Source organism: Polypterus senegalus, chromosome 5 (assembly GCF_016835505.1).
Source record: "Polypterus senegalus isolate Bchr_013 chromosome 5, ASM1683550v1, whole genome shotgun sequence".
NCBI lineage: Eukaryota > Metazoa > Chordata > Cladistia > Polypteriformes > Polypteridae > Polypterus > Polypterus senegalus.
The window spans coordinates 182037859-182100986 of record NC_053158.1 but is presented as its reverse complement, the minus strand read 5'-3'; the positions used below and the strand labels follow the sequence as shown (position 1 = coordinate 182100986).

At 39.9% G+C, this 63128-nt stretch overlaps 1 protein-coding gene across 1 annotated transcript; it reads left to right on the top strand.

Annotated features, from left to right (window-relative positions):
• The first annotated feature begins 16487 nt into the window (after positions 1 to 16487).
• On the top strand, positions 16488 to 56854 carry hhatlb (hedgehog acyltransferase like, b). The gene is made up of 12 exons (XM_039753699.1): positions 16488 to 16793; positions 20384 to 20535; positions 30852 to 30919; positions 38640 to 38753; positions 41596 to 41790; positions 43691 to 43900; positions 44655 to 44826; positions 45643 to 45787; positions 47703 to 47738; positions 50796 to 50997; positions 53005 to 53146; positions 56422 to 56854. The coding sequence occupies exons 2-12, from the start codon at positions 20430 to 20432 to the stop codon at positions 56541 to 56543; spliced, it is 1512 nt and encodes a 503-aa protein (XP_039609633.1). The 5' UTR covers positions 16488 to 16793; positions 20384 to 20429; the 3' UTR covers positions 56544 to 56854.
• Positions 56855 to 63128: the final 6274 nt, after the last annotated feature.

Below are 63128 nucleotides of genomic sequence, written 5' to 3'. Positions count from 1 at the left end.
CCCAGCTCCAACGCACAAGCCTTCAGCAGTCGTCGCGATACTCCATCTGGACCCGCTGCTTTGCTGGCACAAAGTCTTTTGTCTCTCTGCTCACATGGGCTGCTGTAATTGTGGGTGGGGATGTCTCATCTATGCTGGTATCAGCAGAAGGATGGTTGGTTGGATTACAGTAAAAAGATTTATGTATCCAAGTAAGGTAATGTAGTACATCTTCTGCGGATAACTTTAGACACCAAAGGAGATCTTGATATGCCATTCGTATTTAAACATTAACAGTTTCCCGTTAGAATAGCTTTTGTAAAGACAATTAACAAATCTCAGAGCCAAACATTCGAAAAAGTCGATTTAATTAATAGAGAGAAATGAACAAAACTCAGTCACGAGCAGATATACCTTGCGTCGATGCATATGAAACAATTCCCATGAAAATAAAAATCTGTTTAAATTGTACATCCGCATTCCCATACACGAATGGCAGAACCGCAAGGAGGCTAGAGCGTAGTGCAGGCCGGGGGACTGGTGAGCGAAGCGAGCAGGGGGCCCTTGTAAACATATAATAAAATATATATATTTCTGGGTAAGGTATTCCTTTAACTTATTTTATTACTTATGCTTGTAAGAAATGCATTTTGTCCATCATGCATTTTAAAGAAAGACAGTTAAGAAGAGCACCTGCTCCAGGAGTGCTGCACTGGAGTCCCAGTGTTGCTCAGAATTACTGTAGAGTAGCCGCAGTTTACATAACCAGTAAAGGTTTTTTCAAGGTTGCCAGTTGGTCAGGACTGATATTAGAAAAGAATAACTTTACAGCATACAGGTTTAGTCGTTAACCGGAAGAGTGGAGAAATCTGCATTATAATAGATGTTGGTTTGTGCAAACATCACATGCCTTAGAAAGGGCACATTTCTTTATGGAAATTAGTTATTTGAAATTAAAATTGGGTTACTTTATGCTAATTAGACAATTTACACCATAAAAAAATCCTCCAAACCCCAGTGGGACACTTCAATAAAATATTCAAAAGCTGGCAACTTGCCCAAGCCCCCCTTGTCTCAAAGAAGTTCAAAAATAACCTTAGCATTACAGCTGTTAGTTTAAACGACTGATAAATCTGTTTAAGGGGAATGGCGCCACTGTAAAATGGGCACTGACATATTGTTGTTAGGGATGATTACATCTTTTGGTCTTGCATTTTCATGCTCTATTCTGAAAGGTTATGCAACATAACATCCGCAAACCTCAAAGGTCTTCAGGGAGAAGAGTCTATCCTGGCAGCAGTGAGCACAGAGCAGGATCCAACACTGGACTGGGCACCAGTCCATCACAGGGCACACTCACACAATCGATTTAGCATCGCCAATTAACTCAATATGCACATCTTTGAGGTGTGAGTGAAAAAGCAGAGTGCCCAAAGGGTATTTATTCCACACAAGAGGAAAACGTGCAAAGTCCACATGGCACACTGACGCAGTCCAGGAATGGGATGCTAACAATATGCTCACCAGTGCCCCACTGTGCTTCCTCATTCTGAAAAGTGCTCTCTTAAATTTTTTTTTTTTTTGCTTCACTGAATGATACCTACACTTCTCTTATGATATGATATATCTCACAAAGTGGCCAGGGTGGTGTGAGGCCTCCAACAACCAGTCTGATTAGAGAAGAGGAAACAGAAGGCAAAATAGCTTCCACTAGAATGGTTGGCTTCAGCATCCACCAGGCCAAAATGTCCTTCAAAATCAAAGTTCAAAATATATACAGTACTACAAAGTGTCCTGAAGAAATAACTTAAAGAGTCCCACAAGGGAGAGGATCACCACCAACCCATAGCTTGTACAGAGAAAGGCAACAAACAAATTTTATAAAAGAATGATTTCTTGAAGAATATTAAAAATACACCAACATAGTTCACAGGAGCAAAAAAGAAGCATAAAGTGCTTGCCTAACAAACAATCCAAAACAAATGAGCCCCAACACAAAGTCCACAAAAAAAATCCAAATAACAGAAGCAAAAAAGAGAAGGGATGTGACTTTTAAGACCAAGGCTTTGAAGCTTATGTTGCTTTAATGAAGCATACAGTATATAAAAATGCTTCATTACTGTGTGATGGATGACATCTGAAGCTTTGAACGTTACTACGAAAGGGATCTGAGTTGACCCTGGCGTTATTTTATACAGAGAAGATATTGAAATAAATATGAAGTTCAGAAGTGCGGAACTTGTTATCCAACAATAAAGTAAATACCATTCTAAACTATTCTTTTGTACTGACACGTATATTGTGTCATTAATACTCTAGCCCACTGTAGACACATTCTTTAAACCCCCTTACAGTATATGTGCCCAGTACCACAGGCATATTACCTGAACAACCATCATGATTCTGTCTGCCTCTTACTTATGCCCCAAACGCAGATGGAAAAATATTAACCTTTCACATTGCCTCACAGCAGAAAAATACTACTAACGTGAAAAACTTCTCATATAATAATCAATCACTGGTGACTTATAATGTATTGCCTGGTGCTTACCTGATCTGCCTGCCGCCAGATGCTTGTTGCTTAGATTGAAACGGCACTGACACATTGCATCAGCCTAGGGAGGAGTCGCCAGCACTATTACTTGGCATTCCATCATACAAATGAGCAGGTTTGGTGCCAGTTGTAGGGGAGCTTATAAAAAGGACAAGTTTGCCAAAGTTGCAAATGAATACCCGCTAGTGCAGCAACAGCAAGGATAGCAGGCTGCCTAAAAGAGCAAATCCATTGGCACTCAGCGCAGGTGAGTACAAAATGAATAATGGCAATAAATTGCATCTCTAGGACAACAAATATAAAACTTGTTTTATTGTAGAAAATTGTCACCCATACGAAGGTACGTTTGCTGCAGCATTTTAATGACAACATGATTATCATAAAGTCAAAGCAAATACACAGAGCTTAGGCTGTTAATCCACCTGTCCGACTGAAACAATGCAATCAACAAGGGCTTGTACAGTATGCACACTCCCTGTGCTGACTGTGTGGACCTCATGGCTGCTATGATTTCTGTAAACCACCAGATGTCACTGTTTTTGAAGCGTCAAAGCTTTGGATCGATTTCTGGCACAATCAGGAAGAAGCTTTAGAAGCTTCACTGAGTTTTGTCTACTCATCACTAAAAAATAGCTAAAAGGTCAGGGTCAAAAATCTAAGAAAATACAAAACTCACAAGTTCCACCAAAATCCACCAGAGTGCATTCAGAATGAACCTCAGTGGACACTGGCTGTCCCTTAGTAGTGATGGAGGGGTAACCCTCCCCTCCTCTTCGGGATCCAACCACAAAATACAAAGAATATAAGAGAACTGCAAAACACACATTGATATGACATAATCGCGAAACAGAATATGTTTAACAAATAATAAAGGAACAGAACAATATTATAAAGTATAATGGAAAACAATAATGAAAAGTGAACAAAGAAGACAAAAAAAACAATTTAAACTTAAGTCAGAGAAGGAATCCTGGTTTGACCCCAACATCTTAACCTCTCTTACATCAGCCATTTTCATAGTTCTGGAAAGCTCTTTTTAGGCTGATTTTAAAGTTAGTTGGGGTGGAGCACAGTTGCCTATAGGTCCCTAATGTTAATGTCCCCTTTGGGTGCCTAATGTTAAAAACGAAAATCCGATTTGCATCACGATAATAGAAAAAGGTACTAGCCGTCTGTGCCGTCTGTTCAGTACACAAAAGTACCAAGCTCATTTTTCTAAGAACGGCGAACTTAACGTAATATATTTGCAAAGTGAAGAACTTGAACGTGAGCTAGTTCAGTTTTATGTGACATTCTGCATCCGGTTTAGGTCCAGATTAAACGTTTTGTAATGTAGGGGTGGAGCCGAATCCAAATACAGTATTCGGAAAAGCACAAAGAGTGGATTTTTACAAATATTTATTTTGTACAAATTTTTTGCCATTTATTTTTATCCGGAAAAAATAAAGTAAAATCAAATAGACAGTGTTTGTGTCTGCCTGCTTAAGCAGCACCCCCGCTTTCGCTTTTAAGAAAACGTTGTACTTTGCGAGGCCACTTTATATCTTTCACTGTTGGATGTGCAATATGTGACGAGAATTTTGACCGGCAGCGTAATAAGTTAGTTCACCTACACGGTCGTTCCACAGTCACCATTTGAGTTACACGGTTGGAAGTAGAGCAGTAATTTATGTGTATACTTGCATCGATTTAATTTCTTTTTTGTCCGGGAGGAAATTAGTATATATGGTTATACGTATTTGTTGTTGGGTATCTATACTAATAAAAGGCAAAGCCCTCACTGACTCACTCACTCACTGACTCATCACTAATTCTCCAACTTCCCGTGTAGGTAGAAGGCTGAAATTTGGCAGGCTCATTCCTTACAGCTTACTTACAAAAGTTGGGCAGGTTTCATTTCGAAATTCTATGCGTAATGGTCATAACTGGAACCTATTTTTTCGTTCATATACTATAATAGACTTCTGCTCGATAGCCATGGGAGGCGGAGTTACGCCTCCCACATAATTTAGTGCCTGCCCATATATGGCCGTCCGCCAGCGGCAATCCAATAGAAACACTGCCGCTAAATATTCACGGGTGAAGGACTGTGCTTATGCAAACAAAGATGAGATGGTCAGGGTGGTGTTTGGCACAAACTCAGCGAAACTGCGAGAGAACCTTTTAAGTGTCGGGTCTTAGCTAACATTAAATACAGCTGTGGACATCGCACGAGATGGCACCAGCACAGCTGGGAACCTTCGATGCATGTACACCGAGCGGCTCACGTGAACTGACGCAGTGCACAGACAAAAAGCAACAATTCCAAAGAGTGCTGAACAAAAACCGAATTACACAATTGAGAAGGCAGCAAAAAAATATGAAGCGTGTGACACATACAAACATATTCATAAGTGCAGCTACTGCGGAAACAAAGCACACAGTGGAAAAAGTCAAAAAAGAAAAAATACCCGTGCATGCAGTGTGTCAGGTCTCAGATAAAGAGGAAGACAAGCTGTTAATTGATGCAATAGGAAACGAAGCGATGAATGAAACCTCTTATCTTTACAACGATTGACAAACACGGAATGTAACTTGAACACAACACATCATACAAATACGACCCTGATTGAAAGAAATAATGATAATCAAATCCTTGATGACAGCAACACTCATAACACTCCCAAAACAATTACTGTATATTGACAGTCATGTTACGTTATTTTCAAAATGTTTCCTTTTCTTTTTAATAACTTCTTTAACGCACTACTTCTCCGCTGCGAAGCGAGGGTATATATATATATATATACCCCAATCTACATACTCTCAAATAGATAAACCACACGCCATGGGGCTGACGTCCGAGGTTTGATTCCCGAGAGGGGGTGCACAGAGTATGTATGCCTGGTGACCCCAAAATTAGGGCGAAACACGTGTCGCGTACTCTTTGCATTATTTTACAGTAAAACTATTTCAATATATATATATATACATACATATATATACACACACATATAGTGAAGAAAAATTTATGCAATGATGCCTACATTTAACTTACATTCCTACCAAAGATATTTCTGTCGACTAAATAAAAATTCCTTCTATTTAAAATTTAAATAGAACTTGAACAGATACGATAGTTCATACTATCCTTGCAGACTTGCACGTAAGAGTGGGAGTCATCCGTTTTAACAAGCAGCGTATTGCACTGATACGAAATAGCCTCCCCATTTAATTATTCAGGAATGGATAAATAAATTAAGATTCTGTACAAATAATGTTTTTCATTTTTCTTCCTTGATGCATTCTGGCACCCCCAGCAACAGTTGCTCGCACCCCAAAGAGTGTATATAGATACAGTATATATAATATATTGTGGTTGATTGCAGGCATTTTCCTCCAGCTCTCACCCCCAGGCCGCCAGGAGGAGCTCTCCCGACAGCATGATCATGCCCCGAGTTCCAACAGGGCATCATGGACTATGTAGTGTTTGTACACAGCCCTGCTGGATACCTTGGGGGCCACCAGGCGTCGCTGTAGGGGGGCTCATAGGCTCTTATGTGCCCTATGGTCCGGGAATGCGTCACGGTCATGTGACAGGAAGAAACGACATACTCCAGGTTGAAGAAAAGGACTATTTACCCTGACCTGGAAGGTATAAGGACTTGTGGACTGCAGAAACACCTCCGGGTCAGGGAGTATAAAAGGACCATGGGAACTCCCAGAGAATGAGCTGAGCTGGGTGGTAGGAGGGCAACACGTCTGGGAGCTGGAGGATTGGATTATTGATTGTTAATTGTGTATTATTGGTTATTTATGAGTAGTGTGGAGTGGAGGGTGCTTAGTACACATAATTATTATAATAAAAAGAATTATTGTGGCACTTTTACCAGGTGTTTGGCGTGGTACCTGAGGGTTCAAGGGAGCACTACTGCCCCCTACTGCGAAACTGGCATAGTCGGCAGGATTCTATGGCGGTCTGTTGGCAGAGGACCTGAATATAAAACAAATTTTGTGTACGCAGACGACCCCAAGAAGGTCCCGCTCGAACGTCCAAAGGTAGAAGCGCTACTCTCTACAAAGAGCGCTACAACTGAAAGCTTCCTTCAACATCAGTACGCCATGGGGAAAAAATCTGGGAGGAAGAATGAGGATCACCCAAAGAAACAGGCCCTAGATGATGCCGCGAGTACGTGGACCTACCTGACGGGAAGTGAGGAAGACCGGGTAATGATTGCAGCTGAAAGGGCCCGTGCGTTATGGCAGCAGGAAGGCCAGCAGATATCGGACACACCGGACTGCCTAAATAAATGAGGAAAACATCCTGTAAATATAGAGGTATGTGTCGGACAAACGCCTGATACGCCGGGAAGTTATTATTCATATTTTTCAGAAGCTGGTCTTTTCATTTCTGACGACGAGTCGGAGAAGTACTTCCCACCTAGGCAAGATGGCTGCGATGACAAAGAGGCTAGCCCATCTAGGAGTCGAAAACGGGGGATCCTATTCGACGGAGAAAGTCATGTGACTTTTCCCGGAGCAGGCTGGGAACTTCTAAAGGACTACAGTTGATCATATGACCATGAGGGTCGCCTTCCATTCGCCGAAAATGGGCAAGTGATTTCGCCAAGTGGACTATGGGAAGGATAACGTCGACAACAGTCCGGAAGTAAGGTCAGCATTTCCTCAATGGAATCAAGCTCCCTGAAGGGGAAGGGGAAGGCAGGCGATGCAACGCCAGCAATAATTAAAGGTAATGAGGGACGGGACATGACTGAACGATCCGCTGATAAAATAGTAAAGGCGGATCGCAGTCGGCCAGTGGCGCCACCCCGGTCCTATAAACAAAGAAACTCCAAATCCCAAGAGCCTTTGCAAGACCCAGCAGAACACGTGCTCAAGGGGACGTGCTTATTGGCTCCCGACCGGCAGGTAAGGAGAAGGCGGAAGTAAAATTACCTCTGGTCGAATTAAATAATATAATAGAACTGTGGGATCTCGAGAAACTGCTCGAGCCCGTATATGCTTTCTTACAGACATTGGCGGATGTCAAGTAACAGATGGATGAGTTGGGAGCGACGGCCGAAGTGCCGCTGAAAAGGATAAAAGATTATCTACAGCGTTTTGGTCGGGAGGCTCCCGTCATGATTGATGCGGTGGTAAAGGTAAGTGGGACCTGTACCGTACAGTATAAAGGAACGCAGTGCGAACTGGCCCCACGTCTAATAAGTACCGAGTGCCAAGTCACTGCAAACCCAACAAGGGATTGTTGCGTGATGACCGAAGGAAGGGAGGAAGCGCCGATCGGAACAGAGCAGCTGAAATGTGCTGTCTCTCGCGACGATGCGGTGCTAAAGAAGCGACCTCCGGCAATAAATAAATTAAAGGGCGAGAAAGCAGTGAAAGGGGTCTCTCTTTACCATTGAGAGACTCAAACTGCAGATAAGCCCAAGAATAAAAAGGAGATCCCTAAAATAAAACGGGGGTCTCCTGACAAGATGGGAAAACGGGTCGAGAGCCATAAAACCCTCCTTAGCGGGGGAAAGGGTGGAGCTGACCGAATTCCCGAGATGTTTCAGGTCTCGGGAAGAGAGACAACCAGGAGGACGTCGGCGGTGCTACAACTGTTGGCAACCGGAATCACGTGTGGCGAGATTGTTCCTGGAGGACAGGGGAGCGGTGGGATAGAAGATACACCGTTCCCCCAAGGTTCGCTGGGAGGTTTAGACAACGCAGCCAAGGTCCAGATGACGCGTCCTCCTGGAGGAGGACGTCCCTCACAGGTATCGACGCTCTGCCCCAGTTGTCGTTGCTAAGGTGGGGGGAACTGTAGTGGATTGCCGGCATTTACTCCGGCTCTCACCCCCAGGCCGCCAGGAGGAGCTCTCCCGACAGCATGATCATGCCCCGAGTTCCAGCAGGGCATCATGGACTATGTAGTGTTTGTACACAGCCCTGCTGGATACCTTGGGGGCCACCAGGCGTCACTGTAGGGGGGCTCATAGGCTCTTATGTGCCCTATGGCCCGGGAGTGCGCCACGGTCACGTGAGAGGAAGAAATGACGTACTCCCAGGTTGAAGAAAAGGACTATTCACCCTGACCCGGAAGGAATAAGGACTTGTGGACTGTTGGGCAGAAACACCTCCGGGTCAGGGAGTATAAAAGGACCATGGGAACTCCCAGAGAACGAGCTGAGCTGGGTGGTAGGAGGGCAACGCGTCTGGGAGCTGGAGGATTGGATTATTGATTGTTAATTGTGTATTATTGGTTATTTATGAGTAGTGTGGAGTGGAGGGTGCTTAGTGCATGTAATTATTATAATAAAAAGAATTATTGTGGCACTTTTACCAGGTGTTTGGCGTGGTACCTGAGGGTTCAAGAGAGCACTACTGCCCCCTACTGTGACAATATATATATATATATATATATATATATGACAGCAACACTCATCACTCACAACAGTGACAAAAAAATTACATTGACAATCATGTTACGTTATTTTCAAAATGTTTCCTTTTCTTTTTCATTACTTCTTTAACACACTACTTCTCCACTGCGAAGCGTGGGTATTTTGCTAGTAACTTAATAAAGTGTATATTTAAATAAAAAAGTCTTCAGAATTATTGTATTTTATTCAGAAACACTGTAATATATGGCATGCAAAATTGAAAAAAGTATACTCATGGGTCATTTATTCTCACTCCTTAAAAAATACAAAATGAACTGAACATGAACAACATTAGTTCAGAATTGAAATGGCGAACTATGAACGTGAATTTATTGATTTTAGTCTGTGTGAACTGAACTTTAAGCTAGTTCTTGTGAGGTGTGAACTTACACAACACTTCTTGTAATAAATAATAAACTGTACATTGTAAACAGAGTCCACATATGGACTGAAGCTTTGTCCAGAGCAGATGATTCAAATGAACCCAGCATTGGGCAGAGCAGGTTTAAGAATGTGATTTGATGTGCTATACTTTAAATAGTCTGTCATCTTGTCAAGCACTTGTTCCTTCCTGCCTTATTCTGGTGTGGACAGGCTGCAGTGATCGTGAACCTAAACTTGATTGATAATGGATGAACAGCGTCTATTATAAGCTGTAAGATAACACATAATGTTCCAAAACCCACCTAATTGAGGTTTGAATCATAGGTGGGCTTGATTTTAGTACAAAGCCTATCCTTGCAGCATTGAGTGCAAGGCGGTAAACAGTCTTGGAAAGGAGGTGTGATAGTTTAATTTCAAAAAAAGAGTCCTTCACAAAACACAAAGGTTTGGGGACCGTCCCTGTATAATATCCAATGGACAAAGAAAGTGTGGTCTGGAGGGCTTCTGCCTCCTCCAGACCGCGAGGGGACGTCCGTCCTGGTTATGTTGGGGGCCGCGAGTAGAGGGCTTGGAAGCCCAGCCCTGCAGGGACCCGTGGCCACCGCCAGGCGGCGCCCCAGTGCCTATTTATCCCGGGAGCCTGGCACTTCCGCCACACCAGGAAGTGCCGGGGGGAAGACGACCGGGGACACCCGGACGGCTTCCGGGTGCGCAGCCGGCACTTCTGCCACGCTGGGGTGTGGCCAAGTCTAATTGCCGGGAAGCAGCTGGAGCCCATCCAGGTTCCCATAAGAGGGGCCGCCTCCCTCCAGTCATTGGTGGATGTCGGGAGGTAGTGAGAGAGAGCTGGGGAGAGGACTGGAGGTGGCCAGGAAGAGAAGGCACAGAGACTGTGAGCCCTGGACTTTGGGGGAATCGGTGCAAGAGGCACTGAGGTTGATGCACTACAAACTTGTAAATATTGTAAATAAACGGTGTGTTGGGTGAACTTAAGATGTCCGTCTGTGTGTGTCCGGGCCAGCTTTCACAAAAGACAAAATAGATGGTGATCAAAACGGTAAGTATTGGCAGTCATTGTACAGTAAGATGCTGTTTTTATACAGTAACAAACAAAATGGAAGCAGGAAGTGAATTGGCAGGAGATGACGTTGAATCTGAGGGACGGAAGCGACATCATCAAGGATGGACCGGATGTGATGTAGTGTAGTGGGGTGAGTGATGTCATCAGGAGGAGCTATATGTGACATCATCAGGCGGCCATTTTTAGAGTTCGTCCACACTGATTTATTTTTCTTCTTACTTTCTGCCGGGAGTAAAGAGAGAGAGAGGCATCGCTACCACATATCAACCCCTTATCTCGCGATGTTTCACTCACCTTCGGGCTTATCGACTGTCTCCTAAGCGCATGTGTGTGACGGGGGGCAGTCCATTGGAGGGCTCACTCATACACAGTGATATTTTTTGGCATTCAAATTGTGGGTGGGCAACTCCAGAATATTCCTGCATGTTTGCAGATTTTTCTAACATAAACATTAACTTGCCTAATTAATAATTGCTGCCCCTCATTTCCTAATGACTAGCAAAACATTTAAGTTCATGCACCTGTCAAGCCACAAAACATCATTCAGAAAAAGGGATGCCAGTGCCCGGTCTGTCTCAATTGGTAACAAATCATTGTGATCCGCTTAGGCATCGTCATCATCAACATCTGACAAGATACATAAATGCAGATTTAAAAGACAAGTGAAGTGAGAGACACCCATTGTTCAGGAAAATGAACTGGCTGTGAACGGCTTAAACTGGAAATGCAGCACCTCAACTTTAGAATCAAATGGATTTGAGGTGAAAAAAGACAAGCCATGATAACATGCTAAGAACACACAGACAACACCGACGACATGACAACTGCACAATGCACATCTGGTAGTGGAGTGCAGGTCAATGTGAGGCCAGCAAACAACTGGAATAACGATTTTCCACACAGAGAACCTAACTGTTTTTCTGCATCAGGATTCTGTGTTTTTTTCTTAAACAGGAGCCTCAAACTGCTGGATTTTTTTCCACAAAGGGGAAAGAGCACACGTAGGCGTCTTTTTCAGACTTAGTGTGGCCCTCCTCAGCAGTGGGTGAAAATCAAGATGCAGCACAATGTCTTGTGAATGATGTATTCCTGATATTGATCTCCTTTCTTTTTTCTTCTTTGTTTCAGTATACTGTGATTATATTCAAAGGGGACACATGCTGCTGGACTTTTCGTGCCTCTTTGATGATGTGTGCTCCATTGTCTCAACTGGTAAAAGCTTGAACTGGAAGTTCACATATGCAATAAAAAAAACAACACCAGATAGTCCTAATCTTGGCAGAGGAGGTGACCTTCAAGCCCTATCACTAACGCTGAAGGTTCAGGTCATACGTGTGAAGAGAGAACACAGCAGGGACAAACGGTCCAGGCTCTTAACTGGAGACAGGCTTGTAGCGTCCAGAACAAAGACAATTCCACAAGACACAAAAAACATTTTTCCAGATCAGTAATTACATTCAGACTATAGCAATAAATAAAAAAAAACACTTTAGAAGACAAGGCTGATTATTTCTATTCATATTTTAATAATAAATTAAGTAATGTAAGATGCTGAGTACTTATTTTACACAACATCTGGTAGGGTAGGCCTTTAAAGCAGAAACACACTTGGCATTCACAATGGCCAACGTAAAATTGTTAATCAACCTAATATTTGGTATTTTGGTATTTGGTACACTGTATTAATCCCTGAATATCTTTACATTCTTAAAAAATAAATGTGTGGAAGTGGTTCTTTAGAGCATTGCCATAGGGGAATGATTTTTGGTTCACAAAAGTAACATCCACATGACGGCTCCAGAAAGACCATTTATTTATTTAGATCTGTAACAGGTTCCGGGCGGCACGGTGGCATAATAGTGGGTAGCGCTGCTGCCTCGCAGTTAGGAGACCCGGGTTCGCTTCCCAGGTCCTCCCTGTGTGGAGTTCGCATGTTCTCCCCGTGTCTGCGTGCATTTCCTCCGGGCGCTCCGGTTTCATCCCACAGTCCACAGACGTGCAGGTTAGGTGCATTGGCGATTCTAAAATGTCCCTAGTGTGTGTTTGGTGTGTGTGTGTGTGTGTGCGGGCCCTACGGTGGGCTGGCGCCCTGCCCAGGGTTTGTTTCCTGCCTTGCGCCTTGTGTTGGCTGGGATTGGCTCCAGCAGACCCCCGTGACCCTGTAGTTCGGATATAGCAGGATGGATGATGGATGGATGTAACAGGTTCAAGTTCAAGTTCAAGCACTTTATTGTCGTTGTGTTAACACAATGAAATTACTTTTTGTGACAGCCCTAAGGTGCGTTTAAAGAAAGTCAAATAATTCCAAATATATCGTATACAGTGTTAAGTGATCAAGCAACCAGAGCAAATAATTCTTGCTCGAAGTACAGCAGCATAAATTGTTATTGCACCTGTTAATGAATAGTACATTACATATTATATATTTGGGTTGGCGCCCTGCCCAGGATTGGTTCCTGCCTTGCGCCCTGTGATGGCTGGGATTGGCTCCAGCAGACCCCCGTGACCCTGTGTTCAGATTCAACGGGTTGGAAAATCGATGGATGGATATTATATATTGTATTACATTAGTATATTGCACATTACCAATATAGCTTATTGCAGATGTTCAATTAAAAATGATGTCAGACTGAGGAGATTCAGAGTTCAGAAAGTTTATGGCAGATGGGAAAAAGCTATTTTTTAGTCTGTTTGTGTGTACACAGATTGACCTAAAGCGTCTTCCTGACGTGAGGAGCTCAAACAAAGAATTTCCAGGATGAGTTTTGTCCTTGAGAATGTTTTTGGCCCTTCTCACAAGGCGAGTCTTATACAAGAGTTCGAATGATGGCAGTTCAGTTCCAATAATGGCCTCGGCTGTTTTTACAACCCGCTGCAGGGCTTCTGTAGCAGCCTTGGTGCAGCTGTTGTACCAGGCCATCATGCAGTTAGTTAAGATGCTCTCTATGTTGCATCTATATAAATTAACCAGCAGGTCCTGGGGGAGGTCAGCTCTCCTTAGCTTCCTGAGAAAATAGAGGCGTTGTTGTCAGCCCAGGACAGATCCTCTGAGGAGGTGACTCCTAGAAATTTAAAGCTGGAAACTCTCTCCACAGCATCTGCATTGATTGTTATCAGACTGTGATTGGTCTTTTAGTGGTCCTGAAGTCCAGAATAACTTCTTTGGTCTTTTTGATATTTAAAACCAGGTTGTTGTGAAACACCAAAAATTTCATGACTTTAAAAGATGTTTTCCTGTACGTAGTAACACAGACTAAGTCCACAGTCTTATTTACTGCGGGCCCTACAGTTGTAGTGTATGAATGGTTTCAGTCTTATCCGACTGCCAGGCTGTACTTTGTGTCTGTCGGCAGTGACAGATCTCCACCTGCTGCACAAGGTAATCCTCAGGGCTCAGTACTTGGCCCATTGCTTTTTAGCTTTTATGTTCTCCATTTGGAAAAATTAAGCAGTGTGGTCTGGGGTTTCATTTCTGTGGAGAGGACACTCACATACTAAGCCTACCTCTGATGTGTCACCAAACGTGCTGCTTGAATGCATTAGTCACATTGATTCTTGGTTGTGCCATCACTACAGTATTTAAAACTTAATGGAGAAAAGACAGAGGTGTTTCTCAAAGCTACAAAGACTCTTCTTAAATCCATTAGCAACCTTACATTTTAGTTTAATCCTGATACTCTGTATGTGCATTTAATTATCAATATCATTCCTGATGGCTCCATACTAACCCCTACTTTCTCTTCTGTTCTTTTTCTGGTTTTCTGTGGTTGCGATCTGCGCCACCACCAACCGATCAAAGCACTGTGATCTCCCTACATTGATGGATTAAAGGCCAGAAGTCCACATGACTGTCATCATCAAGTTCTTCCATGTCAACCCTGAATACCATGAGGACTGATTGAGGTCATTTATGTAGGGTAGAATGCCTAGAGGGGCTGGGTGGTCTCTGCAGATTTTATTTTTTTTTTCCAGCTGTCTGGAGTTTTTGTTGTTTTTTCTGTCCTCCCTGGGCATCGGACCATACTTTTTTTCTATGTTAATTAGCGTTCCTTAATTCTATTTTCTTATTTATTTTGTCTTTTTTCACTTTCTTCATCATGTAAAGTACGTTGAGCTACATCATTGAATGAAAATGTGCTATAGAAATAAATGTTGTTGTTGTTACCACTGATTTCAATGGTTGAACCACCTGTCTTTCCCCAAAAGTTGGGAACTTGGAGGTCATTTTAGATTCTAGTCTGTTATTAGATCCTCAAATTAGGAATGTTACCAGATCTGCTTTCTTTCAGCTAAAGAACATCTAGCGAATCAGACCTTCTGTCACCGATCTGGCTGCATTTGTCACTTCTCGGCTGGATTATTGTAATACAAGTACTGTACTCAGGCAAATTGCTAAATAGATTACAACATGTTCAAAATTCTGCATCCTGAGACTTAAAAACATACTAAACCTTGGAATCGTATAACCACTTCACTAAGAAGGCCAGGCTGCAGATCCCAGGTCCTCTCTGTGTGGAGTTTGCACGTTCTCTCCTATTCACATGGGTTTCCTGCCACAGTCCAAAGACATGCAGGTTAGTTGGACTTGCAATGCTAAATTGGGCCCGATATGTGTGTGTCTGTGTATTCACCATACGATGGACTGGCATCCTGTCCAGGGATTGTTCCTGCTGTGTGCCTTATGCTAGATAAGATAGGCTCCTGCCCCTCCACAACCCTGTTGGTAATAAAGAGGATTTAGAAAATGGATGGATGATTTGCTGCACTGGATGGCACTTAAATATCTCTGTTAAGGTTCTTACATTTACGTATTTGGCTAACACCTTTATCAAAGGTTACTTACAACATTTCAGATACAATTGGTTATATCCTTTATTTTTCCAAATGGAGCACAGGCAGGTGAAGCAGCTTGCTCAAGGTCACATAGTGTCAGTAGTTGGATTCGATTCCACAACCTCAGTGTTTGAAGTCTAAGGCCTTAACCTCTCACTATTCAACACTTCCTGACTACATACTCCATGATGCTGTTCATGGCAATGGTCCTATCTGTGTTTCAAATGTGTTAAACTGCATGCTACACACCCTGCTTAACTTTAAAGTTATCCAATGTTGAATTTCTTGTTGTTCTGCACACTAAATGCAAGTCACTGACTGGGTGATCAAGCTTTTAGTGCTGCAGTTCCCAGATTATGGCACTCCCTGCCTCTTTATCTGAGACAACCTCTTTCAACCGCTGCCTTTTAAAACCAATCTAAAGACATATCTTTTTAAACAGTGTATTTTGTCATTTTGCCTGTCTTATTAATGTTTTTAATTTTGACTATTTATTTGGTTTATTTTTTTCTGTTTTTGTTTTAACTTTTTTATGTGCAGTGTCTTTGAGTGTCATAAAAGTCGAGTATAAATACATACAATATATTAAGTTCAGGTTTTCTTATTCTGTTCTTCCTATAGGTAGCCCACTGTACATTAAAGATTTTTGTTTTTGTCCTTTTCAAAGACCAAAGGACCAATTTCATATCCGATGAACTCCTTGCAGAATGAAATGGCTCTTTGTCAAGCAATGGATCTACAACCAAATCAGTCAAGTCCCATTAAAGAACCGTTATTTTAAGGGTGGAAGGAGAGAGCCACAGGTGAACACTGGGGGAACATGCAAAGCTAAAAAAACAGGCAAAAATAGTATTAAAAACAAAAGAAAACTAATTGTTTTTTTACAACGTCATTGTGTCTGCGATTTTTAATTTTTTGTACATTATGGATCACAATAGAAAAACATACTTGCTTCTATTAGACAACCCTCATGGTTGTGCCCACAATGCCCCTGTGAGCTGTTGCAGGGTCCGTTATAGACATACCTTTTTCTATTTAACTGCATTTCCCAGAAGTAGTAAGGTTGTAGATCTCTCCCGATTCTTACCGCTCACCCCTACAAGACAACACAGCAGCACTCGGCTTCTTTAAAAAATTCGTCTTCCCCAACAAGTGAGACATCGCGGCGCATCCCAGAACGCGCGGACCCCGCTGAACGCGCGCGCACGCACACACACACATACACACACGGATTGAATGTCGCCACAGCCCTCCCGGTGTGTCTGTCACCAGAGATCTACTGTGATGGACAGCACAAGGACCAGCCTTCTGCAGCCCTGGTTCAAAATATAAATACATCTGCGAAACTGCCGCCCATCACCCGAGCCGAGCGGGGATCCGCACCGCTGCTTCAATGCGGCAGATGAAGCTCGCAGATTGCCTTTCGTCTTGATTTTTATTTCCATTCTGAAGAGAGAGAAGGAGAAAGACAGGGGGACCTTCTTGTTCACTGCTTCACCGGCACTTTCTTGAAGGAGCAACAACTCTACTCAAGGTCAGTGCTTGGCACCTAAGAAAGGTTGTTGGCGGTGGGGGGGTTTGCTGTCATTTGCATGACAGAAGACTCCCTGATTAGTATGTGGCACACTTGATCAGCACAACAGCGCATTCGGTAATTGGACCATTACTGTCCGTTGAGGTAAAACCCAGTTTAGGCGTGAATAAGTTTCACGAAATGTAAGTTTAAACCTTGTGATCAACAAGCTCACAGAAGTGGGCTGCAGCAGCTGCAGAATAGAGGTGGGCAAGTGCGAAACCTAAAATAGGCACCGCGCCGCATTCTGCCGCTGACTTAGCGCTTCGTCAGTGAGCTCCACTTTAGGCAACTGGATCGATAAGTGCGCCTCCCCCCTCACCCAGAGGAGCTGCTAATGGCATATAATGGCCGCCCCCAAATATAAATCCCCACACATGATAAATCATTTAAACCGTTAGATACTTTATATATCTCATTTAAGTTATTAACTTCAAATTATCACGTTTGCTGGTATTGTGTAGTTGTTTATGGTTATACTGGAATTAGTCCCTTAAAAGTCACATTAACATAATTAAGTAACGTTATAACAAAGCCATCAGATTCCTCTTCATCTTTTCCCACTTCTATGTAGGGTTGATGTGCCTGTTCAGCCCTCTCCATATTGCTTGGTCCTACACCTCATCGCCAGATCCTTCAGATCTTTTACTTTATCCATCCACTTCTTCTTTAGTCTCCCTCACTTTCTCTTCTCCTGCACTGCCATTTCCATCTCTCATTTTCCCCGATACTCATCGTCTCTCCTCCTCACATGTCCATTCCACTATAAACTACTTACCTGTGGTTTCTAAGATATCTTTCCCACTTTTGTTGCACCTCCGTTTAACTCATTTCTCATTCTGTCTTTTTTGTGCACTCCACACATCCATCTCAACATTCTCATTTCTGCCACATCCAACTTCTTCTCCTGCACTCCCTTTACTGCCCACGTCTGAGCTCCATACATCACTGCTGGTCTTACCACTGTCTTAAAAACTTTACCTTCAACCTTTGCCTTAATTCTTTGATTGCACAATACTTCTGATCATCATTAAACCTCATATACTGTCTCTTCTTCCTATTTATCTTTAATCCTTTATCTTCCAAAGAACTTCTCCTTTCCTCCAGCATCCTCAACATTCCCCCTTTTCCTGTGCTGCACAACACAATTTAATTTGTAAAAAGCATGCACCAGGTGGATTGGTCTTTTATCCTGTAACTCAACACATCCATAACCAGATCAAAAAGGTAAGGAATTAAAGAAGATCCCTGGGGAAGAACTACTGTAACTCGGATCTTGTCTGTTACCCCACACTGCTTTTTACCCGAGTCGTCACTCCCTCATGCAAGTACAAATATTACAGCTTAACTCAGTGGAATGGGTGGAGAAGAGTGTCAGGCGTAACTTATGACAGACGGCTATCAGCAAGAGTGAAAGGGAAGGTCTACAGGACGGTAGTGAGACCAGCTGTGTTATATGGGTTGGAGACGGTGGCACTGACCAGAAAGAAGGAGACAGAGCTGGAGGTAGCAGAGTTAAAGATGCTAAGATTTACATTCGGCATGATGAGGATGGACAGGATATGAAATGAGGACATTAGAGGGTCAGCTCAGGTGGGACGATTGAGAGACAAAGTCAGAAAGGCGAGATTGTGTTGGTTTGGACATGTGCAGAGGAGAGATGCTGGGTATATTTGGGAGAAGGATGCCAAGGATGGAACTGCCAAGCAAGAGGAAGGCCTAAGAGAAGGTTTATGGATGTGGTGAGAGAGGACATGCAGGTGATGGGTGCAACAGAACAAGATGGAGAGGACAGGAAGATATGGAAGAAGATGATCCACTGTGGCAATGCCTAACAGGAGCAGTCAAAAGAAGAAGAAGAACTTAGGTGTTTAACGTGTACCGCAAAGGGCAGGGAAAGTGCGATTTAAATTTTTATTTGTACATACAAATAAAATGCAGAGATAAGCAGCTTGCTAGAAAGGAGATTTACATCTTGATTGACTTTTACTTTACAGAATAAGTTTTGCCGCACAAAATTATGTTCCAAAGTCCAGGAGTTTTTACATTTTCTTAAATATCTTGCTTGCACTGGTTCTTTGCAATGGAAGTAATGGGGCACAAAGTACCACTAGAAAATAAAAGCCTAAAATGTATTAAAAGCATCCTTTTTGAGTTTTGATAAAAGAAAATATGCCTTCTGAGTTTGCGACACATGTTAATCACAACAAAAGGGATCTGGAAATTATCATTTTATCTCATATTCCTAGTTCTACGTTTCTTGAGGTAAGGATATATTTTGTACAAGTTCTCACATACTGTAAATATCGAAGTAAATCAAAACAAAACCAACCACATGGCACAAAAAGTTTACTGTGATTTTATCATTTGAGAGGAAGACTACAATTGCTGAGGTAGCGCGCGTTTCTTTTTAAAATGGCTTCATCTTAGAATATTAGTGTTTTTTTGTTCAGCAATGAACACAAGTAGAAGCTATTTTACAATGTGTGTGTGATCTGAAGACACAGATCAATACTCGACAACTGTCATGGCTTTTGTTTACCAGCTGTAACCACTCCTGATATTTCAATGTAAAACGCCAGTGCGGTCAAGATATTTTTAAAAATTTATAGAACATGCTGGACTTTGGAACACAGTTTCACATGACAAGTGCATATATACCATGTTTGCGAAGAAATAACTTTGACTTGAACAATATCAAACTTGTCCTTTAATTAAAAAGATGGTTCTATATACTGTAAACCTGCCATTGAACTATTCAAGTCTTGTACTGCCACAAAAGTTACATCAAGTGCTTCAACCAAAATATAGCAGCAAAAGAACAAGCAGCAAAACAGCCAAACAACTGGCAGCAGAGTCCAGACATTTACCTTTTGTTGAAAGAAAAGAACAAAATGATAAGTTCTGAGTAATTAAGGAAGTACAGTTTCTCCAGTTCAGTCACTGAAAACTGAAGTTTACATGCCAGGAGCAATAATAGAGACACCCAATCTGGACTGGATGTCAGTCTATCACAGAACTCAGGAGCACTCAACAGTAGCACTGACTCGACCAGTCTGAAAGAACAGTTTTGAAGTTTGGGAAATATTTCACATGAACAGAGAAAGAGCATTCAGACTCAACAAAGATGGCACCCGCCTAGCCGTTACAGCATGGCAGTAAGAGCGGAATGACACACTGAGCTGGGGTCTAGATGTGAAAGTTTGAGTTAACACACTGAAAGCCAACCTGTTAAACTCCAATGCAGCCTCAGTAGGGCCTCTCATCTGTCAGCTGCAAAGGCTATTGAAGAAATCAAGGGCAGATGAAACTTTTTATCTATACATTAAATAACGTGATATAATAGGTTATGTTTGTGTTGCATTATATACTGTAAACCTGCCATTGAACTCTCTGGCACTCGGAGCACTCTGGTATTATCAGAGTATTTGGAAATAGTTAACTTTCCTTGGATGATTTTAATGACCTAGTGTGATCCTTTAAAACAATTCTAATCCAATGTCATTATTTTTACTGCTTTTACATTCACTTTAATGGTGCTTTCTCCACAGGATCTCAAGATAATTTCAATCACTTGGTACCGAACATCCAACCAAGATGGGTATTAAAGCAGCTCTCCCTAAATATGAGTTGTATTTTTACACCGTTGTGTTGTCACTTGCACTTCTTTGGGCTGCAGATTGGATCTTTGATGTGTCCAGCGGTAAGTAGCTATGAAAGGTGAATTGTGGAGGTCTCTGCTGATAAAGCCATCTGTCTATCTATCTTTTATACATTGCAGTTAGAAAGTACCAGAACCCTTTTTTTGTTTTGTTATGTTGCAACCTTGTACTAAGATCATTTATATTCATTTTTTTCTTTACACTCAATACCCCAGAATGACAAAGAAAAAACAGGATTTTAGGAATATTTGGAAATTTATCAAAAAAAATATTACATTGACACAACTTTTTATTACTGATTACACCCACAAGTCTTTTTGGATATGACATGACAAGCTTCACACACCAGGATTTAGGGATATTCTGCCATTCTTCATTGCATCTTCCCAGGTTCTGTCAAGTTAATATATTAGCAAATTTCTGAAAAAATGTTTTCACATTGTCTTCAAGGGGTATGGTTTATATATTGACAAATAAAAATCTATCTATCTATCTATCTATCTATCTATCTTTCTATTATATAGTGCCTTTCACATCTATCTCTCTATCTATTATATAGTGCCTTCATATCTATCTATCTATCTGTTATATAGTGCCTTTCATATCTATCTATCTATCATATAGTCCATTTCACATCTATCTCTATATCTATTATATAGTGTCTTTCACATCTATCTCTATATCTATTATATAGTGCTTTTCACATCTATCTATCTGTTATATAGTGCCTTTCATATCTATCTATCTATCATATAGTCCATTTCACATCTATCTCTATATTATATAGTGCCTTTCATATCTATCTATCTATCTATCTATCTATCTATCCTTTCTGAATTCACTGTGGGAGATTTAGAAAATAGCAAACCACAAGAGGTAAGAAGAAAGCAGGACCAAGAAATGAGAGACAAAATATTTGTGAACAAGACAGGCAGGGCTCAAAATCTAGAAGCACTTAAAATACAGAATTATCAAACCTAAAAACAAAGACTAAAAATTCAAAGTCAAAAACAACACACAAAAATCCTAACTCCAAAAGTATATTTTGATGCTAGCTAATCATGAAAGTTTGATTAAAACTCCAAAAGCTTGACCAATGTTGACCACCTTAAATATTGTTGTATCGCTCATCATGACTTCCGAGTGTCACACGATAGTAAGAGTTGCAAGAGGTGAATGTTGCTAGAAACAAAATGACTGTGGCTAGCTGAAAATACAAATAATGCATGCTGGCAACCAAGATAAACAAAATGATAAAAAAAAAAAATCATGCCATCACAATGAAAACAAAAGTACAAAATATATACAGCAAAGCATTCTGCATTTTTCAACTTTTGTGATTTGATTTTCTAAAAATTTGCGTCACTCCTTTTCAGCTTTTGAGATCCAATCTTCTCACTTTGTGACTTTTTTCTGATTTGCCTTTCATTTTGCTTTTTATGTTTAACTTTCTGCTTAAAATCAAATTTTGTTTGTTTGCCGTCTTTTAACATACACTCACCTAAAGGATTATTAGGAACACCTGTTCAAGTTCTCATTAATGCAATTATCTAATCAACCAATCACATGGCAGTTGCTTCAATGCATTGAGGGGTGTGGTCCTGGTCAAGACAATCTCCTGAACTCCAAACTGAATGTCAGAATGGGAAAGAAAGGGGATTTAAGCAATTTTGAGCGTGGCATGGTTGTTGGTGCCAGACGGGCCGGTCTGAGTATTTCACAATCTGCTCAGTTACTGGGATTTTCACGCACAACCATTTCTAGGGTTTACAAAGAATGGTGTGAAAAGGGAAAAACATCCAGTATGCGGCAGTCCTGTGGGAAAATGCCTTGTTGATGCTAGAGGTCAGAGGAGAATGGGCCGACTGATTCAAGCTGATAGAAGAGCAACTTTGACTGAAATAACTACTCGTTACAACCGAGGTATGCAGCAAAGCATTTGTGAAGCCACAACATGCACAACCTTGAGGCGGATGGGCTACAACAGCAGAAGACCCCACGGGTACCACTCATCTCCACTACAAATAGGAAAAAGAGGCTACAATTTGCACGAGCTCACCAAAATTGGACAGTTGAAGACTGGAAAAATGTTGCCTGGTCTGATGAGTCTCGATTTCTGTTGAGACATTCAAATGGTAGAGTCAGAATTTGGCGTAAACAGAATGAGAACATGGATCCATCATGCCTTGTTACCACTGTGCAAGCTGGTGGTGGTGATGTAATGGTGTGGGGGATGTTTTCTTGGCACACTTTAGGCCCCTTAGTGCCAATTGGGCATCGTTTAAATGCCACGGGCTACCTGAGCATTGTTTCTGACCATGTCCATCCCTTCATGACCACCATGTACCCATCCTCTGATGGCTACTTCCAGCAGGATAATGCACCATGTCACAAAGCTCGAATCATTTCAAATTGGTTTCTTGAACATGACAATGAGTTCACTGTACTAAAATGGCCCCCACAGTCACCAGATCTCAACCCAATAGAGCATCTTTGGGATGTGGTGGAACGGGAGCTTCGTGCCCTGGATGTGCATCCCACAAATCTCCATCAACTACAAGATGCTATCCTATCAATATGGGTCAACATTTCTAAAGAATGCTTTCAGCACCTTGTTGAATCAATGCCACGTAGAATTAAGGCAGTTCTGAAGGCGAAAAGGGGTCAAACACCGTATTAGTATGGTGGTCCTAATAATCCTTTAGGTGAGTGTATATTTGGATTTAATTCGCTGATTTTGCATCTCTGTTTTAATTTACCATTCTGGTTTTCAAGATTTTGTAACCTTGCAAATGTCTTCTTCTGTTTTCCTCTTGTTCGGTTTTCCACATTTAATTCTCTGAGTTTGAGACTTTTTTCTTTTGCCCTCCTGATGTCTTCCCAGATAGAAAAATGCTAAACAGTCATCCTTCATTATCCAGTTCAAATCGGTTCCTGAAAATGGGACAGAAAATTAAAAATCAGATATTTAAACAGTGTTTCCCATTATTTTAAATTGGAAAAATAATAATGCTTTCCCAGACCTTAGGAAAACCCTCAGTCACTTTCCCCAAATGCCACTAACGCCCTCTTAAGCGCCTGTATAAACATCACCCCTTGATTTCTCCATGATATAAAACTGTTGCTTTATTAACTACTTAATTAAGAAACTATTAATGAGTTTCTTCATGGGCGTTTCTGCACATTAGCCTACTTTGGGATGTCAAATGTCAGTGTCAAATGTATTTATATAGCACATTTAAAACAACATGGGAATGCTGTGGCCAAGTCCTTTACAGTAATAGAATAAAACAAAAACATACAATTAACATGAATAACATAAATAGAAATAAAATATAAATAGAAGAAATAATAAACAGAAGTAATGTTACATAATCACAATGTAACTCAAATGTCAGTTTGATTGAGTTCCTCGGGGTCATCCACATCGAGATCTGTCATATCTGCTGAACAAACAGGGCAGAGAAGACGGGTAATGTGTGAACCGACCTCTGAATAGCTGGATGCCAAATGGATTTGGTGAAGGAGAGGGAATGGCAAAGAGAAGGAAAAAAAAGTATTTGTGGGGATCAGTCTTTCGATTAAATAATGGAAGGGAAGAGGAGATCTGCTCTCAAGAGCTTGGGAGGAATACGAGCAGAAGAGATGGTTGAGTGAGTGCCGAATTATAGTTTTTTTTTTAAATAGAATTTTATTCCTGCAACTTTTTTGTCATACTTTGTCTGAGAGTCGTACACTTCCCGGGGTTCTTTTTACTGTTGAATGAGCCACATTTTGACTTTATGTGAAAAACTACATGATTTCACAATTGTTTGGCACAGAAGAAAATGAACAACTTACTGTTTTGTCCTACATCTTAGTGGCTTGAGTCGATACTTCACTCACTGGCACTCAGTTATAAGCTACAAGTTGCCCAGGGTGTAATTGTGTAGGGCTATGGTGGCACAAGGTATCACGTGGGATAGAAGAGAGAAACAAAATGCAGAGGGACCCGGGCATCGCTTCCTTCAGCACTTCTTAGGTGTTTATCCAGGGTTACTTTATATTTATTAGATGGAAAAGCCATGAGGTTTGTGGGGGTCGTTGTCAGAACACTGAATGTCTGGGCTCTCGAAGATCAGGGCTGGAAGTCTAAGTCCTTTACAACTTTAGATGGTCCAACACCCCTCCATACTGAATCTCACGCTACTGGAGGGAACGCTCATCCCCCAGGGCGGCAAAATATGTTATGAAATTTATTTAAGTAAAGGAGGAAGGCAGCTCAGAAAGCATTGGCACCAACAGCAGTACACTTGTTAACAGATGCACACTCACGTGGTGTGACCTGATAGCAACAAAAAAACATGGTTTACATACCGGATTTGTGGTATTAACAACCAAGAGCAGTTATAGCAAAAATCAAATAAAGAAAAGTCAGGTACTGTATACAGGGGAATAATTGTATACAGCTTTCCACCACACTTTAACAATTCCTGGTAGCCAGAGACATGCCAAAAAGATGAATGGCACAAGCAGAATTCACAATTAACGTGGAGTACCCCACTGTGCCAAAGACCTACTAAAATGATGCATGTACATTTGGTGCCTATGGAAACTCTACATGCCTTTAATGTGAGCCTTATCAATTAAACCAAAACAAATTCTGTTCCAATTTGTACCAATGAATGGTATTTTTCTTCAGTAAAATCTATACATTTTTGTGAGATGGGCTGCCATTCTTTACAGGGATTGTTCCTGCCTTGCACCCAATTCCTTTTGTGATAGGCTCCAGCTTCTCCATCACCCTGCTCTGGATCAGCAAATGTAGAAAATGGATGGGTGGATTTACCACTTATGATATCAGTTATGGGCGGCACGGTGGCACAGTGGGTAGCACTGCTGCCTCGCAGTAAGGAGACCTGGGTTCACTTCCCGGGTCCTCCCTGCGTGGAGTTTGCATGTTCTCCCCGTGTCTGCGTGGGCTTCCTCCCACAGTCCAAAGACATGCAGGTTAGGTGGATTGGCGATTCTAAATTCTCCCTAGTGTGTGCTTGGTGTGTGTGTGCGCCCTGCCCGGGGTTTGTTTCCTGCCTTGCGCCCTGTGTTGGCTGGGATTGGCTCCAGCAGATTCCTGTGACCCCGTAGTTAGGATATAGCGGGCTGGATGGATGGAAATCAGTTATAATGATAACAAATGTCAAAAGTTCAAAAGAAAGCAGGTGGAGCAAAAATGTTTAATAGCAGAGACCAGAATCTTTGACAACAAAAACAGAAAGTGCACTTGAAATACTCTATGCAGGTCACCCAGCCATCTGTCACACACAGAAAATGACACAAGAAAAATGATAATTAAGTGTCAACAAAGTCAAGAAAATCAAGACCATTGAATGTGATGGCGTTGCAGGTCTTTAGAACTCGTACTTTGTGTGTCAGGTTAGTCAAATCCATTCCTCCCAGACAAGTAGAAATTTGTTTGCTTTATTATTACACTTTATTTATTTTCTTATTCATTCCAAGCTTTCTTTCCCTTATATTACCTGCTATGACACACAGCTTTTCTTATGCAATTCTTTCATGCCATGGAAGCACTGGGATATATTTTTCTTTATGAGTCTTCATGGTGCTCTGCTGCTTCAATAGCGAATACAGAAGAATCTGAACGGAAGTAAAGATGGTTTAATTTTCAGTTGTAATGGTAAAAAGGTTTGATTTTTGTTTGATTGTGAAACATGAAATTTAAGGAGTAATATTAATGTCATTAAATTGTTCAAGTCACACCAGTTAGTCTCTTAGATTACGGTTATTATGGCATATTTGGTTGATGCTTTACAAGGTCAATATATATGGCAGTTGTCTGCTCATATTGTGAACAGCTGGACCACAAACAGGTCAGTTGGTCACACAGTAAGGCCATGGTGGGAACTGAATCAAGAGCTCTGGGGTTTAAAGTGTAGTGCCTTAATATTATAACATAGCATCTGCCTACAGTTAACAGTATTAACAAATCAGGACACTCTAAGTAATAATAGACACATGATTTAGGAGAACAGTCATTCAACTGAAAGTGCAGGGAGAAATGGAATGCCAGAGTCATACTGAGGCCCAGTACATCTCCAAACTATTGTCATCATAAATATTGGGGAATACAGCAGCACAAACAGAGCATAGAATTAATTGTCTTGGAGGTATAAGCAAATTCACCTGTTGATTCTTTTGAAAAAATCAGGAGTTCCCAAGTTTAATCCTGACAGGGCACAGTGACTAGCTTGATTTTTTAAATTATTAACTGAAGTTTACAGATAGCTTATCTAACTGACAAGTCTACCTGGGAATTTATGTTGATGAAAAAAAATGTACATGTTAAGGAATGCAGTTGTCTGACGTATGTGGAACCTGAGGATCCCCCATTAGTGCTTCTTAAACACAGGGTCCCAGGTAGTTGTAGGTGGGTTGCAAGTCACTGTTGGATTTAATAGGAATAGGTCACATATGTTTTTTGAAGTGATTTTTCTTATTCATTTGTTCGTTTTCTTATTCGTTATTCATTCAATTAATTTTGCTCTGACACCTCCTCAATGATAAGTCACAATCGGCTGCAATTCTCCAAGGGAGACTCCCCCCAAAAAAATCGTCAAGGAATACTAAGAAGGGCAAGAATGGGTTTAGCAAAAAAGAGGCTTAAGAAACCCAGTCCTCCAGTGCCATTATCACTTAGTTATTGAATCCTCTGCATTAAGGATTAGCCAAAGCCCAATTATATTATTGGATGATATTACCTCTCAGTTACTAAGACTGATCAAGTTCATAAGTGGAAAGAAGTCAACTGTTTACAAGCAGGGCCTTCAAAATATAGCTGATCCATTCTGTTCACCCGCGCACAGGACTGATTGTATATGCTGTAGTGTTGTATTACCAACTGGCGTAGAGGTGGTTTAACTCTTTCAGGGCTGATGTCGACTTTTGTCAAAAGGAGGAGTTGGCGATAGTAATGGACTGTCAACTGTGAGAAAGCCAACCGTTATGTTTTAGTTGGACACTTGTTGCTAGAAAGAAAGTTAGCTTTGTTGGTATTAACCTGAGATTTCCTGCAGTCCCATGAGTAGCAAGGCACAAATAACTGCAAAATTGGCCCTGACACCTGGCGAGAGATCCAAGTGGATTAGTAAAGTAGAACACTCCAGGGAACGACGTTTTGCCTGTCAGACTCTGATTTTGATACAAGCGATCGAAGACGATTGTGAGGTTCTGGCTTCAGCTGATTGGTCCCCAGCTATTCATGGTGCTGATCAGGCTCAAGTAGCTGACACAACTATGGCACTGTTCGCCTGGGAGGACTGCCACTTAACAGTGACAAGAGGTAGAACCCAGATTGTAATGTACTGCAACAGTGACAGCTGCTGCTGCCCCAGCCACGCAAAAACAGCCTGGCAGCAAGCCTGCCACACATTCTTGGCAAACTGGCAGCCACAGCATGCAACAACAAACGTTTTATGTTGATGTCTGTGTGACGCCACTGCTTTTAAGAAAAGTATGTTTTTTTGAAAAAATATTCAGCCCTCAAAGAGATAAGGCCCTCTCACATTACATGATTTTCCCAGTGATTTTCAGTAACAGACTTAATTTATGACATCTTAGTGAGTTGGAGGCAGTGGCAGCATCCTCCAGTGATTCCCCATTCATGTAGTCTGTCATAACTAAGCAGTAACTTAGTTCAAAAAGTCTGTGACTCGCCCTGGCAAAATCAGATAGATTTGACTTAAGTGGCAAATGCAGGCTTGTGTGCATAAACGCTGACAAACCAACAAGCGCTCACCTGGAAGTCCGCTGCACGTAATGCAGTGATGAGGAGTACAGAAGGCAAGTGTTGTGGACTCCATAACAGAGGAGAGGCTCGTCTGCCTGGTATTGCGTGATACAATGGAAAGAAGCAGAAAAAAAAGTCAGAGATTGCTGCTGAACTCGCTGTATCTGTAATCCTTTCACACAGCTAGCAGCTCCATCAGGCAGCACATTACTGGCTGCCAGAAAAACGGGTGAACTCACAATGCTTTGGAAATGTAAAACTACACTAAAAAGTCATCACACAGTCACATAATCTGACTTCCCCAGCAATTTCTAGTGTAATCTGACATATTTGGGTGAAGTGATCCCCATCTGCAGTCGTATAGCTTCACATTCTCTCCAACTAGAAGTTGTGAAATAGGACATCGACTTATTTCTCCCATCAGAGAAACACTCACTTTCACTGTCTCCCCACAAACATCAAATAGATTATCCAGATTCAGAAAATGTCTCTTGCTTTATTTTAGGTGGCCTTATTGATTCCTCAAAGCAGCCTGGTACATTGTGTCATAGTATCCAAGAGACAAACAGCAGGAGACAAAAAGATGAATCAGGTCCATAGCTGATCTGGCAAGTATTTTAAAACATGCATTCCAGCCAAGGCCCAGCTTTGTAATGTCCCTTTTAAAAATTGGAAACATTCACATGGAGTGCCAACCAGGATCTGTTTGCCATATTAATAAACTTTTATGAAGAAGGAAAAAGTGTTGCTACACTTCAGTTGAAGCACATAATGGTGGCAAAAGGAACAAAAGCATAAAGAATTTCAAAGTGGAAAGATACGGAAAGAAGCTTTCACCAAATTTGTCACAAAAAAATAACCTTCATAGCACAAAGATGTGCTGCTTTGCATTCTTAATCTAAGGCGTCAGCCCTTCACAGCCATAAACTGGCTTAAACAGATTTGCTAATAAAGGGAAGGATGATTTTGGGGATGTAAAGCTAACAAGCTAGGAAAAATGATCTCTTCCATTTTGACAGAAGAAAATAAGACATTTGGAGGTGATATTTTGACTTAAATTCAGTGCTATCTATCTTCACTGTCGTTTTCACAATCATGATGAAATCAGCAGATCGAAAAATTCCACTCCTTGCAAAATGATTTTCAATAATATCTTTTGCATTTTCACAAGTGATCTAAGATATAACATTTTCATTAAGATATTTCTTTAGATTCTTTTGCATTTTTTTTTGAAGAAAACATCTGTTGTAAAACGGGTTACAGTTTGACATAGGAATATCAAACCCAGCATCTAATAAAATATTTTAGAACCAAACTTTGATATTTTATAGTTGCAGTTTAATGTCTATTTTGTCTAGTTTATTGTAACCAATAGGGGCTATTCATCAAATCAATGGATATGTCTCAAGATTAATTGTCTGTCCATTAATGCTGTCGCAATTTATGCTTTAGAGAAAAAATAGTGACCTACAAGGTATAGTATGGTCTCTTTGGGGTTCCTACAACGTTAAAGTAGATGAGTGATCCGTCTTTGTTTCAAGAGGAGACGTCTTCTCTCAGCTTACTGGACTACCTGGCTCTCCCCTTCCTGAGCGTATTCAGGGTTAACCCCCATTTTAGCAATTCTCTCCAGGCTTCCAGTGCATTCAGTATGACATGTGGCATCGTATTCCATTGACTCACCCTTTAAAATAACGTTAACTTTATGCAAGAGGCCAACATACTGTAGATGGTCCATTTAGTTGTAACTGTTGGAGGTGAAATGCGGGAAGTTAACTCTTTAAGGGCTGAATATTTTTTCCAAAAAACAGTTTCTGAAAAGCAATGGTTTCACACAGAAATCTACATAAAATGTCTGTTGCTGCATGCTGTGGCTGCCAGTTTGACAAGAATGTGTGGCAGGCTTGCTGCCAGGCTGTCTTCACATGGCTGGGAAAGCAGCAGCAGCGATCATGGTCGCAGTGCATTGCAGTCTGGTTTCTACCTCTTATCATTGTTAAGTGGCACTCCTCCCTCGTGAACATTCCCATAGGCATATTGGCTACATGAAACCGTTGAGCACCATGATTAGCTGGGAACCAATCAACTGAAGCTGGAACCTCACATTCATTTTCGATCACTTGTATCAAAATCGGAGTCCGACAAGTCAATAGTCCAGTTCAGAGATAACAGGCAAAATGTCATCCACGCAGTAGTTTGCTTTATGCATTCACTTTGTTCTCTCGCAAGATGTCAGTGCCATTTTTGCTGTTGTTTGCGCCTTGCTACTCACACGAGCGCAGGAAATCTTGGTCAAACCAATAAAGCTAACTTTTCTTCTAGCAACGAGAGTCCAACTAAAACATAACAGCTGGTTTTGTCACAGTGTACCGTCATCTACTCCTCCTTTTGACAAAAGTTGACATCAGCCCTGAAAGAGTTAAAAGACAGCCAGAAGCCCCAAATTAAATTTATATTCTGGGCTAAAACTGCAGTTTTTCTTTTATATAATTATGTTACTAAATTTATTTGCCTTCTACATGCTTGTTTTTTGTACCTTTATTTCAAAAGTTTTTTTTTCTGTTTCCTCTGTAGAACACATGAACAGAAAAGCATTTAAGGAAAGTGTTCAACAAGGATGGCATTATTTTGGTCGGAAAATGGTAAGATCCAGCTTCATAGCTGTATTGAAAGTGTGACTATTTCAGGAAAAATAACAGCATAACTTTTAATTTTAAAGACACCTAAATAAATGGAGAATAAAAAGCATTTTAAAGAAAAGCCTCTTTCAGTCTCCTTTGAAACATTTTGCAACCCTCCTCTCTATTGTCCACCTATCCAGTACCAAAAAAATGTCCTTTCTCATTTCCCATCTGTCTCACTTACTTCATCCAGGCAGTAAGTCTTCACCTCTAGCTTTTCTTTACTGTCCAGATTTGCCTTTACACTTCACTGCCTTTAGACAAGCATTAAATCCCCATTTAGAATCAATTCCAACCAGAGCAGTGGCAGGACTGGGCGATGCCTTCAGTAATCCCAGCGCAGCCCTGAGTGTTCTGAGTAGTCCATAAAGAATCTCAGGACATTTCTGATCTGCCTGTGTTTACAGGCCAACACAACTGCCACCCTAATGCTGTGGGTTTTTGACACCAGGCTTATGTTAGTCTTCAGATTTTAACTCTTTGAGGGCTGAATATTTTTTACAAAAAACAGTTTCTGAAAAGCAATGGTTTGACACAGAAATCTACATAAAATGTCTGTTGCTGCATGCTGTGGCTGCCAGTTTGCCAAGAATGTGTGGCAGGCTTGCTGCCAGGCTGTCTTCACGTGGCTGGGAAAGCAGCAGCGGTCATGGTCGCAGTGCATTACAATCTGGTTTCTACCTCTTATCATTGTTAAGTGGCAGTCCTCCCTGGCGAACATTTTCAGTACAACGATTAGCTGAAGCTGGAACCTCACATTGGTTTTCGATCATCTGTATCAAAATCGAAGTCCGACAAGTCATAGTCCAGTTCAGAGATAATAGGCAAAATGTCGTCCATGGAGTATTTTGCTTTACGCATTCGCTTTGATCTCTCGCCAGACGTCAGTCCCATTTTTGCTGTTGTTTGCGCCTTGCTACTCATGTCAGTGCAGGAAATCTCGATCAGATCAATGAATCTAACATTCCTTCAGTCAACGAGAGTCCAACTAAAACATAACACTTGGTTTTGTCACCGTTTACAGTTGATTACCATCGTCAACTCCTCCTTTTGACAAAAGTCGACATCAGCCCTGAAAGAGTTAATTGGTAACTAGGCCCCCTTCTCCTTTATTGGAACAATTTTCTTCCAGCAATTGGACAAAAGTATTCTGACCTCCAATTAACCCTCCGACTTTTCTATTAAGATTTAGAAATACATGTCAAGATTCACAAATCCATGCTCTCACATAAAACTCCTACCCTGTCACTGTTTTGTAATTCAGGACGTACAGTGGATACAGAAAGTATTTGGACCCCCTCACCTTCAGCATACTTTATTGTGTTGTAAATTTAATTTTAAATTGATAGATTTGCCATTTTTTTCTGAATAATCTACACTCAATAGCTCATAATGACCGAATGAAGACATGTTTTCAGAATTTTTTTCAAATTCATTAAAAATCAAAAACTGAAATCCCTCATTCATAGAAAGGTAGGCTTTAAAGCAGAGCCTTTTTGCCCACAACTACCGTCTTCTTGAGTGAGTCTCTGCAAGTTTTACACGCTTTGGGCAGTTTATCCCATCCTTCCTGGCAGATCCTCTCAAGCTCTCTTAGATTAGATGTGAAGAATATGTGAACGGCCATGCACTGAAGAAAATGGCATGTCAGATTAAAATAAAAAAACAGGTACATCGGTTGCACATAAAAAAAAATGTTTTTATCAAAAATAATTTAATTATGCTTTATTTACTAAATTTTTTTTTTATTAATTTTATTACAATCCATACAAAGAAATCAAGTTTTTACAAAAAGAAAAATTGAGTTACTAAATTAATATATCCTGTAACAACATGATATTTTTATATAAAATGAATGAAACTTTTTCATCCATCCATCCATTTTCCAACCCGCTGAATCCAAACACAGGGTCACGGGGCCTGCTGGAGCCAATCCCAGCCAACACAGGGCACAAGGCAGGGTGCCAACCCACCGCAGGACACACAAAAACACACCAAGCACACACAAAGGCCAATTTAGAATCGCCAATGAACCTAACCTGCATGTCTTTGGACTGTGGGAGGAAACCCACGCAGACACGGGGAGAACATGCAAAGTCCAGGCAGGGAGGACCTAGGAAGTGAACCCGGGTCTCCTAACTGCGAGGCAGCAGCGCCACCGTGCCGCCCACTTTTTCATTTGCTGTTAAATTAATTTTATTATATTAAATGAACATGTCAATAAAGCATAATATTTTAACAATTGTTTTATAAACTTTTTAAAAAATGCACTTCACCGAAGTTACTTAACTATAACCTTTTTAGGTTGTCAATTATACTTGTTCCAGTATTATTTTATAGTTCATGTTCAAAGTTATTAATAAGAAATAAACAGGTTTGCTTACACCAAAACTAGTTTTATTTGGAAAAAAACAATACAAACTAACAAAAATACAAAAGATTAGTATTCCTAAGCTCAAATGTGCAACAATTGTACAAGAACACTGCTTCTTTGGCTGTGCCAGAATGCCATGACCAATGTATAACTAAATATGAACTCAAAATGCACCTTGGATAGTGTTATATTATAAAATATATTGATTTATATTTATGTAATTGTATATATTATAGAATAAATGTTTTTTTTTATGTGCGTAAACATACCTGTACTAAGCAAGTAAATCTAGACAACATAATAGTACATTTACTGACCTGTGATGGTAGTTAGTGAGTACAGTTTGATAAAACATAAAGAGAATACAAGGCATAATGCAAAACGGTGTAACGTTAGTCTGTGTGATGAAGTGTTTTAAAAGAATATCTCAATATTTCTCGTGTGTGTGTTTTTTTTCTGTTTTTAACTGTTATTTCACTAACCTTTTGGTCTTAACCGATGACAATAACACTAACCCACAACCTATTGCTACTTTGAAAGTCACATGACTTTACCGCCAAGTTATTCAACCTCCGCTGACGATGAATCTGCTTGGTGCGTATGAATTTCTCGTGAAGGCTAAATATAACTTTTTTGACTTCTATCTACATCCCACAAGATTCAATAAATTTACCATGATCTAGTTATGTTCAAAAGTGGAACATAAACAATACATGTAATATAAAGTAAACACATTTTTGTAAATGTAATAACCTGCCATTTCCCTTTTTTCAGTGTGCTCATGTCTCTCCTATGGCAGAGGCTCCCAAGCTTTTTAGGTTTGTGACCCCATTTTGAAATCTGAATTTTTATATGACCCCAGCTGTTTGAAATATTGACATTCACTTCCTATTCAATACATTGTTTAATGTTTTTTTCTATTTTTAAATATTTTCTCAAAACCCTATTAGCCTATCAGCCTATCAGGTGACTCCACTTGTTGGGAAATACTGATCTATGGGGTTTGTCTGGACTTTGGCCGGGCTATTCAAGGATAGTCAGAGAATTGTCCTGAAGGCACCCCAGTATTGTCTTGGTTGTCCCATCTCTGAAGCTCGGTTAGAGTAACCATTGGGTTCCCTGATCAAGGCCTTTTTTGCCCAGTTACTCAGTTTGGCCTCAGACTGCCAACTCTAGAAAGAGATCTGGTGGTTCCAAACGTCTTCCATTACGCACTGCTCCTGGGAACACTCACACCTTTACAAATGCTTTTATCCCTTCACCCTGATCTTTGCCTCATCACGATTTTATCTTGGAGGTCTACAGAGAGTTCCTAGGACTTCAGGGCTTGAATTTGTCCTGACATGCAGTGTGAATTGTGAGACCTTACATACACGGTGTGTGCCTTTCTAAACAATCACCAATTAATACAGTTTGCTGCAGGTGGACTGGAATCAAATTGCAGATGCATCTCAAAGAGAATGAAACAAACAGGATGACCTGAGCACAATTTGGAGTCCCACAGCAAAGGGCCTGAAAACTTTTATGAATGAGAGATTTCAATTTTTGATCCATCCATCCATCCATTATCCAACCCGCCATATCCTAACTACAGGGTCACGGGGGTCTGCTGGAGCCAATCCCAGGCAACACAGTGCGCAAGGCAGGAAACAAACCCCGGGCAGGGCGCCAGCCCACCACAGGGCACACACACAAATGTGCAAACCTCTCTGATGATGTTTTCACTTTGTTATTATGGTTTATTGATTGTAGATTGATGGACAAAAGCGGTTAACGTATCCATTTAAAGTTAAATCGACAATATAATAAAGTGTGCAGAAAGTGAAGAAGTACATTTACTTTCCAAATCCACTGTATATAGACTTGTTGTTCAACAAATAATCCTAACATACTAATAGAAAAATAATACAACTTACCCATCTTAAGTTTGCCAGTGAACATCTGGGCCTGTACATGTTCCTTCTTGAGCAAGGGGACCTTGCGGGCGAAGCAAGATTTCAATCCATTACAGAGTAGTGTGTTACCAATAGTGTTCTTGGTGACTGTGGCCCAAATTGCCGTCAGATCAATAACAAGCTCCTCCTGTATAGTTTTAGATTGATCCCATCACCTTTCTCATGATCATTTTCACCCCATGAGGCAAGATCTTGCATGGAGCTCCAGACCAAGAATGATTGATGGTCATTTTATATTTCTTCTATTTCCGATTAATAATCGTATCAACAGTCGTGAGCTTCTTACCAAGCTTCTTGCTGATGGTCTGGTAGCCCATTCCAGCTTTGTGCAGGTCTACAGTCTTGTCCCTGATGTCCTTTGAGAAGTCTTTGGTTTTGACCATAGTGGTAGAGAGGCTGGAATGGAAGAAATTGATTCTGTGGACAGGTGTGCTTTATACACGTAACGAGTTGAGATCAGGAGTATCTCTAATTCATTACTGATTGATTGATTGTAATCTGTGTGTCAATATGTGGGAGCCAGAATTCTAGCTGGGTTGTAGGGGATCAAATACTCATTTCTCTCAATGACATGCAAATCAATTTATAACTTTTATGTAATGTGTTTTTTCTAGATTTTTTGTTGATATTCTGTCTCTCTCCATTAAATTGAAACTACCATAAAAATTAGAGACTGTTCATTTCTTTGTAAGTGAGCAGATGTACAAATTCAGCAGGGGAACAAATACTCATTTGCCCCACTGTATAGACACAGGGTAAAAAACAAACAACACACAACATACATCTAAGATGTCTTTCTTTCTTTCTTTCTTTCTTTCTTTCTTTCTTTCTTTCTTTCAAAAAGAAATAACCAAAATTAATAAAAGGGTGAACAGGTCTCAAAATAAGCAAAAGTTTGACCAGGACTTCATTGGTTTCCCTTATGAAACTGGCTTTACTCAGGCAACCTGGCCCCAAACTCAAACGGCAGGCTGCAAAATCTGTACAAACAAATACACAAAAAAGTCCTTAAAGGGAGAGGATTACTATAAACATTTGGCTTTTTGGGACAGATTCAAAACAGTGTTCTCAAATATTAAAGAATGTATTAAACAAAAATATCACAAGCACGGGACAAAGGCAAAAAAGGTCTGCCTAAAAAGACAACCCAAGGTTAACTAGACCAGTCCATACTCGAAAGGTCAGCATCCACAAAGACAAAAGCAAAATCCAAGAAACCAGAAAAATCCAAAACAATATTCAACCACTGTGGGACCTGCGCCATTAATCTGAATACGAAGGCTGTTCAGCTCGGCTCATTATTGCTAACAATCTCTAAGTCTGTTTGCAACTTTGGGGTGATGATCAGCTATTCTTCACTGGCCATATAGCAACAGCCTCTTGAAACTGCAGATTCACTCAAGATCAGACCATATCTGATGGAGTATGTAGCATAACTCCTAGTCGAGGCTTTGGTCCTGTCACATCAGGACAACTGCAATTTTCTACTAAGCCATTTGACTGGTGTTCAACCAGCTGAAATGGCCACATGCCCCTCCTTTTTTCAGATCACTACACCGGCTCCCTGTAGCAGCATTTACTTAGTTTTCATTCTTGATGCTTCCCTACAAAGTATCCCACAGGTCAACCCCTATATAAGTCTAAAAGCAGGCTATAATATATCGTAATATACCCACCTCTTAAAATAGACCTAATAATCCAATCTAATTCTGACTTTTTACTTACCACTATAGGTCAACCCCTATATACAGTATGGACTCGTTTTTAATTAATTAATTAATTTTGAAATACCTTTTAAATAATCATTTAAACCAGATGCACTGTGCTATGTTCAGCTTCATGCCACATGATGACTACCATATACAGCAATGCTCCCAAAGCTCTAACTTGAAGTTCAATATAAAAGTGGTTCACAACAAACCCACAAGAAAGAGTTTTGAGAAAAAGCGGAAAGAGATATGAGTTTGGCGTACTGCACTTAATGCTGCATCCCCATACTGTCCGGTGTCAGGCATAGGTTGTGTGTGTCTAGAAAGGCGTACTCAGAACTACACCCACCACTGCCCCATCCCCTCCTTCAACCAGCTCTGTTTAGAGTTCCATCCACACTACTACGCTTTCATTTAAAAATGCAAACATTAGCCTCACGTTTATCCACACTAAACCAGCATTGCCAAGCCCCAGAAATGGATTTTTTAAAGTGCTCGCCAGAGCTGTACCTCTTGAAAACACAAAAATGTGGTGTGGATCGGCAAAAAAATGCAGAAATTCCAAAAAACAAACTCAAATCTCATTCTGATTCTGACTTACCACTTCCCTAACTGGATCCTGCTCATTATAACGTCTCATACCCTGATTGGTCATCCTTCACTGAAGGAAACCATATTTCAATATAGCAGACATAGAAGATGGTGCTTGATGTGTTCCTTACCTGTACGTATGTATCTAAATTGTGTTTTGCACAGTTTGAATGCTGTTTACATGTGCAAAAGGCAAATAATTTACTGGTCGCTATAGTATTGCCATAAATGCCGTGGCTACCATCACTTCCAGAATTTTTCCACCAATGCATGTGTAGCCAGTACATGCAAATGTTAATGTCATTTAGAGCTCCTTTTGTGTTGGCAGAGGTAACAATTTCCCGAAATTCCTCAATTTTAATTCAGAATCATTAAGTCTAAAAAAAAAAAAAAGGAAATTGGTTATAATAGAATGGACACTTTTCTATCTTGTAGTAAACTTTACACTTCTCTTTTTTGATTAAAACATCCTAAAAATGTAAACTGCTAAATTCTATTACGTTGCAAGCAATGTATTAAAGAAAGTAACAGTTTAACTCGGATATTGTACACACAAAAAATGTACAAAATGTCCATCCATCCATTTTCCAACCCGCTGAATCCGAACACGGGGGTCCACTGGAGCCAATCTCAGCCAACACAGGGCACAAGGCAGGAACCAATCCCGGGCAGGGTGCCAACCCACTGCAGGACACACACAAACACACACCCACACACCAGGCACACACTAGGGCCAATTTAGAATCGCCAATGCACCTAACCTGCATGTCTTTGGACTGTGGGAGGAAACCGGAGCGCCCGGTGGAAACCCACGCAGACACGGGGAGAACATGAAAACTCCACACAGGGAGGACCCAGGAAGTGAACCCGGGTCTCCTATCTGCGAGGCAGCAGCGCTACCACTGCGCCACCGTGCCGCCGTACAAAATATATGAAGTGCAATTTCATTTTGTTCTTCACTTTGAATCCAGTGAATGAATGGTCCATAAGTCACGAGTGTGCCTTTCTTTGATCTGAATGCTTTCATGACTCTCTCTCTCTCTTTCTTTCAGGATGTGGCTGACTTTGAATGGACCATGTGGTTTACTAAGTTCCGGAACTACATCGTTTTTGCTCTCTCTGGGCATGTCATTTTTGCAAAGATTTGCTCAATGACGTTGCCAGAGGTGGGTGTCAAGTTGCTCTTCTGCTAATTGGATACACTGATTTAGATTTAACTGCTGATCATGAAAAATACACAGAAAATGTTTTGTGTTTGTATCTGTATGTTTAATGCCATTTGTGTGTTCTGGGGCACAACTCAAGGGACCACGATCACTCTGGCTGGCGTTAGCACATTTTCCTTGCACCCATATGAATTTATCTACACATCCCATAGCTCTGGGTGTCTTTCCAACAACAACAACATTTATTTATATAGCACATTTTCATACAAAAGATGTAGCTCAAAGTGCTTTACAGGATGAAGAAAGACAAAAGAAAAAATATAAAAATAAAGTTAGGCAATACTAATTAACATAGAATTAAACGAAAGGTCCAAATGGACAGGCAGGACAGAAACAACAAAAGAAACATTCCAGGCAGCTGGAGAAAAAAAAAAACAAAATCTGCAGGGGTTCCAGGCCACAAGACCACCCAGCCTCCACTAGGCATTCTACCTAACGTAAAACATCTCAGTCAGTCCTCATGGTTTTCAAGCTCCACTTAGAAGAAATGAACAATGACGGTCATGTGGACCTCTGGCCTTCAGTCTATCAATGTAGGATGCACTGCACTGCACTGTGTTTAGATGAGGTGGTGAAGATCGCCACCACAGAAAATCAAAAAAAGATTCCAGATTCTGAATAGTAAATATTTGGTAGGCCAATGAGAATCAGACTAATACTCCACATTGGTCTGAATAAAAAATTGTAGGCCTCACTTACCGTAATCACCCTGGTCCCATATCAAGAAGCAGGCTTCATGGACTGCACAGGTGTAAGAGAAAATGGGCAAAGCTATTAAATTCAAAAACTCAGAAAGAAAGAGGGGTATCTTTGAAATTCCTTATTTTGTAATATCAAAAATACATTTCCTTTATAATTACAGATTTGTTCTAAAAGACAACAAGAATGAACAAAGCCAAAAAAGGTTTGCTTAAAAAAGGCAAGTAGAAAAATTAACAAATCCTACCCAAAAATCAAAATCCAATCACAAGAGCAAAAGTTAATAATCCATCCATCCATTATCCAACCCACTATATCCTAACTACAGGGTTTACGGGGGTCTGCTGGAGCCAATCCCAGCCAACACAGGGCGCAAGGCAGGGAACAAACCCTGGGCAGGGCGCCAACCCACCACAGGGCACACACACACCCAGCACACCCGGCACACACTACGGACAATTTCGAATCACCAATCCACCTAACCCGCATGTCTTTGGACTTTGGGGGGAAACCGGAACACCCGGAGGAAACCCACACAGACACAGGGAGAACATGCAAACTCCACGCAGGGAGGAACCGGGAAGTGAACCACTGCGCCACCCAAAGTTAATCTACCAGACGGTTGTGGCGAGTGCCCTCTTCTACGCGGTGGTGTGCTGGGGTGGCAGCATAAAGATGAAAGACGCCTCACGCCTGGACAAACTTGTTAAGAAGGCAGGCTCTATTGTAGGAGTAAAGTTGGACAGTTTAACATCTGTGGCAGAGCGACGGGCACTGAGCAAACTCCTGTCAATCATGAAGAATCCACTGCATCCACTGAACAGTGTCATCTCCAGGTAGAGGAGCAGCTTCAGTGACAGACTTTTGTCACCGTCCTGCTCCACTGACAGACTGAGGAGATCGTTCCTCCCCCACACTATGCGACTCTTCAATTCCATCCGGGGGAGTAAATGCAAACATTAATTTTATTTTAATTCTTTTCATTTTTATTACTATTTAATTTAATATTGTTTCTTTGTATCAGTATACTGCTGCTGGATTATGTGAATTTCCCCTTGGGATTCATAAAGTATCTATCTATCTATCTATCTATCTATCTAAACCAAAGAATTAGAAATGAGAACTTGCAGCACTGAAAACTGAAGGCACAATCCAAAATGTAAGGACAGCTGAATGAAAATAAACAAAGGTCAATGTATCAGTTATGTCCTGACTCCTCACAGCCCAATATAAAAGCCAGAAGACTGGTCCTCAGCTGCATCATATCCAGGATGTGATGTTCAGTGTCAAAATGTTTTCTACAGTGCCCATGTAAAACGTTTTTAGGATTTCTGGGGAGACTCTACACTTTCCTAGTTGCTCTAGATGGTACAGACATTGACTCGCCTTTTTGACCTGAGCTTGACTCCATGTCAGGTCCACAGAGATTGTACTCCAAGATACCTAAAGCTGCTCACCCTTTCCACTGTAGCCTAATTGATATGGACTGGTGTGAAGGACTGCTGCTGCTTCATAATGAAATCCACAATCAGCTCCTTAGTTTTGCTGATATTAAGTTGAAAGTTATTTGTCTGCTACTACAATGACAGATTCTTCACTTCTTCCAGATAGGTCTCATCCTTAACAATGATGAACCAGTCTATCACTTCTGTGTCATCGACAAACTTCACAATGGAGTTGGCATTGTGTGTGGCCGTAGAATCATGGGTGTAAAAAGAATACAGTTTTGAGGATAATAGTGTTGGAGACACAAGAAATATTTAAACTAAAACAAAATGATGGAAAAGCCATCAAAAGATCATTAACTCAAAATTTTTTTTAAATATTTTTTGACAATTATGTAATATTCTGTTTCCTATATTCATGTAGAATCTGCCTAAGTGTTAGGCGGGGTGCAGTTTTCATCCCATACGACCTCCTTGAAGTAGTTTAAAAATATCCTGTCCCCAGTACAGTTCAGACTAATACTGATTACTAACAAACATGAGTTTCATGTTAAACTGTGGAGGGTGAGGGTTTGAGCGCTTTATGTCCCTATTATCTCCAGTGTACGCTTACCAACATTGCCTCCTCTTGTTCACAGCACAGATCCATTGTTTATATGGTCTACGGGATATTGGCTGTGTTTGCCACCATGGGATTCAACTATTTAATGCTTATCCTGTCCCACTGTGGGCTTCTCTACAGCGTTGCCCTGGCAAAACAGAAATGGCTTTGCTTTGCAGCTGGCCTCTGTAGTTTGGCCACTTTCAAGATGGAACCCTTCAGTTCTTGGCAGGTAATAAAAGAAGACTAAATACTTTTTTTTGTTTTGCTTGTATCTGCTTATTTTCAGCAATATAAAACTTTCTATTCTATAATTTCAAAAATGTATTAAAGTCAGGAACTTTAACAATTATTTTATCATTGTGGCATTCATTATGCTTGTTACTACTTTTGTTTAAAATTAATTTCTTATAAACATATATAAACACATATATATATATATATATATAAATATTGCATTAAATGTATGATGTTTTCGCTGTGTTTTTTTGGGGTTGATATTATGCTATTATCAATAGACTGTGGGAGGGGCAATCATCATCATCATCATTTGCTTTCCATTGTTTTTGGTTAGGGTCATGGTAACAAAATGATGACATGGGTTGACTAGGCATCCTTATTCCCAGCAGCTTTCTCCAGATCTTCTAGGGGAAAGACAGTTGAGAGATACCATCCTTCCAGTGTACTGTATGTCCATCCTTCAGTCTTCTATCAGTGGGTTGTGCTTTGTACACATCCAGTGACAGGAACCCAGAAGACATACAAGCAATAACTACCTCAACTGGCTTCTCTAGATCTGAAAAAACAGCAGTCCTACTCCAAGGTCCATGTATATTGCCAGGCTCATCATCCTGTCACAGAGGGTGAGCCCAGAAACCTTGAACAACAAAATCCTATTCTTTTGAAACACTAGTCAGAGCTTATGACCATAGGTGATAAAAGAAATGTAGACTGACTGGTAAACTGACAACTTTGTTCATAGACATTATTCCTACTTCATCACTATGGTCCAGTAAAACATTCATAAAACAGATGCCACCTTACTGATTAATTAGTTAATATTATGATCATCTGTGCAATTATTAACAATGGAGACCCCAAAGGAGTCAAACTTCTCCACTTTGAGTGTCTGCTCATCCCTTTACTAGAAAGAACAATCCAGTCTTACTTGAAAGAGGTGCATGACCTCTTTGAACGTGAGATGAATTAAATGTAAATTAAATATATTGTTCCTTAGTATTTAATACAGGAGTATGTAGGTGGAAGTATACTACACTGCCTGTAAATCAAAGGTACATGAAAACTAAGATAAGGTATCCATCCATACAGTCACTTACCCTTAAGTGCTGCTTAATCTCATTCAGTAAATGTTAGCAGACAAGGTGCACAATGTAAGAATGAAGAGAGATCAACGTACAAGATCTATCGCTCTTGTTTTCTGGAACACACTAATAGCAAAGTGCCAGCAATTTGTGCAAAACTAAATTCAGAGCCTTAGAAGTTCTAGCAGAACTAGCAGAATTCATGCCTTTGATATAGGAAGAGAAGAGAGGTGTTTATTTCCTGTCTGGGAGCAATTTCATGTGTTAATTCTGCATTTAGTGTTTCAATAGATGTCTCTAGTGACAAAGAAAATCTCGAGTCACTTCCTGTCAAGTTCTGAAATTTTGTTGAGCTGTGAGATATGAGTTGTGGATGTTTGGGATTATGATGCCTGACTAATTATAATGACAATCTAGGAAATCACAAACCTAAAGATGCATCACAGACAGAAATGGTACATTCCTCCAATGGCATATCCCCAGCCTGAAGGACTCAAGACACTGGAAAGGGTGGTGGTTAAGTACTGGCATCCAGTGAAGTGCGATATTCTGTAAATTCAATAATGTGCATTTGGTTGTGTTTATGTACATCTTTGTGTAAAAATCTGCAATACATTACATTTAAAATAATGGGTACACTATGTCAGAATAATGGAAAGTCAGTTTTTGATAAGACTTTATAATTATGGTGACATTACAATTATGATGTCAAAATATTGTATTTGTGGCATGTAAAATACGTCAATGTTCAGAGAGCAAATAGGCTGGCTGAGTGGGGTCTAATGTTATTCCCACTTTCATTCTATCTAGTCTGGCTTTGTCATCGGAAATTTTGAGCTTCAGGACATACTGTTTTATGGGGGAAGTGGATTCACGATCATAAGATGCATGAGCTTTGCTTTGGAGAATTCTGAAAAGAAAGATGGTAACTATACGTTCCTGGACCTGCTCAAATACAATTTCTACCTCCCGTTTTTCTTTTTTGGGCCCATCATGACGTTTGACCGATTTCATGCTCAGGTAAGTGTTTTCTTGAAGATTTGGTGAATCTGTTAGTAAAACTGACACTTTGCAATGACTGTCTGATCCAGATTATAACTGTCCTAAATAAATGGACCAAAACTGACAGAGCTATAATATCGTTAGATTTGCAGATGACAATTAATCATTAATCACACATGACTTAACAGCCCCATTTTCACCAGTCATTACTCCAGTGTTCCTAATGTATATTCTCTTAACTCATCCTTATGTCATCATGTTTAAATGCTAATTGATTATTAGAGAAACCTTTGTAATTGTGGTTGCACAAATGAAACTTGCTATTCTATTCAATAAAGCAAGTAAAACTGCGTTTCCTTCAGTTCCAAGGTACCGATATTTGTAAAGTTCTAATCTGAGTTCAAAATTGTTGAAAACAAAATAGCTTTCTTAAGAAACATGTCAGTCTATTGTTGTTTTTCCAAAATGAAGGTTACAGAGGTTTCCCTAATAACCAGACAGCATTTAAACATGACTAAATAAAATAAGAATAATAAATTAGCTCCCTCGTTTATTTTAATATCCTTAACTATATGCTCAAGAAGATGCTAGATCAGTTGAATCACTGAAATGGTCATCAATTCATTTCCTGGATGTTACATGAGTATCTCCTGTGAATTAAATTAATATTGCGTTTCCTCACGATAGCCAGCCTCTGTTCATTAGTGAGTGCTGGCGCAAGTAAAATGCATTAGTCATGTATGTTCTAATCGTGTTTTTCTAACCCTTACAGGTGCATAACAATAACCTGACACGTAAAGAGAGAGAAATGTGGAATATCAGGGTGATGGCAGTCGTGCATTTGGTTGTGATTGTGCTGGTGGATGTGCTTTTTCACTTTCTCTATATTCTCACAATACCATCAGACATGAAACTTGCTAAAAATCTATCAGACTGGTCTCTAGGTGAGTGTCTGCTCTGCTGGGAGGCCACCCTGTTGACTGCATGACGTGTATCCTAACAATTTACTGTGCTTGTATCTAGTAACTGTACTGAGTGCAATACAGGAACTAAAAGTGGACAGAATCACATATCATTTTCACTCATATCAGGCAAATTCCATTCATTCACACATTGATTCATCATCCATTTTTCAAACCTCCTTTTTTCAGAGTTGCAAAGGGAATTTTATCCCGAGAGCATAAGGAACAAGCCAGAAATTAACCAAAGGCAGAGTATAGCACTCCATCGCAAGCTGCACATTTATACTCACACTGAGCCCATTTAGTGTCACCAGTTAATCTAATGGCATGTCTTTGGGGATGTGGGAGAAATGTGGAGTTCTCAAACTCAACAAGACATTGGGAGAACATACAAACTTCACACAGACAGTCACCCAGCTTCGATTCACACCCTGGTTTCTGGAGCTGTAAGGCATTAGAGCTGACTGTCACATCGCCATGCTGCATTTCAGCTACATTTTGTTTTATTTCTAACCATAACTGGTAACACTAGAGACATTTTTAATCTAATAGGACAATATTTACAAAATCAGTCATGTTATGTCTTTTATAATCGTAGTTAATAATGATTTGGGAGGAATTTGAGTATTTTGTTTTTATTTTGGCATTATACTTATTTTTTATTAATTAATTCCAATAACTTGTATCAAATATTCATATACTGACACAATAAACTGGACCCATCCAAGGAGAGATCCTTTATTTCATAATGGCTCTACTGCCACAATACACATAAAGGGCCTTTCCTTTTGTCCCCAGCTGGCCTGGCCTACTTCAACTTGGTGTATGACTGGACTAAAGCAGCTGTGATGTTTGGAGTCATCAACACTATTTCCCGACTTGATCACCTCGACCCTCCACAGCCTCCTAAATGTATCACCATGCTCTATGTATTTGCTGAAACGTGAGTGTTTCCCTTTCTGTGAATTTGGCTTCTTGTCTCATTATGATCATTTGCCTCAAAGCACTTAAAATGTAATGGAGATGTTCTGCAATACTCTACACCAGTAAGGGAATGTGTATCTCTTCAACAGGACCTGCAAGCCCTGTACAAAAAACACAAATAGTAAGTGAAGTGGCAGCTTTATGGCTTCTAGTTCAGTGCCTTAACCATGAGGCCTCCCTGCCTTTGCTGCTTAATGGAGTGAAAGAGAGACAGAAATAATTTAAAAAGCCTCCTCCACCTGCAAGGACCATTTTATGTACTTAATTTATCTATGACATTGTTTCACATGTTCACGCTAAATACATCAAATGCAGGGAGAAAGAAAGAAAGAAAGAAAGATAGGACATGTTGACTATACTCTCTGTAAGATAGATAGATCGATAGATAGATAGATAGATAGATAGATAGATAGATAGATAGATAGATAGATAGATAGATAGATAGATAAGAAAGGCACTATATAATAGATAGATGTGAAAGGCACTATATAATAGATAGAAAAATAGATGTGAAAGGCACTATATAACAGATAGATAGATAGATGTGAAAGGCACTATATAATAGATAGATAGATAGATAGATAGATAGATAGATAGATATGAAAAGCACTATATAACAGATAGAAAAGTAGATGTGAAAGGCACTATATAACAGATAGAAAAATAGATGTGAAAGGCACTATATAACAGATAGATAGACAGATAGATAGATAGATAGATAGATAGATAGATAGATAGATAGATAGATGTGAAAGGCACTATATAATAGATAGATAGATAGATAGATAGATAGATGTGAAAGGCACTATATAACAGATAGATAGATAGATATAAAAGGCACTATATAACAGATAGAAAGATAGATGTGAAAGGCACTATATAACACATAGATAGATAGATAGATAGACAGATAGATAGATAGATAGATACCCGCCACAGGGCACATACACACACACACTCCATGCCGGGAGGAAACCCAGGAAGCAAACCCAGGTCTCCTTACTGCGAGGCAGCAGTGCTACCACTGCGCAACCGTTCCCTCAGCCCCACATCATTCAACATTAAATACTCCATAATAGGAAAGTGAAAACAGGATTTTAGTCATTCTTGTAAATTTATTTAAAATAATAATATCTCTTATTGACACAAGTATTCAGGCCCTTTGATATAACACTTGAAATTTAACTCAGGTGCATCCTATTCCACTGATTATAGTTGAGATGTTTCTGCACCTTGTTTGGATTCCACCTATGGTCACTTTGATTGATTAGATATGATTAGGAAAGAAGGAAAGACTACTGTCTATAGAAGGTTCCGCAGTTGACAATGTGCATCAGAGCCAAAGGCAAGTCGTGAGATCAAAGAAATTACAGACCTTAGAGACAAGATGGTGTTGAGGGACAGATTTGGGGAAGTCTAGAAAAAAATGACTGCAGCATTGAAGGTTTACTAAGATCACAGCTGACTTTACATTTCTGGAACATCCACGACTCTTCCTGGAGCTGCCCACTCAGCCAAACTGTGCAATCGTTGGAGAAAGGCTGAGTACCAGATAACCTGTGTGGAGATGACACAAACCTCCAAACGGACAACCATCACTGCAACACTCCACCGATCTGACCTTTATGACAGAGTGGCCAGACCACTCCTCAACAAAGGTCAACATGTTTTTGAGTATTTCAAAAAGGTACCTAAAGGACATTCAGACTATGAAAAATACAGATTTTCTGGTCTGATGAAACCAAGAATAGTGTCATGATTGGTGAAGCATGATGGTGGCAGGAACAGAAAATCCCAAAATCTAGGTGTGTGAAGATTGTGTATACAGCACAGACTGCTTTGTGCTAACCAGCATGTTTCCTTTTATTTTACAGCCACTTTGACAGGGGAATTAATGACTGGCTATGCAAGTGAGTATACCACAATAGGGTGAATGCTTTGTGCAACAGATAGGCTTGGTCTTCAGGGGAGCCTGTGGCATGACTACACAGATGCTATATGATGAACCGATTACTTGCACACTTAGGTTTTATGACAAGCTTTTTTCATCAGCTTCAAGTGTCTGAGTGTACTTTGTATTATACTTATTAAACGTTATAACACATTTACTATGTATGATTATATATTTCATCACAGCATTTAATACATGTTTTAAACAAAGGAACATATCTTTAGTAACTGTCGGGATTTTATACGGGGTCACAGTATATTGCCTATGTTACAAAGTTTTTACTCACTGTTGATTAAATACTTAAAATATTTGGTTTGCCTTAAATGCTATTAACACGTTTCCCATGGTTGGGTGCTGCCTTCTGTCCAATGTAGCTAGAAGTAGTATATGATTAAGAGAAAACAAATGCACTATTCATCTTTCGTACTTATGTGAATTTGTTTTCCATTTAAGAAATCAGTTATGCTGAAAAGCAACGTTTCCTAGGACTTTAGCTCATGTACCAACAGATTTACAGACTGTTCTTTAGTATACATTAGGTTTCTGGGTTATTCAGATTTACTTCTGCTTTTCAAATATCTGAACATTATTTTATTTGGTTCACTGACAAAATCGCGATAGACATATGAGCACAGACAAAACCGCGACTTACAAATGAGCGCCGATAAAGCCGCTAACTGGTTTTCGACAAATACTCGCCGACAAAATCGCGAGAGAGGCCAAGAGAGTGGGACGCGTAAGTGCGCATTATGTACACATTATGTGCTAGGTTATAACTGTTATAACTGCTGATGGCATGCCGCGAACAAATAACTCAGTCGAGGGTTGGCATAACGCGTCGTATACAAAGCGGAATTACCAGCAGTCTGGCAGCCAGCAAGTCTAAATACGCTCAACTATCAAGACGTCTTGCTGCAATTCTTCCTACATATGCAGGGCGTGATCTTAAGGACTATCTGCATGCCGTGCTGATGGCATGCCGCGTCTCATAATATTGACTTCTAAAAAGAAACATTATTATATATGCTTTAAACTAGTAATTCATTTTTAATGAAACTTTCGCGATTTTGTTGGCGCGATTTTGTCTGCACGATTTTATCAGCGTTATTTTGCCGTTTTAATCGTTTTGTCGCCGCTCATATGTCTATTGCGCAAGTGTCGGGTCATATATTATTTGGTATCGACCTTATATGTTGTGGTCAGCAACTTGTGGTTAGTACAAGGAAAAAGTCTCACTGATCCAACATTCTGGGTTCAAATCCTACGCCCAGTTGTTGTCTGTATAGTTTGTATACTTTTTATGCTTACACATCCTAAAGGCTTGCAGGTAAACTTGATCAATGCCACTAACTTTTCCCAGTATAATTCAGTGTGTGTAAGTTAGTTTCTTGTGCCAGTAGTGCAAGGATAGACATCACTCCCCCAAAACCTAAATTAACGAGGTTCATAAAATAAAGGAATGATTGCACTGGATTGTGTGTCCCTAAATACGCACTTGACCATTATCAGTTGTCATTAGTGATTAGTGAAAGAATCGTTTCATTTCACTTGCAGTTTGGCAAAATTGCACCTGAAATCGCAAAACAAGAAGCAAGTTTTTTGGGATGTTTAACATTCTTTAAGGTGGAAATTCCACAACCAAAGCCATTGCTCCCTTTCTCAGTTTATTCGTAGAAAATGAATAATTTCAAAACCAAGACATTTCTGTGCAACCATCAGAAAAAAAAGAGTACTCTCTGTTAGCTCACAGTGACTCCCTATTGAAATGGTCATTCATCCAGGTGAACTTATCAGATTTCTGATCATAGGAAAAGTTATTTTGTGAGTTCAAGCTTCCCTTCAAACAATTTCTGTAAAGCTGGGAGACATGTTGGAAAAACCTTCTTTAACCTAATGGTATTTCAAAGGCACGTCTACTCTGCAGTCCGAGCAAATTTAGCATAAAGCAAAGAGCAATTGTCACTGAAGTATTTCATTTACACTTATTTGGTTAGTGTTCAAGGCCTCTCCAAAATCCTAGCTACAAGAGTGGCAACCAGTCCTAGGTAGCTTCCTCTATCGGTTCTTTGATGCCACCTAGTGGATTGGAAGAAGGGTACAAATGATGCCCTACCAGCCTCCCCGATCTCTCTTTGGTGCCTTTGGGTAACTTGCTTCCAGAGGTTTCATTCACACTTATGGGGGTTATCATCCCCAAACTGCCCCTGTCTGCTGATATTAGTATGATGAAGAGGCAATTTTCATTTCACATAATGAGTAGCAAGCTTATAGGGGCAACAAGGATGGGAGCTGGTTGGTATGTAGATAGACAGACAGATAGATAGATTGATAGGTAGATCTATCTATCCATTTTAAGAAAATTACAAGAATAGATGGCTATAATGCAGAAAGTGATTTAACTTTGCTCACTGATTTTGCTTTAATGAGGCCTGAAGTTAAACACTCCAATGATAGACACAGAAGGGATGTTTACTGGTATTCACTTCAATTGTCCAATATTTGATAAGCATTACAGTTAGTTATAGATACTACAATGACAAGTGATGAATTGGACATTAATTCTGTCCAATGAGCAAGTATGTCAATTACAGGTACTAGATACAAAGGTGATGTGCACTGGATGAATGCTTTACAGAAAGGAAATGCCAAGGAAACCATCTTAACCTACATTTCTAGTATCTGTCTATGACCTAATCATCCTGACTGTCGTATTTTGCAAGTAACAATCTTTATAAAATGCATGAGCATCTAAACTCCAAATGTATGAGTTGCGACAAACGTTGTTTTTGTGTTCGTTGGAGTTTGGGAAGCTCTGGGATATTGTTCTATGCAATAAGGACAAATCAGGGATGACACTTTATGGAATCAGTTGCAAATTAATTTTTTATGACTTTTTTGAACTACTGTTTGTTATTGTCTTCTGTCTGATATTAAGTGTTTATTGAGGGGATTTTTACTTATTCAAGGTATTCCTCTATCATCCCTGAAATGTTTCCTCCTGATGCTTTCTCACCAGGTATGTGTATGACCATATTGGTCAAAACCACGACAACATTTTCAAGGAACTTATGGCTACCGTGTCCACTTTCGCCATCACCACCTTATGGCTTGGGCCATGTGAAATTGTTTACATTTGGTCTTTCTTCAACTGCTTTGGCTTGAACTTTGAGCTCTGGGTGGCCAAATTCTTCCAGTTACAGCCTTTTGCAACAATCGAGGTGAGATCAGTACTGAGAGAGGGGGGCACAGTTGTGCAGTTTGTGGTCCGTTCTACTAATTTATTCTTAAAAAAGTTTTAATATGTTGAGATCTTTACAGTACCATATACTAATTAATTATTATCATTTAGAAGATTACCACGTTGATCTGGGTTAGGATATGGTCATTATCATTCTTGTCTGTTTAAATGGTGACTAGAATATAAGAACTGAAGAAAGTAATACATAAGAAATCTGACAAAGAAGACCATTCAAGTCCATCAAGCTTGTTTTTTTAGCTAATAACTTTGCTTTTCCAGTGTTTCACTCGCATACTTCTTAAAGGTTGTCAAGGCTTCTGCTTCAACTACATGTCTTGGTAGTTTGCTCCAGATTAGAACAACACCATGTATAAAGAAGTGCTTCCTGGACTCTGTCTCAATTGCACTTCTCCGTAATTTCCACCTGAGTATGTGATTCAGTTGACTCTCCTTTATCAACGCCTTTTGAGTATTTTGAAGACCTGGGTTATTCCCCACACAGTCTCCTCTGCTCGAGACTAAACAGGTCTAGTGACACAGAGTGCGACATGTCCTTAAGTCCTGGGATGCACCTGGTTACTCTGATTTGTACAACTTCAAGTGTTGCTATGCCTTTTTTGTAGTGCGGTGGCCAGAATTGTACACAATACCCCAGATGTGGTCTTACACAGTCCTAGCATAACATTCCTCAATTTATATTCTACAGCTTTTATATTGTTGAATACTGTCTGCATTAAGTAATATACTTTCCATCCATTATCCAACCCGCTATATTCTAACTACAGGGTCACAGGGGTCTGCTGGAGCCAATCCCAGCCAACACAGGGCGCAAGGCAGGAAACAAACCCCGGGCAGGGCGCCAGCCCACCACAGTATACATTCCAAATACAGGCTGAATACTTTTGTAAATAAGATTATAAAAATGCAACATATATCTCTGTGTAAATATGGAAATAAATAAACATACACTCCTTGGCCGCTTCACTTTACCAAACAGCCAGTCATGTGGCTGCATTTCAAGTTATATCTAACATGCAGACATGGTCAAGAGGTTTAGTTGGTGTTTCACCAACCATTAGAATTGACAAAGCACATAATCTAAGTCACTTCATGCTGGCATGTCAGAATCAGCTGCCTCCAGTGTCTACAGTTTAGAAGCAACAGTGAGACAAACAAACAAAAAAAATTTCATTGAGGAACACATTGTTACAAAGAGAGTTCGGTGGGAGAATGTACAGACTTATTCAAGACAATAAAAAGACCACAAGTACTAAAATAGAAAATCTTTACAACAGTGCTGTGTAGCTGAGTATCTCTCCATAAACTATATATCAGCCATTGAAGAATAATGGCTACAGGAACAGACAATTAACCATGCAGGTTTCCGCTCTCATCACCTAAGCTGAGGCTATGGGATTGCCAAAACTGAATGACTAAAGATTGCAAAAATGTAGCCTAGTCAGAAAAAAAATCTCAATATCTGCTGCAACACAAAGATTGCAGGACCAGATTAAGTCATACACACCATGAATCCATGCCTCCATCCTGCCTTGTGTCTGGTGTTTATAGTGTAATGGTGTGAGGAGTGAAATAAGCTTCATTGCAATGCTACAGCATATCTCAGCACTGTTTGTGACCATGTGCTTTCCTTTATAGCTACAGTCTATTATTTCCCAAACAGATTATTCCAATAGGGTACTGTGCCATGTCACCTGAATGGTTTCCATATCTGAATCTATTAGCTAACCTTGGAGTTAAGACGGAACAGGAGGACCTCAGCATGAATGTGTGACTGGAAAAAGTGCAAGAACTATGTGATGCTGCCAAGTCAGCACAGACAAGCATCCGTGGTTGAGGGGCACCTGAATGGATGTGTCTCCCTAACTATTTAAAGCATAACTCACAATGACTTAATTATCTTTAATTATTTTTACTGTACACTACAAACATTTAGCTACTTTTTTGTCTTTTGTTTCTTCTTCCACAGAACAACATGTCTGAAGCAATGTCCCGCAGGATTAGGGGTGTGTTCAATGCAGCTAACTTCTGGGCTATTGTTCTTTATAACGTTTTGGCCCTCAACAGTCTGGACTTTGCAAAGCTTGTGGCAAAAAGGCTGATCATCAAAGGTAAGATCATTTTTGTGATTAACAGACTAAAGAAAAGTGAAAAGAGTAGCCACAAACCAACATAATCTCTTGAATGCTGTGGGTGTGAACCATCACAAAACAACAAAAACATCTGATCTGTCTTCCACATCTGAAATACACCCTGAGTTCCATAGGCTTACAATCCCTGCTAATCAAACATATCAATCATGAGTGATTTGTAGACGGCCTGCTCACATAGAAAGTGTGGTTCCTAGGGATCTTCATTACGCTAAAGGCTTTGTGTACGACTAACATAATGGAGAAAAGCAGTCACTCTGTAAATTTTGGCCAAACTGAAAATTAGCTAAAAAATAACAAATTGGTGAAATCCAATTTATTAATAAAAGCAAATAGGCAACCCTTAAATTTATAACCTGACAAAACCATAATTTTTGGTGATTTTCATTGTAATATTTAAAATACATTGTCAAGAGTAAATACCAGTGCAATTTTATAGTTTACCTTATTTAAATATTTTTGATAATTACAAGGTTTACTTTTAACTTCCCTTTCTGTTTTCAAGTGCTCTATAACTCTAGCCCCATTTGCCATGTCACATTTTGTGCTGCAGCCTTGGGACAAAACGTGTGGAGACATAAAAGAAGACTGGGAGTGCTCTAGCATTGTGCCTTACAGCCTAAGAAATGTCTTTAATATCTGTTGTTTTTTCTGTTTATCTTGTTCGATGTTTTCATTTTTTTTCTTTTAAGCTTTTTTTTGTGTTTTTGATTTACCATTCACCACTCTTCTTTTGTACTGACTCAAGGAGACGCAGTGAAAACTATATAAGAAATAACCAGGAGATGAGACATGTTCAGGAAATGTGCCAGGATCATAACGGCAAATGAAACAATCAATTGTTAGAGTCCCAAATGTTAGTCAAACATCAAGGCTCAAAACAAGAGCAGTGCTCAAAGCCATCATATCAAAAAAAGAAAAGGAAAGTGTGCTTGCAATCACTGAAAGAATCACGATCTCAGATAATTTGAAAATACATGCGTTGATTCTTATGGTCACTTTGTTGATGTCACCTATCATGTACTCCTAAGGAATTCAGACTGAAATAGTCATGTCAATGAGTGATGGTAACAATGAAAAATGACAAGACAGTATGTCACTGCTAAATAACTTTTAACTTCGCAAAAACATTTTTTAGAGTTAAATAAATGCCTTCAAAACATTAAACAAAGTACAAAAAACACAGAAGAGATGTAAAATTTGTCCAAATCCTTCACCAAAAACCCACAAACTATCTGATGTATAAACGTCTACACATGGAAATGTGTGTGTCTGTCTGGTCCGGAAGTGAGAGTTGGAGTCGGGGTAAGGGTTCCACCTCCGAGGAAACACAAAACTTGCTTAGCCACTAAAAACAGAAGCGAGACCAGCACAAAACCTCAGAAGAAAGACAAAGTCGCTTGGCCGATAACATCGGCAAAACAGTATCTCTTTTACTTTTCCTCCCGCCGCTAATACACAAGCAATGCAAGCACGTAGGCAAAATGAATCCTCCTAGGAGAGAGACGCCCAGAGTAGTTCCTTTCAATTACCTGACATCTCTACATTTCAGTTTTATTTCTGACAATTTCAATAGTTTCTATGACCCTGGGCTTTTTACAGCTCGGGCTTACACAGCTAGTAACTTCCACGATAACATGTTTTGGATTGTTACACCTGTTTTCCCTCACTGTTTTTCTACATTGGTTTTCCTGCCTTATGAGCAATTAATTGGTGTTTTTGATTTCTAATCATTATTTCTCCTTGTGACACTTAACTCAATAGGCAGGTTAGTAGATGAATAGGTGGATGGATGTTTATTCCTGGTCTCTTATCTTTGCCTCTCCAAGGTTCCCATCTTTGTAAAAGCTTTTAATCCACATTGCTGTCGATCTTGTTTGTCTGCTGTTATTTCTCTAATCATTAACTCTCTAATTTTTAGATTTTTTCCTGAAGAGAGTCTGGGGTTGATCGTGATTTCTATATTTTAGTCTGGTCAAACAAACTTACAAGGCTAAGGGTTCAAAAAAGATTTTTTTTCCAGAGATCCTGGTGATTTGTTTAAACTACACAAAAATGTTTTTCATACGCTAATAGAACTGAAAAGGCTTATGATGTAGACGTTTGCCTACATGAGGCACTGGCGGAAAACTCCATGAAGAGATGCTAACGCCACAGTCTATAGGATTTATTATAATCTAAAAACTGTAGTGACTGGTAAATTATTTAACTTTTGCGCATGTAAGCATAATTTAAATTGTGCAAAACGCAATTTAGAAGCTTAGAGGTAAGCTACATAACAGATACAATGGAAAGCAGCTCCTCTATGTCCGCTATGATCAAATATGGTTTTCTTCCATGAAGGGTGACCTAATCAAGGAAGGAGACATTGTAATGAGCAGGATCCAATCAGAGAAGGGCTACGTAAAATGTGCAAACAAATCAGAGGGCAATTATGAATTTGCATTTTTAAAAGTCTACACTTTCACCAATCCACATTACAATGCTGAACAGGCATTTTCAAAAGCTTAGGCTTCTGAAGAGCATTTTTAAAAGTCTCCATTTTCGGGGAATAAAAACGCTGGGGTAGGAAGGACGAAAGGCAAAAACAGAGACTAACGTCTATATTTTTAAATGAAAATGTAGTAGTGTGGATGTAGTCTAATTTGTACTCACCTTAAATAGTGGAGCGTACCTGCTTGTACTCCAGGCGGACAATCACTGCCTTGTTCAGAAACGAAGACTAAGGGCAGTGGAAACTGAAGACATGATATAGATGTGTATATGCAAAAGAGGGGCCAGCCTCAGTCCTCATTTAGGATCTCTGTTGAGGCATTCATTTTACTCTCTTCAACTACTCCTTATTCTCCCTCTCAGTGTTGGTCACACTTTAGAAAATTTGGCAGAGAACTGGCATGGGGTACCCATAACCTACTGTTTCAACCACACTCTGCCAAGGAGTACAAAGCCCATAGCACCTCATTTTTGTATATGTAACCACATAACTCCCTTTTGCCACCATTGGAGGGTGTCATTGCATCATCACCACCTATGTTGGCATTTATACAGGTAATACAGCCCCTAAAGGGCCCATTTTACCATTATATGCATGTTATAACATTCTGAAGTCCCTGTTTACCATGTATAGGATGTTATACTGTATTAACTTTGATGTAGATCAAGTCAATACATTTACATTGTACAGAAGAGAAATCCTATTACTCTGTATTTAATTTTCCCACTTTTTCTTTTGTCAGGTTTTCCCATCTCCACTCTCTCTGTCCTCTTTATAACATACTGTGGAGTCCAGCTGATTAAAGAACGGGAGAGAAGGCTGGCCTTGGAAGAGGAAACCGCTGCAAAGGACAAAACAGAATAAAACAGCAGCCTGGGTTTTTTTTCACCTTCTAGATCATTTAACAATGTGAGATCTGTAGTGAAAGGGAAAAATTACTCCTCCAGTTTTGAGGCCAGGTTTAATGTAAATGTAACATCATTTGGTACTGTAATGTTTGAAATGCACTTGTCTTACATCACAGTTACTAGTTTAAAATGATTTAATATTGGGAAGATGCATTTATATTTGGGCCAAAAATTACTCAAACTGGTGCTGTTGGCTGTGGTTTGGTACAACATCTACCTTATGTAATTTTCTGTATATTGAATACATTAAAGATCCTATTTAACTAAGCCTGTGAATGTGAACAGTTTTCCTCAGTATAATCAGTTAATCAACTAAATCTCTCAATTATAAAAAGAAATCCTGGAATGCAAAAGCTAGGCTACGATACGTGATCTTCTCTCGGAAGACATTTAAAAGACCCGCGAGACAAAAGGACCGTAAACATGAGGCTTGGTGCCAAGAGGTTGTCCCAAGGCCGTCTCACGGGGACGTGGAACATGAGATTCTTGCAAGACACGCCCTACTTACAACAGATATCATACAGGAGCACATGCATTAAAAAACAGGCAGTAAAAAGCACGTAGCACACACATCCTGTGCTCTCAACACATATAAAGCGTATAAGGACAATACGGAGAATAGACACCCAAAGGCGTTGGAGAGAAAAAAAGGCAGATAGATTATGAAACCAGTAAAATTCTAAAGTATTGTAGCGTCCCAGCTAGGTTGCGGCCTTATTTGGTTTCAAGTGACTGTTGGGTCCAATTAACGGAGGGCGGAGTACAGCACGGAAGACTGATAGCAGGGTATTGATTGATGAGGTGGCGGGGGCAGCAAGACGTGGGGGATGAGGGATTGGAGAGGGTGCTAGAAAGTTGTGTTTGGGGTTACGAAGTCAGCGATTGTTCAAGTAAAACTTTTGTGACACTTTAGTACGTCAGTCGCTACAGTATCAAAAAAAAAGAAAAGATCGCATTACCGCAAAACAAAAGGTGATTAACCATCAGAACCAGGTGTACTTGAAAAAAGAGCAGGACAAATCGAGGTCAGAAATAAAAGGCAAAGAGTAGAGTCTTTTTGCATTTGCATCATTCTTATGCACAAAACGTGGATTTACACAATAATAGACCATACGCTATGAAAATCTGTGGTCCCGCAACAGTTAAAGCAACAACAAGTTGAATTTCAAAGAATACACAATTCGGTCAGGTGTATATTGAGGATCACGGAGAAGCAATGCAAATTTTAACAGGCAAAAAGAAAGGTAATGTATATATTCCGTGAATAACATTACACACCAAAGGAGATTGTGATATGCCATTCGTATTAAAATGTTTACAGTTTACCGTGAGAATAGCTTTTGTTATGACAATCAATAAATCACAGGGACAAACATTAGAAAAAGTCAGATTATTTATTAGAGAAACAAACAATATTCACTCACGGGAAGTTATACTTGCATTGTCACAATGTCTCTCCAAAATATTGTTTTTAATGAAGCTTTAAAGTAAAAGTGCAAATAATAAAATTGAAACAATTTCAAAGAAAAAAAAAAAAAATTGTATATCTGATTAACCAAACACAGGGGTTGGTAAGCGAAGTGAGCAGGGGGCGAAGCCCCCATGTCATATAAACTAACAACTTATGTCTAGAAGATAAACAATAATAAATAAATCTAAGATTCTCATATTTGCTTATTGTAATACAGGGCCAAATTGGGCTGAAGCCTGTACCAGCAGCACTGGAAGTAAGGCAGAAAAAAGCTCTGGACAAAACCACAGTGAATTGTGGGTCCCACTTATGCACACCACCACACTCACTCTCACATTGGGGTCAATTTGGAATCGCCAATTAACCCTAAGTTACAGGTCCATCTAATTCTGAATTGACTTTGTGTGTATGTGTGTGAGAGGATTGGCACGCCATACTGTACTGCCTCCTCTCTAGCACCAGGGTAGACCTCAGTCCCGATGAAACCAATCCTTGCCAATAACAGATCTGATTTAAATCTATGGCTTGTTAGTGTTTTCATTCTGCCATGTCAGGCCATTCTTATATTTTCACTTTCAAGGCTATCATCCAAATGATTTGTAGCTGGAAGTAGATGAGTAATTCTCAGTCCTTCACTTGTACCTCTCTTCAGTTTTCTTCCAAACATTATCTTAAACCAGATAGTTTATGATGAATACACACACAGCAGGAAATGGAAACAAGTAATAAGGATAAACTGCTGCATCCTTTGTCATTAGCATCTTACTGCAAATAAGGAGCACTTAAAACAGTGAAAGCAGATGTTTAAGACTAAAATAAGTAATTATGTGTGGAGAATCTGAATAAGCAAGACAACTAAAATTAGCCATAAAAATCTTGCTTGAGCAATACACTCACTGAACAATTCTTGGAAACATTATACCGATACAGGGAAGGGCTTTCATTTGCTCTCAAAACAGCCTCAATCTTCATTGCATGGATTCCACAAGATGTTTGAAAACTTCCTCTGAGGTTCTGGTCCATGTTGATATGATTTCATTACACAATATATGTAGGTTTGTAGGCTGCACATTCATGCAGCAAATCTCTTTTTCTACAACATCCCAAAGGTGTTCTACTGGATTCAGATCGAGGACTGGGAAGATCACTGAAGTACACTGAGCTCATTATTACGTTAATGAGATCAGTTTGAGACCACTTTTGCTTTGTGACATGCTGCATTATCATGCTGGATGTAGTCATTAGAAGATAGGTAAATTGTGGCCATAAACAGGATGTACATGGCCAACAACAATACTCAAATAGACAATGCCATTCAAGTGATGATTGGTAATAATGGGCCCAAAGTGTGCCAAGAAAACATTATCTACACCATTACACAACCACCACTAGCCTGGACTGTTGACATAGAGCAGGTTGAGAGCATGGACTCAGGCTGTTCTGACACTACCACCTACTGTATGTGTCTCAGCTGAAATCGAGATTCATAAGAATATGCTACATTTCATCAGTCTTACACTGGCCAGTTTTGGTGAGCCTATACTGACTAAAGCCTCAGTTTTTGTTCTGGTGTGACATGAGTGGAACATGGTTTTCTTGCCTGGCAGGAGTTGACGTGGTCTTCGGCTGTTGCAGCCCATTTGCCTTATAGATCAACATATTGTGCATTCTGAGATTCTTTCTCTGCTAATCATGGTGAACAGTGGTAATCTGAGTTACTGTAGCCTTTCTGTCATCCACTACCAGTCTTGCATTTCCATGGCATTTTCATAGGCACAACTGCTGCTCAATGGATGTTTTTTGTTTTTCACAACATTTTGAGTATACTCTAGAAATGTTTGTGTGTGAACATCCCCAGAGGTCAGCAGTTACCGCAATTCTCAGGCCAGCCCATCTGATACCAAAAATTATGCCACAGTCAAACTCACCAGCTAAGAACATTAGCTGAAGCTCCTAACCTGTATCGACACAATTTTCTGCATTGCCCTGCTGCCACATGATTGGCTGATTAGATAACAGCATTTATAAACAGGTATACAGGTGTCCATAATTAATAATAATTCATTACATTTATATAGCACTTTTTCTCAGTACTCAAAGTACTATCCACACAGGGAGGAACCGGGAAGTGAACCTTCAATCTTCCACATTCTCCTTACTGCAAAGCAGCAACACTACCACTGCACCACCTGTGAGGATTATTAATTATTTATTTAGTGAGTGTAAGGGCTTCAAAAGTAGTAAAGGTCTTCTCTTTAAGAAATTGATAGATAGATAGATAGATAGATAGATAGATAGATAGATAGATAGATAGATAGATAGATAGGAAAGGTACCATATGATAGATAGATAGATAGATAGATAGATAGATAGATAGATAGATAGATAGATAGATAGATAGATAGATAGATAGATAGGAAAGGTACCATATGATAGATAGATAGATACTTTAATCCAGCAGCAGTATACTGATACAAAAAACAATATTAAATTAAATAGTAATAAAAAAGCATGTAAAAGCAGACAATAACTTTGAATAATGTTAGCGTTTACTACACCGGGTGGAATTGAAGAGTCGCATAGTGTGGGGTAGGAACGATCTCCTCAGTCTGTCAGTGGAGCAGGACAGTGACAAAAGTCTGTCACTGAAGCTGCTCCTCAGTCTGGAGATGTCACTGTTCAGAGGATGCAGTGGATTCTTCATGATTGACAGGAGTTTGCTTAATGCCCGTTGCTCTGCTACAAACTCCTGTCAAAAAATGGGCTTGAAATTGAAACAAAAACCTGCAGCTACTACAGCCCTCTGGGACCATCTTTGCAGAAAAATGTTCTAAAGCATAATCAGATTTGACAAAATGGAATCATGAATCTACTGGAGTCTCCAAGCAAACGAGGATTAGAATGTGGAGCTGAGGTATTGTCTGTTCCTGGTTTTGATCTTTGGGGTTGAATTAACATAATGCTTATTTGTGTTATAACTTGATTTATGGACTACTTATCTGCTATTTTTTCATACTGAAATATTACCTGGGTTACTACAAGCACCAGACTCATGTAGTTTAGTTTACCACACTTGCAGGAAAACGAATTTCAGAATGCACAAAGGAATGCAAAAAACAGAGGAATTTACAGCTGGCAAAAACATTCAAATGTGTCGCATTACCGGAGGCATTTTGGTGGCATGTTTAGTGAAGATTTAAACTACAGGTTGATGAATTCAAAGAACCTTTGAATTTACTTTATTTGTTTCTAATCACTGAGGTTTATTGTAGGTTTATTGTAGTGTTAATTCTTGGGCAACACAATTTATTGTTGGATCAATTAAGTAGTTGCTGCATTGGATTTTAGATTTCTACAGCCAGCTCCATTTAGACTTCACCAATTGATGCTTATTATAATAATAATTCATTACATTTACAGTATAGATAGATAGATAGATAGATAGATAGATAGATAGATAGATAGATAGATAGATAGATAGATTCTTTAATAAAAAGAAAAGTTAATATTACAGTTGTTTCTAACTGGTATTTCATACAAAGATGATTCATCCATAGTGAAATTTCCATATGTCTCTCAAGTGTGATGTGTACTTTGCCCTTTTTTCAAAAAGCTTTCTTAATGCAAAGTGATCTTTTGGAGTAAACTGGAACAGTTGCTAACCAGCACAGTCAGCGGTTATCTGCTGTTATTCCATGCTTATGCTCCTATTTGTGCAGCTGTTTGTGTCTTTCCGTGGCAGAAACAAGCCTAACTGGCACATTGAGTTCAACTGGGTACATCAAACAGAGCCATAAGGGAGCAGTCAGATTATTTGAAACAATGCTCATCTAAAACACCATTATCTAGTCTTCAAGTTAAGAGTAAGAGTTATTGGAAATCTGGTAAGTTATAAGTCACTTACAGCACCCTGCCATGGTCCCTGTATTCATCATGTTGTAAAGTTCATCTGCCTTAGAAAAAGAATGTTAATCCTCAAGCGCCCTGCTGGCATACTGATTGATTCAATGTAGTGCTGAAAATGTCCCATAAGAGCATCTGGCTCTTTTAGAAAGATTTCTATTTTAGTCACTTATACCAGCAGCGAGTGACTGCCCTTTGAAAAGAAAACTATTGAGTGATTCACTAACATGACGTTTATTATTCCCTCCAGAGATCACTAATGGATCATTTTCAGGTCTTACTTTTTTTGGAACTAAAATTTCCAACCTTGTAATTTCTCATATGTATTCACTTGTCTCACACTGCTTGGAGAGGTCACAGAATGCCAGCAGTAAAAGAATCTCCTTCTGCAGTTCTTGCTCCACAAAGCTCCTCTTCTGTCTATGCTTCATCCATGCTCAGGGCTGAACCACTTAGTCATGTTATTGGATTTTTTTTTATCTCAAATTTATAAAACAGCCCACATGGCAACTCAATCCAACACTGTGATCTGGGCCCAAAGTCCCATTTGAAAAATACAGAAAAACAGGTAGGATGTGCAGCACTCAGGTCTGGTGTGAATCTCTCTGACTCTACAGGGCTGAGACTTAGGACATCTAAACCCCCATCTCCTGGCTTTGTGTGCACTAAGTGAGTGTCCTTGGGTAGGTTCTTAGGGAAAGGAGGAACTCATACTTCTCCCCATTTGGGCTGAGAGAAGCTCAAATCAGAAATCTCCAAAAAAGACAGAGTAGTTAATGAGTTATTACAGTACAGACTGTATAAGACAATCTGACAGTCCACAGTGTGACTGAAATCACTTTTTTTTGGTAATACATCCATGTTGTCTGAAATGCAAACAGAAAATAACACTTTAATCCAGTCAATGGTCATGGTTCAAACAGAATTTTGTTATATAAGGGTAGTTTAGGAATGTCTGTGTGACGGAACAGGCACACTTTTTATGAAAAAACAATTAACTTCTCATGTTGATAGAATATATTAAGTGTCCTGACCTATGTGACCGATGCAACTCCTCTCCCTGCAATTTAAGCCACATGTTTTTTCTTTGCCCCAAAATCCAGTTATACTGGACCTCCTATTTTGACATTATTTCTCATGTTTTTGGAATCCGACTGGAACCCTGTC

Excerpts from the sequence above, each read along its gene's own strand:
- hhatlb (XM_039753699.1), top strand. The coding sequence starts at position 20,430 with ATGGGTATTAAAGCAGCTCTCCCTAAATATGAGTTGTATTTTTACACC. Across the intron at positions 43,901-44,654 it reads TTGACCGATTTCATGCTCAG|GTGCATAACAATAACCTGAC; the intron begins GTAAGTGTTTTC and ends TAACCCTTACAG. Across the intron at positions 53,147-56,421 it reads AAAAAGGCTGATCATCAAAG|GTTTTCCCATCTCCACTCTC; the intron begins GTAAGATCATTT and ends TTCTTTTGTCAG.